This window comes from Varanus komodoensis, unplaced genomic scaffold, assembly GCF_004798865.1.
Source record: "Varanus komodoensis strain SLA01 unplaced genomic scaffold, ASM479886v1 scaffold83, whole genome shotgun sequence".
Lineage (NCBI taxonomy): Eukaryota > Metazoa > Chordata > Lepidosauria > Squamata > Varanidae > Varanus > Varanus komodoensis.
Genome location: NW_025336520.1, coordinates 2435486 through 2505455, shown reverse-complemented (window position 1 = coordinate 2505455; position 69970 = coordinate 2435486). Strand labels below are relative to the sequence as shown.

At 49.3% G+C, this 69970-nt stretch overlaps 3 protein-coding genes across 3 annotated transcripts; 2 read left to right on the top strand and 1 right to left on the bottom strand.

Annotated features, from left to right (window-relative positions):
- Window positions 1-44024: 44024 nt before the first annotated feature.
- On the top strand, window positions 44025-54899 carry LOC123036848. The gene is made up of 12 exons (XM_044456328.1): window positions 44025-44061; window positions 44325-44515; window positions 45283-45408; window positions 45745-45946; window positions 47586-47745; window positions 49086-49200; window positions 50689-50958; window positions 51854-51991; window positions 52136-52384; window positions 53680-53856; window positions 54295-54535; window positions 54841-54899. The coding sequence occupies exons 1-12, from the start codon at window positions 44025-44027 to the stop codon at window positions 54897-54899; spliced, it is 1965 nt and encodes a 654-aa protein (XP_044312263.1).
- Window positions 54900-55177: 278 nt separating this feature from the next.
- LOC123036847 lies at window positions 55178-61968 on the top strand. The gene is made up of 10 exons (XM_044456326.1): window positions 55178-55471; window positions 56001-56180; window positions 56624-56834; window positions 57188-57271; window positions 57437-57559; window positions 58455-58609; window positions 59075-59161; window positions 60024-60170; window positions 60511-60702; window positions 61421-61968. Exons 1-10 carry the CDS (start codon window positions 55178-55180, stop codon window positions 61556-61558), a joined length of 1611 nt encoding a protein of 536 aa, XP_044312261.1. The 3' UTR covers window positions 61559-61968.
- A 2126-nt stretch (window positions 61969-64094) lies between these two features.
- BTG4 (BTG anti-proliferation factor 4) lies at window positions 64095-67049 on the bottom strand. Its single transcript, XM_044456389.1, has 4 exons — window positions 66877-67049; window positions 66410-66547; window positions 65433-65631; window positions 64095-64280 (listed from the first exon to the last, which is right to left on the bottom strand). The coding sequence occupies exons 1-4, from the start codon at window positions 67047-67049 to the stop codon at window positions 64095-64097; spliced, it is 696 nt and encodes a 231-aa protein (XP_044312324.1).
- Between the last annotated feature and the right edge of the window lie 2921 nt (window positions 67050-69970).

Below are 69970 nucleotides of genomic sequence, written 5' to 3'. Positions count from 1 at the left end.
CGTCTGCGACAAGGAAGGCGAGGGCTGTGCCGGGAACCAGCCGTCTCCCATCCCAGGGGAAACAGCCAGCCCTGCAAGCCTTTTCCAGCACAGCCCATCTTTGCCTGCTTCGGGGTTAACCGAGCTCAGTGGCGGGGAACCCAGGGCAAGACATGCTTCGGCAAAAGGGCCCCAGGACCTGCCTGCCACAAGAAGAGGTGAGAGCGAACCCTCCCGCGAGTGCTGCAGTAATTTCCCAGGAGCCAGGGCGGTGCCAGAGCTGGCTTGCTGGACTGGGATCCAGGAGAACTCAGTTCTACCCCCCTCTCAGTCACAGACCTCAGCTTATCCTGCCTCACAGGGTTGTTGTGAATGGGGAGGAGGAGAATCTTGTCAGGTGCCCTGGGGTCCTTGCAAAAGGAAGAAAAGCGGGGAATAAATGTAATGCTATTACGACCACACATTGCACTGGGATCATTGCATGAATGGTTCTTTGCGGTGCCCGTCCATCTCGGCAGGGGCTGGGCAGGATGAATTCCCTGGTGGATTCGGCCCTTGCCAGGTGAGGGGTGTTGTAATTCTTACCTGGTGACATTGTCAGAAAATCCCAGAATTTCAGTTCATGAGGAGGAAATAAAACTTGGGTTCATGGGAAAGATTATGGTCGGGTTCAGACCATCTGTGGCTTTATTGTTTGGCCCAGGTTCCCGCGGTAGACTCTCGATAATGCATTTCCGGGCAGGCAGAGGTAAACTTGCTGCAAGGTTTCAATACAACTGCAGGGTATTTTATACCCTCCTGGTCATGTACACAGGTGCAGGGCAATTGATGACAATAAGATTCTGAGGTCATCACATGCAGAACAGATAAAGGAAGATACAGTGACAATGAGATTACAATATTTCTAATTGCCGTGTAGTGACACTTTAGTTGAGTAACTTGAACCCATCTCCAGGTCTGCTTAGACATGTAAATTCCAGCTACTGAGAAACTATTCATGAACTCATAAGCTCATCCAGACTCAGACCCTAAGTAATGCATCCGCACCATTCTGAATGACCCGGGGCACAGGGAGCCCCCTGGGCTAGCAAAAGATACTTCCTGGTAAACTGAATTCCAACAATGATTATTTAATCATTGCGAAGGTATGTATATAATGTATGTATATAAATGGCCTGTCTACTGTAGCTTACAGCTAAAGGTGAGAGAAAGGAGCGGGGGAGGAAGGCCATTTTAAACGGTGACTTAGCTTGGAAAGCTGGTGCTTTTGAGAAGAAGTACAGGATTGATTCCACGGAAGCAATGTTTTTCTGACAGGATTTATCCCAATTTTCCTAGCAACATTCACTGTCAAGGGGAATCCCTAGGACATTTTCATAAGGAACAACAAGGGTCCTTTTCAGATGACAAGATGTTTGCACAAAACCAGACTTGGCTGTGAAGCAAGCAATTCGCCTTTCCCTTTAGCCCTGCAACACCATTCCATGCTTTGAAACTGCTCCTCCGTTCCTGGTGGGTTAGAACTCCAGCAGCAAAGCCATTTGCCCATGCAGATTAAAAGAGCATTGGGCACGCACAGTTTTAAGCTCCCTTAAGTCCCAGCACCCTCGTGCCTACTGAAATAAACCAAACCCTGCTTCTGCACCTCTGCTCTCCGGGCTCACTTGGGCTGGCTGGCTGGACTTTGGGGCCCGAGGCTTCGGCTTCCCTAGAGGAACCACCAGAGTGGCTTGCTATTTTCGAGTTGCTTGTGTTTTGAAGGGATCAAGGAATTCCCCATGGCCTGTGAATATCCAACCCAGGAGGCCCAGTCCCTGCTCTCTGCAGCCCTTCATTTCAGCCGAGCCACCTCGCTCCTCCACTTGAGCAAGCGAAACAAAAGCGAGCAGCAGGGCACCTGCATTCTGGGTGGCCGCAGAGGATGCACCCCCCGTCATGGAAACCAGAAGAAGGGCCATCGCTTCCTGCTAATGCATACATTCTGTGCCGAAGGGCCTATCCGGCCACCACTGAGGGCACAGCTATGCTTCAAGTGTCTATTACTCTGATGCCACTTTTATGGATCCTGCTTCTCCCCCGGAGTATCTTGGGAATTGTAGTTTGGCCAGTGCTATTGAGATCAGTGGGGATTTGCCCTGCTCTGAGCTGCTGGGATTGGGCATTTCTGGGGCAAGACGGTTGTTGATGTGATGCGTCTAAAATGGGCCAAGACTGCTAAGGGGCAAGCAAGCATCACATTTCAGGAAGGCCAGAAGCAAAAGCCCTAACCAAACTTGGGCAAGACAGGGTGGCCACTTACAGATGGTCAAAAAAAGAGGACTGTTTGCAAGTGTGAATTTGTATGTATAAAGGCCAGTGAGAAATAATAAAGCGTTTGAATGGGGAGACCGTGCATCTTGTCCCAGGGAAGGAGACTGTGGCCAGGTCAGGTGAGCAGGTGCTCTCTGTGGTTGGGAACTTTGAGGCGCTTCCTGCTTTCCCTTTTTGGGATGCTTGGTCTTTAAACTGGATTAGCAACTTTCAGACTGAGAATTGACCTCTGTAAAATCGGTCACATGGACACCCCAGAAGGGGGTGCTTAGTCAGGTAGAGTCCTCTCCAGTCACGAAACAGCAGGTCAAGATCTGGGGGTGGGCAGGTTATAAAGCTTTGTGCAGCCTGATTGGTCCATATGAGCTCAGCTGACTGAACACTAGGCCCAGATGGGTGCCTTTGGTTATGCAAGAGATCAGAGTATTTTTTAAATGGGAATGTTAGTTTGTAATTGTTCTATAGGGTGGCTTTGGTATGCAGCTTTGGGAATCCTGCCTGGAAAATGGTATATGTAGAAATCCTGTAAATGCATAAAGAATGTTTTCCTTGCCGCCAAAATGGCACTCTTGAGGGGCGCTGGCCGGTCTCGGGGGCCAAGCGTCAGACGGGGGCCAAGCGTCAGAGCACGGTTCCCGGGAGCCTCGTTCCAAGACCATCGCCCTTTGAGAAGATCGCCTTGGCGCTTTGCAATTACAGTGAGACCAGGAGGAGTTGGCTAGCTTGGCGGAGGCGGTGGGATCCTCGCTTGTTCCCCCATGCTATGGAATGGCAAAGAGGACCAAATGTTCCTCTTGGAATTAAGTTTCCCACATACGAGTCTTCCTTAAACTCTCTCATCCCCTACCACAGCATAACAGGTTGTCTCTCCTTCGCCCTCCATCTCATGTATGGCTCAGAATTTCCAGCTTCGGTCTCAAGAGTCATAATCTTGGACTTTCCCCAGATCTGGCATCGACCGCCAGTGCCCCACAGAGGCAGTACATGGGCGTCAGGGTCAGAATGCCGGTGCGTGAACTGCTGAAGAAAATACGACTCTCCAAAGAGACAGATTCCAACAGCAACAAGGTTAGGGGAGCTCCCTGTTCCTCAGGCGGCAGAGGTGGTGGGTGGAGCCAAAGGTGAAATGGGCGGAGTCAAACTACCAGCCTATTTCAGTCTAAGGCTCTTGTGGCCAGAAACAAAATCTTAAGAGAGCCTTGTCGACCTTTTAGAATAGGGAAGCGCTCACAGAAGCCAGGAGATCACCAATCGGTGTCATGGAGGGAGGAGGTGGGTGGAGCCAGGGAAGGGGGTGGGGCCTTCTGAAGAAACCAGGAGAGTCCAGTTTGGCCTCCAGGCTGTGCTGCAATGCAGGATGTGAGCTGACTCGACGCACGGTGATGTTGAGCGGAAAAATCCGAAAGGCCGGGCCAGGTCTTTCCATGAATTGATTGCACGGTCGTCACCTTTCCGCCATGTGCATCTCCCTTTCCTCCCCCATTGGCGACCTCGTTTGGATGTTTGATTGTAGGCCCTCTGGAAAGGACCACGCAAATTGAGGTCACTAAATAAACAAACAGCATGGGCAACCCAGAGCTCATGGCAACCTTGTCCTGTGCTGCTGAAACAGATTTGATCGAATCTAGCCGCCCATCCTGTTTCGCCACCCTTCTGTTTTGCAAATCGCCCGCCATTTGAAAATGCCCCAAACGCCTGTTTGAGTGGCTGGGATTTCATTCCAGTTGCATATTTGTCCTACGTCTTTTGCTAAATTATTGCTCTTTGTGCTTAAAAGGCCTGCAGGTCTTGGTACACTTTTCTAACAGTGAAAAAGATGCATATTCCCTGTGGAAATCGGTCTTTCTACTGAGATGCCCATGTGGAAAGTGTGGGATCCTGAAATATTTGCTTGAAGGTGTAAAGCTGGCCAACACCAGTTTGTAGAAAGGGATTCCGTTAAGAGTTCAAGAAAGACAGTGCAGTGCATGACTGGAGTATCTGTTTTGGTCTTTTCCAATCTGGTGAAATCCAGGTGTGCAGGAATAGACATTCCATCATCTGCATTCACCCAGGCTGGTGGAGGAGGTGGGAATTGTACTCGAACCCACCTGGAGGGTGCCAAGTAGGGAACAGATGATCTTTTTATGCAGTGATAATGTCCCAGATCCACCGCTCTCTTCCTTTCCTTAGGAAACACCTGTACAGGCTGGTTCCAAAATGACTTCAGGAATAACAGGTAAAGAATCACTCCTTGGACCACAGGCTGATTTCATCCATACCTCACCCAGGAGGTGCTGATGTTGGTGATGATGTTGTTAGTTGTCATAGATGAAGGACTCTGGGTAGTTTACAACCATCCATAATAATAAGACAATACTATACAATGCAAATAACAATCAAAGAAGCATTAAAAAAAGCTAAACGCTTACCACAAAGGACGGCCTTGTAAAAGATAATTGCCCAGGGTGGGTCATTCCCTCAAGGCAGTCCAGTAAATCTTTATATCTTCAGCATAAAGAGCTGCCTAAACCTGGCACCAAAAAGTTGACAAGGTTGGTGCCAGGTGGGCCACAGTGGGTGGGCTTGTTCCGTGGATCAGGAGCCACCACAAAGAAAGCCCTGCTTCTTGTTGCACTGGAGTATAATCTTCTCTGGGGTAGTGCCTCTTCAGAGCCCCTGCTTTGTATGCAGAAGTTTCCAGATTCATTTCCAGGTGAGGCAGAAAAGTGCCTGACACCATGGAAAGCAGTTTCATAGGTTCCAAAATTCTCATTATCCCAACCAAGTACTTCATAACAATGAGTCTATATACTACTAACGTGCGTGTGCACACACAGAGGGAAAAATGAACACTGGCTATACCCAACCTGCCCTCCAGATGCGTTGGAACACAACTCTCATAATTTCCATCCAGCAGGCCAACATACCTGGAGGGCAACAGGTTGGGGAAGGCAAGGTTTGCATTTTAACCCTGTTCATCAAAAACCCAAGACATACCATCTGTAACCTATCTGGCAAGCTGGTCGCTAGGTCTGCCCCAGCTTGCAAGCAGAGCGAGAGAACCCTTGTGTAAATCGAGACCTAAACAAATCGATTCTGCCTTGGCTATCGATAAAGCCCAGTCCAGCAGTTTCACGCAATAGTTTCTCTGCAGTTCTTTTCCCAAGAACAGCAGCTTCCAAAGCAGCAGGGTGCCCCCAGGAAGCTGAGATCCTGGTTAAAGCATGTCACGCCTTAAAGATTGCGCACCACTTGCCTCTCTCACATGTGCAGTCACGCTTAGGCATACCATGTACGAATACCTGCTTTCCTCATTTTGGTTACTGAATCCCCTTTCTCCTCCTCCTCCCCTTGCAGAGAAAAAGAGAGCTTGCTCAGAAAGGTGGAACAAACAAGTATGTGGATGCTTTCTGTCTTTCGTAGCCAGTATTTCACGAGCAAATTGCCCGGCAAACTTCACACGTTGTCTCTTTCCCTCCCTTCTTTCCTTTCCCAAGAAACGAAAGCACACACAGTCTGCCTTGAAAAGCGTCGAGGACCTGGACATCCTTGTCGAGGTTCTTGAGGAAGACTTGAATACGAGCCACGCCAAGCCAGGGGTCAGGCAGAGCCAGCCCCTCCGCAAGGAGTTATTCACACAATTTTGGGCTCCTTGGTCGGAAGCTGAAGGTCGCTCGCAACCAGGCAGCGGCCGGGAGCCTTCCGGGTTTCAGCCATATGGCCCGTTCCCCCGCTCGGGGCCACTCGTGCCTCTGCACGCAGAGGATTTGGATGGGTGTCCTCGCAGAGAAGAACATGTGGATCCCAGCAACACACGCCAAAGTTTGTGGAAGGAAGGAGGACACCAGCGAGGGCATGGTGCCGCTGTGGGATCGGTGGCTGCTTCCCAAGGCTTTGCCAGAGCCGTTGTGCTGCCTCACGGCCGCAGCGCATCAGGGCACGTGGTGCCAGAACCTTTGGAGGACGGCGTGGCTGCCGTGTGCGGACACCCCCAGCCAAAGCCCAGCGCCAGGCCTTCGTTCTTTCAGTTTCAGCTCTGCTGTGAGGAGAGTTGGCTTAAGACTGTTTCGGTGGAGCGCTTGATCGCACCAGATAAAAACGGGAACAGGTGTGTCTTCGATCATTCTCTTTTGCTCCTGACAATGCCCTTTGTGAGTTCTCTGCTGCTACGGCCTTGGATAATCCAAGGATCACGTCCCACCTTGATTTCCACAACCTCCTTTTCCTGGCCGTTTTTCGCTCTGTCGTGGTTCACATACATGGGTCTTCCAGGCCACCTGTCTCCATCGCACTGTGTAGTGTGATGCAGTCCAATGCCACTGGCCACAGAGAACATGAGGGGAGAGAGGCGGGCAAGATTGAAATGAACACAAGCAAGATTTGGGGCAAAGTTCATATAGCACAAAAGTCCATCGGCATAAAATGTGCATCTTCCCATCCTGGCCAGTCAATCGCTTGGCCCCGCTGTTCCGCACACGGCCAGGAAAAGCGGACAAATGCACCACCTTCTTCTAGTACCTCCCTTCCTCTTTCTTGCTTTCTTGTTTGCTTGCGTGCTCTCTCCCCCCCCCCCCCTTCCTTCCTTCCTTCCTTCCTTCCACCAAAGGTCCACCCAATCTGTGCAATGTATTTTTGGAAAGGACAAAGTTGGGGGGAAATGTTAGGAAAAAGGAAACTGTTGCAGCAAGTTCTTTGCCAGTGATGAGAGCAGGTACTGGTGGCTGTGGTGATCAAGACGCCCCCCCCCCCCGCAAAAAAAAGATCAGTTGGGGTATCCAACAATCAAGCCATCTCCTCCCTCTCGATTACACCAGATTTCTCTCTATTCAAGCTCCACTGGCAACTGAAGACATTTCTCTGTGAATCAGCATTTGTCACTTGGGTGGTTGACTTTCATTGATTGATGCTTAATTTTGCTGCTCTGTTTTACTCTTTGCTTCTGCTGCTTCAGCCGAGTTGCTTATTCCATGTGGAATTAAAGGCACTTCCAGAGAACTAGGGACAGCCTGGTTAAATTAAAGCAAAAGTGGAAGGTTGCAGTGAGCCATCAAACCAGTTGTGTTTGAGCAGCAAATATTTGTTCATCGGGAGTAATATAAAGGGAAGCCTCTTCCTGAGGGCAGTTGGAGTCAACGTGGAGCCTCTGAATGGATTCACATGACCCAAGGGGGGTAAGGAAGCCATGAGGGTCTGTCCCCCCCCCCCCCGCTGCATTCTGATCAAAGGATGTCCAATCGTATCTTGAGCGTTACTTGTGATGCCCCAAACCTGGGCAAGATGGATGGATGGAACGGTTAATACACCAGCCACAACCCATGATCTTTTCAAGGGTTGCTCGGTGGTTTCTCTTTGCCCCCAACCACCACCATCCTGGGTTTCGTATTCTTTTGCACATCTGGAGGAGCTGTCTCCATCGGACAGGATTGGGAGCACGCACGCAAGACAGCGAGGGGTACACTGAGGAGCACGAAAGCCTGTGACTGAGATGGTGACGTGACACCATCTTGCACACGTTCCCTCAGAGGGAAAGGTCTTTCCAGGGGTGAATCATGACACCAGAGGCTCTCGCCCTGGGTTGTAACAACCACAGCACCAACGAGGGTCTAAAAATACCACTGGTGCATCGATGCATTTCAACAAAGCCGCTCCAGCAGGTTTCTTTCCCATCAGCAGCAGGTCATCTGCAGAGCTAATGGGCTTTAATTGCCGATTCAAGATCAAGCCATCCCAGAATACTTGGCAGGGAATAATAGGCTGCTGGGAAAGCTTCAGCGCCCCCAACCCCTGAGTAGCTATTATTGGATTTCAGTTAAACTTAAAGGGAGCAGGGAAGTCTGGGTGGGCTGGGCAGATGGTGGCAGTTCCCGGATTACAACGTGCGGCCGTGTGGTGTGGTGGTTACGACTGCTAAGCCGGGACTCAGGAGGTCTGGGTTCGAGTCCCATTCAGCCGCAGAGTTCGGTGGGAGGCTCCATCTCACCTGCCTCACACGGTGTTTGTTGGAAGACAAGACTGGGAGCGGGAGGAGAATTATGTACGCTGCCTTGAGTTCCTTGGAAGGAAAAAAGAGGGCTATAAATATAATCAATAAATAGTGCCAGGCTGCAAAGTGGCCAGCAGCCCATTTCTGCTATCCAGCTGTGCTTGTTCAGAGGAGGAGAGACGAGGACCCAGGTCCCTGCACCTTGGCAGCCAGTTTCTTCTGCCTTCCCTTCCCCTCCACACCCCTAAGCCCCTTCTCCGTGCTCCCTTGTGCAGCCCTGGAGAAGCAGCTGGTGTGGTTCTGTTCATCGCTTGAACGGGACGGGGACGGGGACCGGGGAGGTCTCTCCATGCAGAGTCCCAGCTCTCCTTAAAAGCTGTTTTCCGATGTTGGAGCTCGGACTGTCTAGAGGATTGCACTGAGATGAGGACTGCAGACTAATTCTTCCATCCTGCAAATACCAAAGGAGTTTGGAACTGTTTAAACCAGCTTCCTGGTCATGGAGTCCCCCAAGAGCTCTGGAAGATGCAGCTGGTGGGACTGCTGAACATGTAGGATCTGTGCCCAGGCTTCACAGCCCTGTTCAGCATTTCTCTCTCTTCCCCTCGGCCTTCAGTGAACCTTCAGCGAGGTTCCCACAGCCAGTAAGCCTAGCAGCCAAGAGTCTGGCCAAGGCAGCTGCCCATAGGGAAAGCTCCAAAGTCCATATCCTGTGCTTTCTTCATTGGTCCAAAACTGTGCGAGCTTTAAGGAGCCCGGTACCCTTCCATCAGATCGGACATCACACGAGGTCACCTTGGCAGGTAGGAAGGGCCAAGCGGCCCTCCTGCTCAGGACCTCGGGATGCTTGGCGGCTCGGCAGACTTTTAGGTGGGTTCTGCCAGGTGACGTGATGCTTTCAGTGTCCTTCAGGCCACCATGAGGAAGGACATTTTGGGCCAGCGTAGATCCTGCAGCTGTGACCACCTGAAATCTACATGTCGAGTCAAATCAATCCCAGCTGTTCAGAGAGGCCAGTGACAGAGCTAGGCAGAGCCTGGACAGAGGTGGAATGCCTTTGGAGTTGCCAGGGAGTGTGGGCAGGGTGGTGCGCTTGCATCGGCTGGCCAGAGTGGGAGCAGAATGCTGGGCTAGGTAACCTTTAGGTCCGATCCAGGACACGGCGCTTCTCGTGCGTGCGATTTCTTGCACAACGCACACTGCACCGGTTGTGGTTACCTTCTGCAGCACTGACTCACATGCAAGAGCTGGAAAGTGGCTTGTGCACTTGCTCAGCTGTGACCTGGGCACACTTCCGATGTCAGATGGCCTCTTCTCCCTGGCTCTTTTAGAAATACCATATACTAATCCTTTATATTACTTCTTCTCCCTGCCCCCCCCACCCCCACTACCCAGGCTGCTGCATGAGGCTGTGATTCAAGGGAAGCGAGCGCTGGCCTATGCCCTCGCCTGGAGATTCGCCTCTCTGAATAGAATTGACGAGAAAGATGCAGCAAAGCAGGTATGGACACCCATCAGGTATTCATTCCAGCCTCCGAGCACCAGGACTGAGCCCCAAACCACTTTTTAAAGTACTAAACCTTCTTCATACCAGCGATAGTGTTACCAAGGTTATACCCTCCTGAAATAAATTGCAATAGTCACAGGCCTTGCCTGTATGCGACTTGAGTTCTTGGGACAAGAACTTTTGGGACAAGCTGAACCGTTTGCTTCCAGAAAGAGGCCGGCTGGCAGAGCTTCCTAGTTCCAGAGTTGGCGGTGTCATCCCAAAATGTGCCTGTGTGTACCATTCATGTTTCTCTCCCGCTTTTTCTGTTTGTGTTAAATGATCACAGACTGCGTTGCACTTAGCATCTGAGAGGAATCATTGCCTTATAGTCAGCGACCTGATCTCCCTGGGGGCCGACGTCAATGCCAGGGACGGCCTGGAGAAAACTCCGCTGCATCTCTGCGCAGAGAGAGGTCACCTGAAAGTCCTGCAGGTAAGTGTATCGGGAAGCAGAGGGTCAGTCTGGTTGCACACACCTGCTCTGTTGCGGTGTTTGTGAGCAACAGAAATGCAAGGTGACATGCCAAGGGAACCCGCCCGTCTTCCGAGCGCACAATCGAATGCACAACTAGATCAAAAGACATGTGAGTGGACTTCTTTTGTACACACCATGCCCAAGTGGCAGGTGGGATTCTGAATCTCTCCTTTTGCAAAGGGCAGAAACATTTGAGTTGGTTAGAGTAATGGCTTTAAAACTTCTAAATGAATGAAAAGATGCCCTCCATTAAACAGGCAGTTTAAGAAGCTTGATGGTGTGTTGGTGTACCCTCACTGCCCCCCCCCCATTTTTCATATGATGAGCATGGCTTGCAGACGTTTATCCCGGCTTGGCTGCCTGAGTGAGGTCACTGTAGACGTTCTAATGAAATGTCCATTTATTTCAAAGTGTATAAGCTGAACGTTAAGTGGTGAGCCACACAAAAGCATTCCAATAGATACTGCTAGAACTCTCTTCTTAGAATTGGGTGGGGGGCAACTTTCGCCCCCAAAATAAGCCTCCAGACCAGCAGCGTAGCTTTCTCACTAGCAGCATCACTGCCTCTCTCTCGAGGCAAATGGTACCCAGGACTTCCCAGCATGCATTGCAGTTGAAACACACCCCAGGACTTGTTTACACTCCGGTGATTGTGCCATTGTCTGGCCTCATCTTTGTGGGGCATTTTTGTATGGAGAGGAGGAGCTAAACCTCCACCCCTAAGCAGTTCTCTTCTTCCAAAGGGTCCTCCATAAAACAAAAGAAGAGTACTTGAGTACACACCCAGAACCATCCAGATAACCTCCATCAGCCCCGCTGGTCCCAGTACCCTCTCCTGACTAGCCCCAGTCTAACAAACAGGAACCACAGGGCAGTACAGTTCCCCAAGGCAGCATCTGCTTCATTTCCAAAGTGATCCCTGCCATGGCACTTCTAGAAGCAAAGGCTGGGCACTCTTGCTAAGAGCTATGATTTTGTGCATGCCGATATAATCAAGAGGTCATTGACTTTAGCTGCAGATTACCTGGGAGAAAGCCCTGCAAAGCCCTGCAAGACTTGCTTGATGCGTAGACACATGTAGGAAAAAAATAAATGGCCAATGGACTGAGATTAATTGAGTCGTAGTCCCGGGTTTGAATTTAGAATTAAATGCTCCCTAGGGGATTTGATGGTGAGATGCAAATGACTGAGAAGAAAGGGAGATGTTATCTGCCCTTATTTTCTGACATACATTGTAATAGTATAATATGTGCAAGGTTTCCAGTTCCTCGAGCAGTAATGGTAGCTTTACCTATATTATACAGTCCAAATTGGAATTATGAATCTTTGTTGCTTTTGTGCTGCAAATCCAGGTCAGGTTATGCATTGTAAACCTCCCCCTCCCTCTGTCCCTCCCTCCATCCCCCTCTCTCTTTCTGACAGGTCTTGAAAAACTGCCAGGAAAGTGGCATCCATGTTGAAGTGGACATAACTGACCATCAGGGTACGCGGAGAAGAATCTCCGAGGACGGCTTTGTTTGCCCTCCAATTTATTCACAAGCACTGGAATTTGGTCTGAAGCCTTGAACAGGCTGGGAGGGGGAAATGGGGTGCAGTGACACATTTGGAAGTGTGCAGTCTAGAAATTTAGGCAGCTGCATCGAACCACGTCACCAAAGCAAACCTCTAGAATTTCACAGAAGGCAAAGCTGGTCAATGGATTTCCCATCCTTTTCGCGCCAGAGAAAATACTTTCTTTAATTCATTTGCACCCCGTCCCGTTTCTCAGTAGATTTGTGATGTCTGTTAAAATGCACAATAATGGCTGGATTGTAAGTTTTATCCTGAGCCCGTACAATTAAATTTGGGGTGGGGAGTTCTATTCACACAACTGTCCTCCCACCACACATGCACATAGACACATATTTACTGTCCATGCAAAAGGGCTGGATTGGAGCACGTGTGTTGGGGAGGGTGTTCCATTCACCCCCCAGCTTTGATTCCCCCTTGAAAATTGCCCCTTCCTCGTAATTGCCTTGCAAGCCGAAGAGAAAACTTCCCGCTGGCACCAGTGGAAGCTCAGGGCTCTGGGTAAAAGGTCAAGGGGCACGGAAAATAGATTCAGGGCTGAGCATTTCAAACCCACATCCAGCAACGCCACGGATTAACATGCGGCTGAAATAACAGATGCCGTTTCTGCATTGCGCATGCCTTCCCTCCCTTCTGTGGTGTCTGACACGCTTTGCACCTTCATGCGCAGGCTACACGCCGTTCCAGTGCGCAGCTCTGGCTTACTGCACCCTTTCGAAGGACCTGAAGAAGGAGCCCCTCTCCCCCGAGGCTCGGACGGTTCGGACCCTGCAAAAGGAACAGATTTGGAGCAGCATGAACTGCTTGGTGCAAATGGGAGCAGACCCCTGGGTACAAGTAAGTACCCGATCTCAGGTAGATCCGGGCATAGGTTTTCGTTGCCTGCTGCATTCCTCCTCAGACAGGTGTTTCCCTCTGCACTTCCCTATGAATACACATTTAAATTGTGATTTGATGAATCTGTTTGCATGTGTTTATATGCGACCGTATGTTCTCCAGGAGATTTAGCAGCATGAACATACTCATGCACCCAATAAAAATGCCTTGATAACATCAAAAACGTCCATTCCGACAGAGAGCAAGGAAATGAACTGGTGGGGTGAACACTGAGAAGTTACCAAAGCAGAGAAAAAGCACTGCTAAAGCCACTAAAAACAGTGGATATCTAGCCACTTAACTGTGGGATATTTATTCCATTCATACATAAAGGTGCAGATATGAGAACTGTAATTGAAATAAAATCAAAAGGCATCCAACCGCAGTGGAGACGGGGCAACACCATGGCCTTCTCGACAGAGTCCAAGCGGCCAATGGGTCGTTTGGGGTACCAGCTCTGATCTCGGAAGCATGCTCTGAAGTCGAAGCTTGGAGAAACTTGGGGAGCCCTCCCTCGGCTCCCAGTGCAGAAGAATCACTCCAGCCATGGCTCTGAGATCAGAAGGGTAACCCCAGAGATGGGCTTTTGGGGGTGGGAAGGGAGAAGATAGGATCTGCCAGCATCCACTCGGTTCCCTCAATTGATGTACCCGGGCAAAGCTCTTAGAATGAGCAAACGGGCTTCATACCTTTGTCGTTCTCTTTCCTTGTGATTCTTTGACCTCAAATTTGGACCGATAAAGGGCACCTTCAGATAAAGGGCTCTGGCCCCTCTTCAGAGCAGAAGGCTGCATTTGTTGAACAGGATGCCCCAAAATCCACAGAGTTTAAACAAAGGGATAAAAGGGATACGACCGAACAAAATTGTAACCACAATGTTGTTTAAAAGGCCAGGGAAATTTAAGGTGCCCAAAATGTACTAGAGCAGGTGGAACTCTCTTGAGAAGGCCTTCCACAGCCAGGGGGGCACACCTGGAGAGACCCTTTCTCTTGCAGTGCCCCGCCCTGCCTCTTTGGGTGCGATGCTCAGAAAAATGCCTCGGATAATGTGGGGGTGATAGACCATGATGTATTCTCAATGCATTGGCCTTGCCTTTGTCACCTCTCGTTGTGCTCTGCTTTGTGCCTGTCCGTAACCCGAGCGGGTTGACCAGCTATGGCTGTTCTTTTTTCCCAGGGAGCAAAATCACCAAGCCAAGCTTTGAATTGCCTTGCAAACGTCTGGGAAGATAATGAACGGATGAGTTTTTTCCAAACTCACCAGCTAAAACAGCAAAAGGTAATTCTCTTCCACTAGGACAGTGTTGGAGGACAGATCCAGCCTGCCTTCTGAATTACACTCTTCAGTAGTGCTGTCATTAACTAGGGGTGTAATTCTATGCATATTGAGACAGAAAAATGCTGACTGGGAATGCTGGGAGTTGTGGGACATTTTTCTGCCTCAACATGCATAGGATTGTGCTCTGAAGGACATTAAAGAGTTGTCAAAGTAGTTTTTCTAATGGATTCTAAGAAATTAGGATTGGAATCTCTCTCTCTCTCCCCCATGGAAACTCCTTGTGAACAATTCAAGTTTTCACCCTGTTAATCTATGGCTTATTCATAGGTGTGTCATCCCCACAACAGGTTGTTGAAGGAGCCTAACCCAGGCAAGCAACCCCATGGCAGGTGCCAGGAGCTGGCGGCGAGCTTGATGTGCCCCCCAAAGCTCACCCCGGCTGCTGCCAGAGCCAGCCACCCCACGAGGGCCCGAGAAGCTCTTCAGGGTGGCTGGAGCTGGTCAGCCACCTGCAGCAGGACTGCAAACCCTCTTTGCCCCCTGCAGCATCTTTGCCCAATAACTTTTTTTGCCCCTGGAGATTGTTAACTCCACTGCCACTGGGACGAAGCAACGGCACTCAAGAACCCAGACGGCTTCATTAGAGGTTCTTTGTAGTACCTTCATATACCACAACCTTCAGGAGTGGAAACTTCCTTTGTTCCCTAAGTGAAAGCAGGGATGCTTAGGGAACTGGTATCCTGATGCACACAATTTTGGAGAATTCTAGTTATGCACAGCCTTGCTCCTGCCAACAAAATGCTTGCTTGCATTGACTATTTTGCTTTGTACAGGATTCCAGCTCACTCCCTGGACCAGAAGAAATGGCCCTTCTGTATTTACAAGGAGAGGATGTGAATCCACCCCTGAGTCCATCTCCTGGCTTCCTTAATCATTTCCCTGAAGTTGCCGTGTAAACAGGAGAATTGGTGCATACCCAGGAGCCACGGACTTCCTAGAACACTGGCTGTGGCGTGTCATGTGGGCTTTGTAGGCTGGTCTTGTATACTGGGTGAGCCAAAGTCTTTGGAAGGCAGTCCGGGACTTCAAGGAGCTTGCAACCTTGTCTCTGCTAAGCTGCGGGTGAACGAACAGCTTGAAAACAGACAGTAAGTCTTTGAAATTGTCAAGACTTGGGCTTTGCTGGAAACTCCAGCGCAGGGGGTCCCAGAGGATGGCCATTGCGAATTCAGTGCACAAGTTTCTCTTCCAGTCATGAGGCCCCTGTGCAAATAGGTGGGGGGTGTAGATCAGTGGTGGAATGCCCCAGTTCAATCCCAGCATGGGGAGTAATGAGTTAAAAGAACCCATGGCTGGCTTGGTGCAAGGCAAGAGAACCCAGCTTGTTCCTGGCTTGTTTGAGCTACTGAAACGGTGGACCCTGAAAGAGCAGCTGGAAACAAAGGCTAGCAAAGTGGCTAGGAGGGGAACAAAGCATCAACAGATCTTGAAAGTGTGTTACTTGGAAAGCCCATGTCTAAAAACATGACACGAGGGTGGATTGTGCTTTTCCTGACTGTCAGGATGAGGTGACAGGCATGGCTGGTGTAGACATGGAGGAAACGGAGCAAAAGGGAACCTGATCCAAGCGAGTGTTTCCAGCAAAGCCAACAGTCCTGGGTGTTGATACAATCAGAGTTGATAGAGGTGCTTTGAATGTGAAAAGCAAATGGACTTGCGGCTGCTTTGGAGCTGTAATGGTGGAGCTGTAAAAGTGACTGATCCAAAGTGCACCAGAACTGTTTCCACATAATGCTCAAACCTTGGTGCGTAGAACATTACATGAGACGGTTTTGCATCCTCTCTCTCCCTCTTTCCTTAAGCGACATTTTCCATACTCCAGTCCAGAGTGCATTGCGGTGGTCAGGCATTGTCTTTTCATGGACCGTCTGAGAAACACTGGATGGTCATTCTCTTTTCTCATTGGGTCTGAAACCACACAGGACATGCTTGTATGCCTGTACAGCAGGACTAATTGAAGACCTGAAGGAGCAATCGCAAACTTTCTCTGCTGTGGAATGCATTTTGTGGGTACCAGAAACCTCATTTTGTTGGATATTGATGCATTAGCAAATGTAATTGTCCAGCTGTAAAAAGACAAGTCTGTGGGCTTCTATTATTAGTGGTTTTTCCCACAAAACATGAGTTGTGTTCTAAAAACAAGGCTGAGGTATAAAACAAAACCTCCCTTTATTTGCGTGGTCAGGTCACATCCAGGCTTAGCAGTGCAGGATAATGGTGTGTTTGTTGTCAGCCAGCAATGAGTTCTGTGATTTGTTCTGTATCCGTGCACCAGAGCTAGGAACGTGTGTCTTCCTGTTCAAAGAAAGCCTCACTAGTTTCAGCGGAAACCCTTCTCAATGTGTTTGGCATTGCAAGAACTCAGAACTGGGTGGCTCCAGGCATTTCCCTCCTTGCTCTCCCTGTTCCTTGGGGCCTTCTGCACAAAGCATCTTTCTTGCATTCTCCAGGGATGCTATTGCTTTTGCAGTGGCAAATACACTGCCTAAGCCATCGTCCTAAACACTGTTCAGATGGGGACCGATGCTGCCAGCCCCGCAAGCTGGTCATTCCCAGCCCAAAGAGGTGGAAGGGTGCTCTGGCTGCAGTCCCTGCTTTCTCTATGTGAGCAGCTTCTTTGCTTGGAGGTGTGTTCTCAGGACGTCACGGGCAACCATTTTCTGGAGACTCAGGCATTCGGGGAGGCCTCGTCTCTCGTGTTTCTTTCTTTTCCACTGGGCAGGCAGGGTTGTTGGTGCAGGGGTGGGTTTTTTGAGGACGTGTGTTTTGGGGAGTGAGGACAAGGGAAATGCAAGCACCCAGCCAACCTGTTGACTCAGAGGTGAAAGTGAGATGTGGCCTAGAGATGTTTGGAGCTATCCTTCCGAACCCAAACTTGGCACAACAGTTAATGGGCCGTGATCTACCGATGCTGCCGGGCTGCACTGCTGACTGGATTCTCCTTTCATGCTTTCCTCTTCTTGCCGCCTCTCTGAGTTATGTTTTTCTGTTTGCTCCTTCTCTCTCTCTTCATCACAGCTCCATGTCCAGTTCTAGATGTAAGCCTTTCTGTAAACTCTGGCTGTTATGCAGCTGGTTTCTGTGAAACTTCCTCAGTTGCTACATTTGGAGCGATATGATGCTGATAACTTTTTGTGCAATTAAAAAAGCCAATAGCTTATCGAGTAATCGCTAAACACTGAGAATTTTATGGATGTTGTGAGCCGCCCCGAGGCTTTGTTGCAATGGGGGCAGCATAGAAATGTTTTAAATAAATAAATTCGCACTCAAGTCAAGGGGAAGGTTTTGGGGTCTTTCCCCCAAAAGAGTATTTATAATGAGAGTGTAATCCTCATGGCTGGTAAACATTCATGAATGTCATTTATTGTAGTATTAAAGAAAGCGGGGTTGGTGTTAATGGATCAGCATTTGCCAGGTAGGTTAGACTACAATTTCCATTGTCCCCAGCTGGTGTGTCATGGGGATGCTAGGAATTGTCATCTGATACATCTGGAGGCTGCCAAGTTGGAGAAAGTGGCTGTAAATGGTTTAGCTTTGAACTGTTTTGTTCACTGAAAATTTTTGCCTGTTTTTAATTACTGCAATACTTTGCTAAACATTGTGACTGTTAATTAACAATCTTATTTCTATAGTGGTATAAGCATTTTTTCCAGCATTAACAATTACAAGTTGCGCATCAGGCTTTTGCGAATGCAGTCTTAGACATTTTCTGCACAAAGTGAGCTGAGGAGGAGGAAAGCACCAGCAGTGGAAGGATTTTTATGTCAAACAAAAACTCACCTTGGCAAGAAATTCACAAAAACAAGCTGATGAATCAGAATCTTTCCACATGGGCTTCCTTTTCAACTGTTCTGCTCATTGCAGACTTTCCTTTTCTGCTGAGCCTCTTCCGCTTCACTTTGACCCATCCGCACATAATTCCATACTTCGGGAGACTTTTGCTGCCTCGTAATTCCCCATCGCTGTTCAGAGATTACCAGGCAGCCAACCCCTTGAAACGAAGTGCACTCCTGGGATCGTTTGATGGGCTGCCACCCAGATCTAACACGAACAGGAATAGCACAGGAATCTTTGGATCCATTTCTTTCTTTTAATGGCGCAAATATAGATTTCCAATCAAAACCCAAGCAATAAACTATTTGGAAGTGTCTAAGCTGTATTTTCTAAGCATTCCGTGTTTTTGCAGAAAAGCACTCTGTATTTGCATACCACGACTTCTCTACAAAGCTCTTCACAGGCAAGGAATTTTGGTACCAGAGAAGCTCTCTGACCCTGTTTGCAGTTTGTAAAATATTAGCTCACTGTCAATATGTCAGTGCTCATTGCTACTTCCTAAGTCCGGGTTCACAGTCTTGACTTCTAAAAGACTCTTCCCTGATCCAAACACACAAACAAATGCTTAAATGTACACTCTTCGAGTCTGAAACAATTCATGTTGATATTTGACTTTTGCAACATGATTTTGAAACAATTCATGTTGATATTTGACTTTTGCAACATGATTTCTTATTCAAAGTTTGCAAATTAAACACAAGTGCATAGATTTTTCTGGATACTTAGATATCAGGCTTTTAATGCTTGTATCTTGCACAATATTTTTATCATTTTACTGATAAGCAAAACCTTTAATTTTACTTTGTTCCTGAATAATACAGTTCGATGTCTTTGTCTTCCACCTGAGTTGTCATTCAGCACTTTCACTTTTCATATTATCTGAACTGCTTGGCCAATTACTTCTGGATAACATTTGCCTAAATCTCGGGGTGAGCTCACTTTGTGTCTTCCTACCTCTACCACATACTTGCTTTTTGTTTAATTTTCTGCATTCCTAATGCTATATTTTATGGTTCCTTCAACATGTTTAATTGCCTAGGACTTGCATCTCCGAGATTAAAGATCTCTGCTTGTGTGTGTGTGTGTGTGTGTGTGTGTGTGTGTGCGCGCGCGCGCAGAGAGGGGCAGGGGAGACTGCCACTGTCTGCAGTAATCATCATGAGAACATTAAGGCATTCAGAAACATTGTCTGCCAGATCCATGGTGGTGTGCGCTCCCTTCATTGCCTCCACCCCTCACCTTCAAGAAATATTTATAGCTTCAGCATCTGGCACATCCAGGGCTTTTCGGCAAGGAATGTAAAATAAATCAGCGACTCATGGACTGATAAGCATCGCCAGATAGCTGCAACCACAATTAGTTGGGGTGTGTTTGTGACACCAGTTCTCAGAAGCCGGGTTCATGCTGCAGGCAAAACCTCTGCAGCTACCGCTCCCACGTTGCTTCGTTGCTGGAATCCGTTTGCACCACTGAGATTGTTTTTTCTGTAATTCTCGGGTCGTGGGATTGAAATAGAGGCTCTGCCCAGCACTGAGGCCGGCCTCCCCAACTCTGGCTCTGGCCAGATCTTTTGGGCTGCTGCCTCGGTCACGGGCCAGCAGCCCTGTTGGCTCTGTGGTCCCTCCAGGAAAAGAGACCCCCCCTGGCTGGGGAACATGACTGGGAGGATGCCACTGCACCCCTCTCCTCCTCGTGGGTTTCCCGGGCAGCTGGTTGGGCACTGTGCAAGCAGGATGGCGGGTGAAACAGACCTTGGTCTGAGCCTGCCAGGCTCCTGAACTGGCGCCCAGCACCTCTGCCCCAAGTTAACTAGCAGCGCTTCCCCCGCTAGCCAAAGGCCACTCAGGAGTGAGTTGGACTGGAGAAAAGGGCCCTTACCGTACAAAACGAGTGCCTTTGTTCTGCAGATTCTGGTGGCTCTCCTGTGTCTGGGGCTGCGTGGCTCCTATAGCAAGAGTGGACCACTTTTCCTCTGCAGAGAGGGAAACATAAGCTGCTTTTGCAGGAGGAACACCAGAGCCTGCTCAGCTTCTGCATCAGATTTTGCGCAGATGGAAAAGCGGTCCAGTGGGGAGGGGATGTGTGAGGGACTGTCATTCTGTTGTGCTCTTTCTCTGGTTGTCAGGAGATTGCTTTTGTTTAGACCAAGACGTATTCTGGACTCCTTCACCTAGTGAAGTGTCCCAGTTCAGTCTAGCCAAGGATACCTTCCTTCCTTCCTTCCTTCCTGCTCAACTCGCTGAGAGAGAGAGAGAGCGCGCAGCACCAAATACGGAGGAGAGAAAAGCATAGAAAAAGAAGCCCCCTGAAAACAGTGCTGTGTTTTTCAGCGGCTTGCATAAATCCCCGCCCATCTCACCCAGCATTGGCCCATTTCATCGGTCAGTTCTCCGCAGTCCCCATCAGTCTGACTTTGCTGTTCTCCAGGTGCTTAAATGCCGTTCTTGGTTATTCTGCATTTGCTTTTCAAACTGAATAGATAGCTAAAATAAAACCCACTGGCAGAACAAAAGCCATGCACAGCATCTCAGTTCTTGCAGCAAAGGTGTTGGGAAACCGTGCCAGGGTTCCTGGAACTCTTCTTCTGGGTATTTTGGCAAGGCTGTTTGGTAAGAACTCTCAGTTCTTTCTGTTGTTTGGGGAGTGGCCATCCAACTTCCAGTTAAGGCTGCAGCCTTTCACATCAAATTGGAAATGGCCTCTCCCACCAAGCCATAATGAAGAAAGAGTCAATAACACGGAATTGTGTCAGAGATGAAACAATATAGACGTGAACTTCCGTATACTTGGGCTGGGTTTGTTGATGGTTATTCCCTTATTATAATTAGTGATGGCAGAGAAATGAGTTCACTTACTTAATTTCTCGCATTTGAACTGCTGTGCAAACCTAAACTCAGCCACCCTTCAAAATTTGCACTTTTCCAAATTTTACCATGGTGCTTTACAATCATATACAAGGCACATATTGGGGAAATCAATGCTCAAAAGTGCATTATATTAGGAAAAATGTTCGCAAAAATGTATATATTTGATAAAAAAAACCATACAGGAATGCATACATTTGGAGAAATTTGCACAAAAATGGGTGTGCATTCTCACAGAAACTTTGTTAAACTGACAAACTCAAGACTGGAATCACTGAAAAACTGAAAGAAACTGCGGCTGAGGGATTCATCAGACCCTGCATGTAATAAAGGAGTGCCAAATGACAGAGATCAGTGTAATCGACCATTGACCTCAGCATGTACCCAGCCAGGCGTCCAAGGACAGACAGTTTGAAGCAGACGATAGAAAGCAAGTCTCGGCACAGTATATAATGAACTTGCAAAACTTGCTTCCGGAAGATGTAAGGAAAACCTTACTGGTGTGGATTCACTAATTAATTAATTCTCTACATTTTCTCCAAGGAGCTGAAAAGCACCACACCCGGTTCTCCTGCTTACCCCTTTATTGTCACAACAACCCTGCGAGGTCGGTTAGGCTGAAATTGCAGGAAGAGCACATGGTCAGTTAGTGAACTTCATGGCCAAGTTGTGATTCGAACCCAAGTCTCACTGGTACCAATGCTGCACTGTAGCTGCTATGTTGTCTTGGCTCACATGGATGGGATTTTTAAAGATCATTAAACAAATTAATTGAAGAAAAGGCAGTCAAGGGTGATAGTAAAGGTGTGATAGATAAATGTAGCCTCTGTGTTACCACGGCATAACTCCAATGAATGCATGCAGACAACAAGGAAAAGCTGCATTTGATCAAGCAGGTCATTTCTTAATTTTATTTGATATAACAACGACGACAATGACTCTGTGAGGTAGGCTAGGCTAGAAGTTGGTGGCTGGCCCAGAGTCTGCATCATGACCAAGTCAGGCCTGGGAGCGCCATCCCATCAGGCTCAGCAGGGCAGGAAAATAGCTGACTTCACGGCTGACTCTTTTGGCCGCATTTGATTGCCTTCTTCCACGTCGATGCCCCTTTCACGTCGAAAGCCCCTCCTGAATGCGTCAAAAGAGAGCCCTATCTTCAGCCCCCCGCCGCTCCGGTGTGCGCGCGTGAGTTTGCGCTGCAGGATGGGAACAGACGCCTCTGCAGTCGAGGCTGTGAGTCACCTGCAAGAGCACCTGCTGCTCTGACGCAGTATCAGATAAGCGCTTTCGCTGGAATCCAGAAATTTGGATGAATGTGGATTAAGGCATGTTGCATCCTGACCCTGCAGCACCACCCACGCTCAGATTCCCCATGATGAGGCGTGACTGGAAGCACATGCCGCTTAATGCCACGCGGGCTCTGCGCATGCAATGTTTGTGGACGCCAGAAAGCACGCCTCTTGGTCCCTCGCCTGGCGGGCACGGAGCGCCAGGGCCTCTTTTGTCCCAGAAAGCCCACGGAAGGGGGTGCAGAGCCATCTGGGGGGCGAAATTAAACTGGACCTTCCACAAGTGTCAGAAAATCCCAGCATTTCAATTCATGAGGAGGAAATAAAACTTGGGTTCATGGGAAAGATCAAGCATTCAGACCATCTGTGGCTTTATTGTTTGGCCCAGGTTCCTGTGGTAGACTCTCGATAATGCATTTCCAGGCAGGCCGAGGTAAACTTGCTGCAAGGTTTCAATACAACTGCAGGGTATTTTATACCCTCCCGGTCATGTACACAGGTGCAGGGCAATTGATGACAATAAGATTCTGAGGTCATCACATGCAGAACAGATAAAGGAAGATACAGTGACAATGAGATTACAATATTTCTAATTGCCGTGTAGTGACACTTTAGTTGAGTAACTTGAACCCATCTCCAGGTCTGCTTAGACATGTAAATTCCAGCTACTGAGAAACTATTCATGAACTCATAAGCTCATCCAGACTCAGACCCTAAGTAATGCATCCGCCCCATTCTGAATGGCCAGGGCACATGGAGCCCTCTGGGCTAGCAAAAGATACTTCCTGGTAAACTGAATTCCAACAATGATTATTTAATCATTGCGAAGGTATATAATGTATATTTGGACTAAATGGCCTGTCTACTGTAGCTTACAGCTAAAGGTGAGAGAAAGGAGCAGGGGAGGAAGGCCATTTTAACGGTGACTTAGCTTGGAAAGCTGGTGCTTTTGAGAAGGAGTGCAGGATTGATTCCACAATGCAAAAGCACACGGAAGCAATGTTTTTCTGACGGGATTCATCCCAATTTTCCCAACACAAACCAAATGGTGACGACAATAGCGGGGAGGGAGGAGGTTCCCCTAGAGAAGGTTCCTCTGGGGTAAGGGGCCAGGAGACCAAGGGTGCACTGCAGATCCATATTAGACCTGCTGACCCAAGGTTGTTCGTCCCTGTCGTAGATGCTGCAGGGGGAGAGATTGAGAACGCAAGATACAACTGGCTTTCCTCCTGGTGTGGACTAGATGCTTGATCCAAATCTTATTGCCAAACATTGGAGTGGGCCAAGAACCCAAATGAATGGAAATCCCTCTGTGAACCACAGAGAGAGAGAGAGAGAAAGGTGAGGCATGCTTTCCTCAGAGTGTGTCCCCAGTTCATGACAAACAGCTTGTAAAATGGAGGGGAGTTGAAATTTGCTTTTCTGCAGGGTGTGTGACTTGGGTTGCTGGGAAGGTGCCTGAAATTTTAAGGCCAAGATGTTGGAATTCCAGTGGGCTTTGGGCTGAATCTAAAGTAGCTCTTTGGCCTGCCTTCAATGCACATAAAAGTAGAGAGACAAAGGATTACTCACTCTGTTAAATGAGATAGGAATCAAGTACATTATATTCTGATTCGCAAGCTAGTTAAGAAAGGGCTGGACGGCGTGTAGGTAGGTGGATCTGCTGCTGGCAAGAGGCATGCTCAAAGCATGCTTGGATCCTCCTCAAACTTCAGGGAGCCACAAGGTTTGGTCCTTGATCCTGTTCTTTGCCACAGTTTTGTTAATGCTTTGCAGCAGGAGGTGAAGGGACGCGCATCAGATTTGCACAAGACACAACAGTGGGTGGAAAAGCTTCCAAGACTCAGGAGACCGAAATAAAATTCAGCAGGATCTTGAGAGGTTAGAAAACTGGGCAGAAAATAAGTGAGTAAAGTTAGGCAGACAGAAGTGTGATGTTCTTCTTTTAGGGAAAAGAAATCTAAGGCACAGGTGTAAGATGGCAGAGGGTGAAGATACCTGGCTTAGCAATAGTACCTGGAAAAAGGATCTTGGGACTCCAGTGAAGCACACACTGGATGTAAGCCAGGTGTGAGATGAGCTGCAGAAAAGGCAGCTGCAGTTATAGGTTGCTTGTGGTTTTCCTATGAATGGCTGGTTGGCCACTGTGTGAACAGAACGCTGAATCAGATGGACTTTTAGCCTGATCCGGCAGGTCTCTTCTTATATTATGGTCTTACGTTCAGTTCTGGATACTGTGTTTTAAGAAGGATGAGGATAAATTAAATCAAGTTCTGAGAAAAGCACCAAAGAGGATTGGGAGACTAGAAACTGAGTCCTGTGAGGACAGATGGAAGCAACTGGGTATGATTTGTTTTCAGGGCCCCGATGGGTGTCACAGAATGGAGGGACACAGCAGCTTGCAGTCTTCCAAGGAGTTACGGGAGGCAGGTTTGGGTTGGCCATCAGGAAAAACCTGTTAATGGTCGGAGCAGTCAGACAGCACCAGCTTCCTGGGGAGGTGGTGAACTCTCGGTCATCGAAGGTATTCAAACAAACAGTGGCCAGCACCAGCCTGACTGAATTCCTGCACTGAATAGGGAATGGGAACAGGGCCTTTCCAAATGCACAATTCTCCCTCTTTGCTTGTTTTACCACCATGATTCCCAGCCTGATTCATCTCCTGCCCTGAAATGCAGCCCCCATCCCATAATTCCTCCAAGTCAGGAATTTGTTTTAACCACACCAGGAACAATTTCCCTGGAAAAAAGCTCCAAGAGTGCAGCTGGAACTTTGGTGCCAATGATCAACTCCCCTTCTTTTTAAAACGCGCTGTTATTTGTAGCACCAAGATAAGGCCAATCCTTTTTTGGAAAATCAATTATGCAAAGTTCAAAATGGAAAGCAGCGAAATTCATCTCACTGCTACTTCTGCGTCCCCTGGCAGGGATCCTGGGCTTCCGGCTGTTGCACCACGGAAGAAGGTTCATCAAGTGTAGCTTTCCCTCTCGTCATATAGCCTTCCATGCTGGGAGAGGTTTGATGACATGACCTTGCCAGGAACGGCGGGGACACGACAGGGGAGAGCTTTTTCTGGCACGGGGGAAATGTCCCTGGTCAAATCTCAGCATCTTGTGCAGATGTTTCTGCCTCTGTTGAAGACAGAGAGACTGCTGGGGAAAGTAATGTCATTGCAGAGGTATGGAGAAGCTTCACCGCTAATTTCTCGACTGCCATATTGTTAAGACCCAGAAAGGCCCGTTAGGATTAAAATTAGTCCAGATTTGTTAGAACAATGAATTGTCCTCTCCAAACATCTGGTTTTCTTGATGGTTGGTTCATTCAGGTGCAGCTTAGAGTTGATTGAAATAAACATGGAAGTTCAGAGAAGACAGAAAGAGAAGGAAATGGGAGGGACAAAAGGCAGGAAGAGGCATTGACTAGCTACTCCAAGTTTACGTGTGAAGTATCCAACAGAAATTGGGTTCGTACAATGTTGGGCTGAGAATGGGTTGAGTGTGGTTTGTTAATGAACTGTGGATTGTTACTGAAATATAGTTTATCTTGTCCAAACCAGCCAAGTTAACAAACCATAATGAGCAACCCATCTTTCACAACCCAACAGCAAAATACAGGTTCTCTTCAAGAGCAGCTGGGTTAGTTGGTACAGCCAGATTCAGACAACATAATAACCCACTTTTCAACCCACACTCAAGGGTTATTGGATTGTCTGCAGCCAGTCTGGGCTGGGGAAATCCATGGGCAAACCCCACCCGGAGAAGTCTGTTCATTGTCTGGCCCAAACATCTGCAGCGATGTGATTAAAGGGAGCAGCCACTACTTTGAATGTAGGCAGCTGCCCAATGGATACCTTCGCAAAAAAAAAATAAAAAAATCCTCAGACATATCCAGACTCCTCTTTGTGACCATGTGGACAGGAAACTTTAATAACAAAATTTCAAAGCAATGTTTCTGAAAACATCTGGTTCTTAGAGGAAAGAGCCCGGACCTTGCCCAACAGCTGCTGAACTAATAATCCATTCATAGTTCTGATGAAAAGGGACTTGGTCTGCCATAGCCTGGGGTAACTAAGTGGAGAAAATGATTTTGCAACAACAGAATCTTATCTTTCTGACCCAGTGCCATTTGTTAAGGAGTACCGGTGTGAACAATGAACAACTGCAGAAAACACTGTTACCAAAGGTTGGACAGATGACCAATTGCACACCAAAACGAAGGTGCTTCTCCTCACAATATGTAATTTCTGTACAGATTTTACTGTCACAAGAGATAGTGATGATCCCACTATTTTGGTAATTTTACCGGAGACTTTGACAAATATATTAAGAATATGCATCTATCCATGACTCCATGATAGTTCTGTGGAACCCCTAAATTCGATCACTTTCCTGTTCTTCTTGTGTAATTCCTGGAGGAGGCATCTGTTCAGCTGGGATGGGCAGAAAGTAAACCTCCAGATGTTCCTGAATTCAGCTCCCAGCATTCCTGACTACTGGCTGTGCTGGTAGGGACTTCTGGGAGTTGAAGTCCAAAAGATCTGGAGATCAACCCAGACTCAGCCCTTGCGTGTGGGCTATCACTTTGTCCCAGTCACTGTCAAAAAAGAGGAAGCACGTCACCAAAAGAAGAGGGCATGGATTTGCAAGAAAATAGCTCGTGCTGATTTTATGTAGGGCTGTCAGTTTAGAAATGAAGCCACCATTGCTGGGAATCGCACTGGAACACAGCCAGAGAGCACCTGGGTGGAGAAGGCTGTTCTCGCGTTTGCACTGCACAAGAAAAAGTGCTGCCATCTACCGGGGGAACAGCAAACACGGCCAACGCAATGGGCAAATCGCACGGTGAGGCTACAAGGCAAACGGTGCATTCATTGCCTGGGCAGACAACTGGATTGGCCTGGAAGACAAGGATTTTGGTTTGTGTGGCTGATCCTGGCATTCTTTCCTTGGTGCTGGGAGGGAAGGAGAGTGGATGGTTCCATTCTTGCTTCTAGGCGACTCATAAATGTCTCGGAGTGGGAACAGACACTGACTGCAAGGGGCCGGTGTGGGAGGATTCTGCAAATTAGTTGGATGTGAATTTATCCACCAAATCCAGAGGATGGCCTTTGATAGTTTACTGTAGCTCACTTGTTATCTGAACCTCAGAGGAACACAAAGGGGATCCAGTTCCAAGTGGTTTCGTTTCCACTCCCATGCCATGAAATATTTAAAAGCAGGAGATTCTCTTTTTGTGGGAGTCCATCCCCACTTAAAGGATCAAATGCTTTTCTGCTCCAAATTGCTCCAAGATGTTTGGCTTTATTTTTATTTTCTCCGTTTTCCTGCATCGCTGCATTGAAACTGCGCTGAGCCAAGAAGAAAGTCTTCCAAATGGGTTTACCGACACAGGAAAGCAACAAAACCTATCGGCCTGTCCAGCAGGTACAGAGCAGTAGCGAAAGAGGGCTTTGTCTCTGACGTCTCTAGCTGCATGTGATTCTTTTCATCTTTTTCTTGCTTGATCAGAATGTCCCATTTAAGAACAAACACCAACCTTTGTGGTGGTTGTAAAACAACTGAACGAGTCTTACAACGGTGGCTATGTCTATCCATGTACATTAACAGCCAAACTATGACGACAAAAATGCAGATAAATTATGCTGAGCACAGATGGTCTTCGAAACATAAGAGGGCGTTTACCATCTCACAGGGGATTAAGATGCTATAATCCAGACTTGGCCAGGGGCGATCTTTGCTTACATATTGTAAGACCACTAAGCCCTTGTTTGCCTTCTTACTGTTGGAATGATGACTTTGCTCCAAGAAGGACTCATCTCATTTTGTAAGAAAAGTAAGGAAAATGACACTTTATAACATAAAATCAAACTTTGCCGGCAAGAACAGTGCTAGGTTTCAGATTATATAGTTCTCACTTACAACTAAATTTAGTCCCAGAAAAGAAATGTAGTTGCAGAAATCTCCCTCCATGAATTATGTCAAATATTCTTTAGGTGTTTCCTTGTGGGGTCAGGTGCTAGCTAAGGAAATTTAATTCTATGATGTTTGCATTTGATGTCCAATGATATTCGACAGATGAAATGCAATGGTTTTTAGTATCTACAGTCAGAAGCCTGTAAGATTCCATCTGTGATGCCTGCCAAAATGATCAGGTCAGAAGCACAGGTAAAACATCATGTTCCAAATGTGGGTTATAAACTGAAACATTAGCATGGCTTTAGATCCTTTGAACTGTTGGTCCACCCTGTTAATTTCCTGTTGGAGAAAAATGAAAGAGGCTTTGTACATACGTATAATGAGTGGAATCATCTTTGCCACAGTTTGGAAGAACAAACCAAAACTGATCAAAACAGAATGAGGGAGAAACAAACCATCGCAGCGTGGAGTGCTTGTGTTCAGGAACCTCAGCAAGCCAGCCGCGCTCTTTTTCCAGCACTCCATTCTGTTGCCTCATTCCTTACCTTGTGCTTTTTCTCAGCACAAACTTATCTGCTCAGCATATTCGGCCCTTCTTGAGATGCTGGGGAAGCGGGGCATTCCCCTCAAAAGAATTTCTTTTCTAAATATTGTTTATACTTCTGCAATATTCATGCATAACGTTTGTGCATGCCGTGCGTAAAACATGGACACGTTCAAAAAAGAAATCCCACTTTCAAAATCCGCATGGTGAAATCACACATTTTGTGAAAATGTATTCTGCCCTTTGTGTTCCTTTTCAACAATCCATCATGTGTTTCATCCCTATATTCCAACTTATTTCGATCCCTGCTTTTTGGTCGAAGGCTTTTTCTGCCCAGATGCTGATTCGCCCCCTGTTCCATGCCTGGAAGGCACCTTTCGCACAGCAGAGAGCTCTCCCTCGCACCAGTGTGTGGCCTGCCCTGCTAATTTCTTCAGTGCTAAGGTTGGTCAGACAGCTTGCTTCCCATGCGGCTCAGAAGCTGTACAACCCAAGGAGGGCCAGAAGACTTGCATCTGCCTGGGGGAAGGCCGCGTGTTTCAGGTATGGAAATCACCTCTTTCTGGGTTGCATCCCATTCACACATGCAATCCACTATGGAATACTGTAGTCATCAAGTGGCAGGAAAGCATGTGTGAATTGGCCAGACTGTGATGTTCAGTCAAAAAGGACCTGAGGGAGCCAAGCCATCTTGGATGGAGTCCACTAACAGGAACACTAGAAGCGTTTGTTGGCTCATACCCAATGGCCAGCAAATGCCCATCCTTTTCACCCCTATGGTGCACCAGATGACACGCACCAATCATGCCACCCTTGAGCTCTTGGCGGAGCATGTCCTGTTCTCTCTTTGTAGCCAAGCGATGGACACTGCCCTTGCGCCGCTGGATATGTGAGCCCCACGGAAGACAGGAGGTGGGCCTGCGTCAGGCAAGTCCACGACATCTGCCGGGGCGCTGCCGTTCGGAACCAGGAAGGCGCGTGCTTAACCAAGGAAGAGTGGAGGCAGTACTGCAAGGACAAGGTGCGTGGATCTAGCCCTGTGGCCGTGTCCATGCAAAGCTGCCCTGGATAAAGGAGAGGTGGTCGCTGCATCTGCTGCAGGCATCGGAGCCTGAGGGCAGAATCTGGTTTCAGAGAAGACCTTGGGAGTGGCATTCTGGTGGTGGGTGTGGCCACAGGAAAGGGGCGGGGCCAAAGCAGAAGGGCATGGCCAAGGGCATTTTGCTTTCGACCTCCTGGTGGCAGTTTAGGAGAGGGATTTCCGCCTTTGCAGTGTTCAGATAAATTGCACAAAAACTGGGGCTGTGGCCAGGGGAAAGGGAGAGGCCGGCCCCCAGGGCTTGGCATCGGCACCCCCAATTTTTAGGAGTGCTTGCTGCGTATGTGTTGATTTACTGTCATTGCACTTTCCCCGCCAGGTGTGTGCCCAGCCCAAAGACTACCTGGGTTATGACCGTGGGCTTGGCCTCTGCCTTTGCCGAGGAGAGACGCTGGACAGAGTGTGCAACCCCCAGTGCAGAAGACGGCAAAGGAGGACTTTGCAATTCATCTGTGACCCGGCACACGCTCGGCTTTCCATGACTTACAGAAACGGGAGCCAGGTAAAAAAGGAAATGGTCAGCCACTGAGCTCTGCCAGCAGGCTACCCTTCCAAGACCTTGTGCCAAATCTGAGTGCAGCTGATGCTGCTTAACTTATTTTAATCTGGGCTACTTGACGGGGTACAAATGGCACCACTCAGAGGGACAAGGCACTGGGGGCATTGTGGCTGACCTGTAGCCCATAATTTGACCTTTCCAGCTGGGATTCTTCAGTGTTTTTCACCAATAGCTTAGACTGCGTCCCTTTCGCGCCTGCCACTCCGGCGTCCTGAATGTGATGGATTTGGTAGGAAAATCCACTCACCTGTGAGGTCTGTTTGAATGTGCAATTTGCCCCTTGATTCAAGCATCGGGACCCCTTCTGATCATCCTGCTGGACAGAGCCCTGGGCTTCCTCAGCCAAGCCTTCCTGAGGGATCAAACGGCAACTGTGAGACTGGGGTAATTTGGCCTTTTTCTGTGAAATTCCTTACAGGAAGCCTTTTTATTCGACAATATGGCAGCTTCCCTGCGACTGCTAGATCTCCACACTCAGAATTCTTGCACCACAAAGGAGAGCAGAGAACCCGTTCCTGTGTACATAGTAAAAACAAGTGGTAAGCAACACATTCCATCATGTCTTCTACCTTCCTCCCAGCCCGAATATCCCTTTAATTACTAAGGCTGTTTATGAATAGTTTCAGCACCTTTTATTATTCCCTCCAACTGAGCTCCCTCCTGAAGAGGGAAGAAGGAAGGAATGTCACGGTTTAGATGGATCTGTCATTAACTGAAGAAATACTAGTGTTGGTTTTGGACCATGCAGGTAACCTAATTTGCCCTTGTAATTGCTACTGAAAGAAAATAAAGTACATTGTAAAGTAACTGGCTCACCAGTTGACTCTGATGCTCCGGAGATAGAACTGGGCCAAGCAGGAGCCTGAGGGAAGGCAGAAAAGGGAGCTGAGTGATGCACGAAGCCCTTTTCTTTTTCTGTTGTACCATTTCAGAAGCTGGTTTCCTGGGTGTATATGATCCTGAACCCAAGCTGCTGCGGTACTTCTTCACTTCAGATGGGAACTTAGCCTCTCAGGATATATTGCCCACCAGAGCTCCCTCAGGTACCTGATGTATGCATACACAGAGATGTGCAAAGGGCATTTCTAGCCTATCGTTTGCTAGATATCCTCAAGGCAGCTTCTGATATACAGCTTTAATGTACAATAAAATAGGGTTAGCTAAATCAGCAGACGAAATAACAGAGCCAGCAAGGTTAAAGGCCTGACGAGGACAGCAGGAGCCCAGTTCCTGCAAATTCAGAGTGAGTCTTTTTCTGCAGAGAGAGGCATGGAACCCCTTTAAAAGTGTGGATACAGTGCGTGATGCCCCCAGAATCAAAGGGGCTGCCCTTCCCTTCTGTAGAGGGTGCAGCCACGGCTGCCCCTGTGATTGGAAAAGCACCGTTGCTGAAATGGCAGGGACACCGTGTGCAAGATGCACTCCGCCCGCGGAATGCCATGCAAGCACCACACGGATTCCCACAGCTGTGGTCAAGTGAGCAGCAGCTTTTGGCAGTCCTTCGCAACGATCTCGCTTGACTGAAGCCGTCCGTTCTTGCAGGAGCATCAAGCGAGGGCGATTCTGGCTTGCATCGGCTCCTGTTCCAGCAGCCTGCGAACTCTACGCAGCACGCTGCTCTCACTGGTATCCTTAGCCCAACCACATGCCTGCAGATCCACGACACCATCTTGTTCATGGTTACAAGAGAACATCATCCAGTTTATGATGTGTAAGTACAATTCAACACCCAGGAGAGCTTGGCTGGCCCGGTGCTCTGCCGGCCGCAGAGGAATAGCAAGCTGCATGCGAGTCAGAAGCTGCTCTGCATGGAGTCACCTGGCTAGCCCAGGGGCTCTGCAGCGCCTGTGCAGACCGGCAGCAGCCGCCCGGGGTTCTAGAGAGGAGCCACCCCCATGTTGAGGACCAGACCTGGGTGCCTCTGCATGCGGAGAAGGTGATATTCGGATATTTGGCAACCCACAGTCCACGCTGACACTCAGATTCCCTTTTGCAAAAGCAGGATCACATTCTTTGAGTGAGACAGTGTGTGAATTACAGCATTTGGCGTCCACATGCAGGTAGATAATCCTTTCATACCCCTTTGGATTCAATCTTAGGCATGTTTAGACAAAGCAGCCCTGCAGCTCCCAACATGCCTCAGCCTTTCTTTGGTCTAAACGTGCATAGGATCATGCCCTTAGTTCCTAGGTGCTGTTTAGCAACCGAGAAACTTTACACCAATAACATAAACAGACTCTTCGGGAAGTCCCAGAATCTGCTTTCTAAGAGGTTTTTGTGGAAAGAGTGGGCAGGAAACCAATCGGGGTGCTTTAAGTCAGGGTGGCCCCCATGGAGTATCGGGCTTCCTCCAATATGAACTGCTGTTTGGAGGCTGCAGGAAACTCTCTCTGTGTGTGGCTGAATGCATGCACATGCGAAGGAATTTTAAGTGGTGATGCCTTGCCTTAAGCCAGGAATTTTAAGTGGTGGTGCCTTGCCTTAAGCCAGGTTGACTGAAGCATTTGATGAAGACTCTTTCAACATACGATCCTTCCTGGTGACAACTCCAGTTGTCCTCTGGTTGGATGTCAGGATGCGTGTCGAGCGGTAAACACACTTACCACTCTTGGTGGCCCTTTCAGGAGAATGTCATCCTCAATTTGCAGTTCCCAAGCATCAACATCGCGGAAGTGCCCTCACGCAGCTGGCATGCACCCACGGCGAGATTAAAGAGCAACTGTTTGGACAAGGCGGCCCTGGGGGGCTGAGGGGGCGGGAGCAGTGGCACCCCAGTTTCCCTGGGTGGTTGCCAACCCTAGCCACGCACGCACAGCCCCCATCAGCACAGAACGCCCCCCGCTGCCCTGATCTGTGTCCAGCGGTCCTTGCCTTTAAGAAGCGACACCTTCCTCGGATAAAGAAAGCCAGTGCGTGCTTCAAACCCTTGACCACCTTCCCTTAACTTTGCCCCCGCTGCCTTGCTCTTCACACCAAGGATGGAATCAGAAATAAAAACCGAAGTCCCCTTTCTGGAATTTACGACCATCTTGTGTCTCTTTGCAGGAACAACCTTTACAACACAAACCGTGAGTTTGACTGGGGAGCCTTTCGCAGACTAGCAGAGGAAACGAAACTGGACTCTGGCTTCTCCAACCTCTTCCTCTTCTTCTACCAGTTCCAAGATCCCGGAACTTATGTCCTGAGGCTAAGCAGCAACCAGCACAAAAGGATGGTCTGTTTCAAGCCACGGCTTGTTTGCTTAGAAAGCCAGGTTCTCAGCCCTTACAACATCAACTGTGGGTGGTACATTGCGTCTCACGACAGGGATGGGCAACGGTTCAACATTTTATTTATCCAGTTCTCTGTTTAAAAAATGTCTAGACTTCCTGTCAGTATAAAACTCCCTAGCCAGAGTACAGTCAGTAATAACATCACAATACAACAGCGTAAACACACAGAGCTCGAAGCATGGAAACTCCAGCCATTAAAACAATAAGATCCGTCGGGCTCCTGTCACATAATTAAACTGAGTTATGAAACATGCCGACTCACCTGGGCATTCTTCTGACGTGCATTTCTGTGTCTCTGTTCTCCTTCCATGAAGTATGTCCGAGTCATGCTGCCCAGTGGCCAATGCTATGAAGAGGGTCCCTTCTTCCCAACGACTCCCAGGCAAGTTGTACAAGTAGGCATCGCAAGGTCCCCGGATGTCGCTCTGAAACCCGACTGGCAAGCCATGCTTGGGATAATAGCAGGACTCCTCCTCCTCCTCCTCATCTGCCTGCTACTGATGGTGAGTAAACAAAGAGACAGCCGCAAACTCCGCACCATCTCCATTCCTGTGGGTGTGCGTGCACATCCCCGGAAAGGTGGAACTCTTCCTACACATGCAGCCACTTTGCCCTTCAATTTTGCAGATGCTTTGTCAAACCGTTGGCTGGTCCAGGAAGGGGAATCCCCAGCCTCACTTCCGAAAACTGCAGCTGAAATATAATCTAGATAAATATTCTTCCAGAGAATGCAAGGTCATTACCATCAAAAAATATCACCCTGGGATTCAGAAAAGGGGTTGTTTGGAGAAGGATCCCAGCCCCTTGGAAAAGAAAGAAGGTAGGGCTAATAAAGAATAATAATAGGCATGTCATAAAGACATGAATCAAATTTCATGGGTGCTTCTGCTGGAAAAGGTTGTTCCACATGATGAATTGCAAGTACTCTCTTGGTAGTTCATTTAGACCCTGGGAAATATACTGTGATCAGATCTTAGACTCGGAATGACCAGCTGTGTTGTTGTTGTTCAAACCATGGAGGCCCAGATTTGAACCCTTCCCTAGACAATTTTTCAGCGGACAGCATAGAAAATTCTTGTAGAAAAACATAGTAAACATTGTAGAAAATGGCATCCAAGAGGCTGGAGTTGTAAGCCCGTTTCTGTCTAAATATGCATAGCATCACACCCTGAATAGACTATATAGGAAAAGATTGGTGTTGTGTGATACCCTCCCTTCTGTGCAGCTTATCACTATTGTGTAGCCATCATTGGCAGTCATGTTGTCTCTCTTTCCAGGTGACTGTGACATGTGGCACTCGGAGGAAAACCTGGACCTGGACTCCTTCAACACCAACATCTTCTTTGAAATCCTGCTTTCCCAGTCCATGGCAGTTACAGCCAAGCTCAGCCAGTTCAAAGAAGAGGTGCTTCGTGGCCACATCCCTTGTTATTTCCTAAGATTATTTAGAGAAGATGGCCGGGTGCTACCTGGAGGCAAGAGGATGGTCCAGCAAGGCAGCACAGTCGTGGAGGGGCTCAACATTCACCTGGCGCAGGGACTTCACGGAAGCTGCCGGTTCCTTTGTCCATGTGATCCTAGGAGGGCACTGGAGTGCCAGTGCTAGAGTGCAGGCCCACTTGCAAGCTTCTCGCAAACTGCTATGGCTGCATATGGAGAGGCGCATTAAAGCCCTCACTGCCATCTCCGTGGCTTCTCAGAGCTGTAGGGTCTATTTTAATTTCTCTTGGATATCTGGGGTTCCTTGAAGGAAAACAATAATACTTCAATGTATTATTATTTCTATACACTGGGGAGGGTTATATTTCCTGGGGAGGGTTAGCTCTTCTCTCTCCAGCCAGGGCCCTTAATGAAAATGCAACGTACAGATGAGGCATGTAATAAAGCTTGTCCTGACATCGGTGGAAGCTGCCTGAGAGAAGGCGAATTGCATGCAGGTCAGGAGGAGAGGCGACTGGATGAGAGGGAGAGGGCTGGGAGCACATTTGTCTCATGGATCCCCACTGCACCTTTCAGGGAGGCCTCCCCCCTCACCCCCATTGCCACCTGCCTTGCAAGGGTAGCATAGCATGTAATGGTGCTCGTTGCTGGTGTGTTACTCTCGCAGGCATAAAACCTGTGCCAAGCCAACCGCCACCACTGGCTCATGCTGTGCATTCTCATTTCCTTCTGCAGCTGAAACTCTTGTACCACAAACTTCTGGAGGAAACAGCCTCGCTCAGAGATCTTTGGGTGGCGAGGATGTGTGTCCCTGGCAGAACAGACGCTTGCAACGATGCACTGATGGGAAATTACGTCAAAGCCAAGCAGCAGGTTGAAGGGCCCTTCCGAATGCTCAGTTTCTTCACATTAGGGAAACTCCTGGAAGAATTTGGTTCAGGGGTGGTGAGCCTTTTTCTGCCCAGGACTTGGTTCCCTGGTGGGTCACTGGTCAGCGATGGGGCTCCATGTTGGTGGTGGGTGAAGACCATGCCAGTAGGGCCAGTTGGAGCCCCAAGAGGGTGGAGGGTTTCCTCTTTCTGCCACCCCATCTCTCTCCCTCCCTCTTCCTTCCCCCATAGCAGGCTGCAAGGGAAGGAAGAGACGCCTCTTACCGGAGGTCTCCCAGCTCACCACGTGCAGAAGGGGGTCTACGTGTGGACTCAGAACCACAGGTTACCCCCACCTGGTTTAACCCTGCGTTGTTCGCCTTGAGTAAAAGCAGTGAACGGAGCTGCAATAATGCCCTGTACAATTTCCAAATGTGAATGCTCCTTGAGACAAATATTCCCAGGAATCCAGGCCTGGCTTCTTGGGCCTTCCATATCTGGTTGGATACCAAGGAGTTCCCATTTTGATTTCCTGGTCCTGGAGTACTATGGGATTATAATTATTTCCTCAAGAGTTTTAATGAATTTATTTGACACAGTCTTCCATTTGGGGACTGATCAATCCGCGGGGCTGTACGTTCATTATTCCACTCAGACTCAAAGAAACGTCTGTCTATTATTCATAACTATTATGGCTGGGAAAGGTATTTCTTAACGACCGCCTAGTGATAGCTCGTAACATCTGTTTATAAGTTCAACTCACAATTGTGCCAGTGTCCTCAAAAATTTGGTATGGAAATTCTTCTGTAACGGGTGCAGGTAGAATCAAATCCAGTCCATTAAATAGCAAATAGTGAATCAACAAAGAAAGCATTGTTCAGTGGACTGCCTATATTGGAAAGACAATGGACAAGCAGAATGCAGGTCCCTTCTTCACTTCATTCTAGATCACACAGGCTGCCCCCTTCTGGGCTTCATTAGCCCTCGTAGGGCAGTGAACAACAATTAAACACACAGAATTGAACAAGAAGATCAAGCCAGAGACATAAAACAGAAGAACGCAAAAAGATCTGAATAGAGGCCGAGTGCACCCGCTTGCGAGGGGGGGGGGGCACCCAAAGGCAGGGCAATCAGCCGGAGGGAAGTAGTACTTTAAGGCACCTTTGGACAGGAGAGGGCCTGCCACTCCCAACTCTTGCCGCTACCTCTTGTCTCGCTTAGGCAGAGGAAGAAATTCTGCGCCGAAGGCACCTTGCAGCAGAATATGAGGAGAGTGTGAGCAGACAGCTCCACTTACTGACTCAGGAGCTGCAACGCCAGGAGGACCAGTGGGTGGTGTTTACTGCTGCTCTCCGGGAAGCCATGAGGTTGGTGGAGGCCCTGGAGGAGTCGCTGTCTCCTGGAGAAGGGTCAGATGCAGGCTCTAAACCAGACCATCCCAGGTAAGGCGAGTGCTGCCCAGAGCTTGCTGGCGCAATGGCCTTGCTGTGTGCCGAATCTTTATTTCAGCAAACTGACCATGATCCGCCAGTGGCACCCGCACATCGCATCACTGTGCGACAGGTGGATAGGGTGCACCTTTGCTGAACACACAGACCAATATCTCCAGTAAAAAGGGGGGCGTTCGACAGCAAACATCACATCTATTCATCATTAAGTAAATGCAATATTTATATAGAGTTCTGCTGAGCATTTAAGCGCGAGCAGTAACTCTCAGTAATTTTAACCATCTAAGTGCTACCATTCCACACTGTACCAAAGTTTGTAGCAACAATATCATAATGCTGTTTGCTTATTTGTGGAGCGTGTTCATTAGGACCTTCCCAACTTCAGCAGATAGTTGTCTTTGGACAGGCTAATGGTTGTCTTTATTTTGTTGTCATGATGTTCCAGGTTATTAAGCCTCTTAGACGCTGCCAGTAGCCAGATGTCTGATGCAGTCATAAGGGAGAGCCACAGACTCATGTTGTGGGGTGTTCTGGGAGAAGGAATGGGGGCCCACCTTGTGGACCAGGAAGATACCCGGTTGCTCAGCAAGGAGGACCTTGTAGGTAAATGCAAAGCCTTTCAAACAGCCTTCCTGTCTCTCTTCATGGTCACTGTTATCATTAATAAGGGCAGGTTGGCAGAATATACACTTGGCCTGGAAGTACTCTAAGTTGAGACTTTCCCCGGCGATCCATGGAGACTGTCGTTCGGCCTCAAATTCTTAATTCGAGGACCTTAAAAGAGCTACGGTTCGGCTCCAGTGAGAGCCCATGTCTGCTCGGAGTCCTGCTCTGAGCACGGAGCTGGACTTGATGGCCTTGATGGTCCCTTCGAACTCGACTACCCTATGATTCTAAACCACAGTGAATCAGATTTCAGGTGTAGCTTTAGACAAGCCCTTTAAAGGTAGCTCCACTTTCTTTGCTCTCCAAGACTTCCACCTTCTGCAACTTACAAATCTTTTCTATTGTACGCTAGCAAATCCTGTTTGAACAATGCATTGTTGAGAAGTCGGTCACTTGAGATGGGGCAGCAGTTTGGCTCCCTTTTCCTTGCTTCATATGGATTTTGCCTCCTCTCCTACAAATGTTTTTAGGTAGTTCTAATCAGCCAATCAGATTGCAAGGACCCAATGGCATGGTGAGTTTACCATCTCATGATGCTTAGAAACACAGCAAAGTAGATTTTTTCCCCCTTTCCATTGAGTTAGATATTTGAGAAAATGAATGGAGGCAGAAAAAAATGGATGCAGTTTGGCCAGCTTGAACTTCCAGAGGCTGGTGTCTGTCTGTCTGTCTGTCTTCATTCGTTCTGCTTCTGTCCACAGGACCGGATGGTTCTGTGAAGGCACATCCTGCCTTGCGCTGGGACGCCACCACTGGACTAACCATGCCCAATGACGATGCTGTAATGCTGTCGGGCAGCCAGTCCGTGAAGCCCGTGCCCAAGGATCACTTCCTGCATCCCGACACTGGAAAACTGCTCCCCATCGCTGGGAATGTTGGCTTTGATGCCATCACTGCTAAGCTCATCCCCTTGGTCGATTTAGCATCTGGTAAGAGACGCCTGTACGTGATTGGTGGGAGGTGTGAGACAGAGGAAAAGAATTATTTCACAGAGTTCATCGTCAAACCATAGAATTCCCTCCCACATGATGCTGCAGTGACTGTCAAGCTGGATCTTTTTTTTAAAGAATTGGATTCATTCATGGGGGAGGGAGCTATCGGTGCCTACTAGTCCTGATGGATCTAGGTGACCTCCAGTATCAAAGGCAGTGGGTCTGGGTGCACCCATTGCTGGGGGCATGTGGGCTTCTTGTGGGCCACTGCTCGGAGGAGCGGTCTGCACGAGGCCAGCGCAGAGCCCGGAGGGTGGCTAGTGTCGAGCTGGGAACCTGGCTCAAGTCCTCACTCAGCCCTGCTCCGGGTTAGGCCAGCGGTCCACCTACTCCGGTGCAGCCGCTTTAAGGCGGCCTTCCTCCAGGTGCCCTTCAGGCGTGTTGCGCTCCCACTGCCCTAATTTCCAGCCTGTGCGGCCGGCATGCTCCACATGCAGCGGAACAAGGCGGTAAGCATGCTGAGGTGGAGGAACAGGCAGCAAAGCGCTGCGACTCAGCTTTCTGCTTGCGGGGGGGCTCTGCATCCAGCGCTGGAATGTCCCACTGGACGGCCCAAGTGTCATCCTATGGCACCTTCCCCACATGTTCCTCTTGCATGAGCAGACCATGCGAAAACCACGCGAATGTGATGCTAAAGCCAGCATAAACCAATCTTACCGTACCTGTTTTGCCTGGGATAAGTAAATGTCTGATCACATAACTGTGTTCTCACACCAGTCCGTGACCACCATTGGTTTCTCTGCCTAGGGAAGAGTCGTCGCTCAGAGGCCCCCATCTTCTCCTACGTTCCTTACCCTGTGTGCCCCGGTACCAGTCTACCTGTGAAGGCTAACCTACCTGTTCTGCAGCCAGAGAAGCTATGCAGACTGGGAGGCCTTATGCAGGATCCAGCGACGGGGATAGAAGTGCCGATACTCGCCGTTACCATTCACCCCCAAACTGGCCAGAAGCTGTCCTTGGGTGGGACATACCTGAATCCTCTAACAGGAACAGTGACGCCTCTTGAAATTGGGGGCCCGATGAGAACACCGGAAGGAGGGAAAATTGTCCCGATCCTTGGAGTCAGTTTGGATAATAACTTGGGTAGGTTTTTCTGGTTTCACCTCTGTAGAATAATAGTGCAGTGTGGCAGATGGTGTGGGGACTCTTAGGAGGGCCCCCTTTGCTTCCTGAGAGAAAACACTTCCGTGAGAAAGAAGACAGACTCGGCTAAAAGGTATGGCCTCCAGCTCACAGGTAGAGCTAGGAACGGTCGCTATCATTTCAATAGAAAGATGCTGCATCTCATTTGTGCTGGACTCGCTGGCCAAGCACTGTTTGCAAGTGGGGACTGCATGGTTTTGGCTCCCGTGATGGAGGTGCCATCCTGCTAGACCAGGTTTGGATGCCTCCAAGACTCTCCGTTGGCCAACTTTTAAACAGATGACTGCCCTCTGTTTGTTTATTTATTTATTTATTAAAACATTTTTATGCAACCCCATTCGCCGAAGCCTCGGGGCGGCTTAAAAGAATAAATTAAAAATAATTATAATAATAAATTAAAAAATATAAACATTAGATAAAAATACAAATCAGGACTCGTGCTCACCCTACATGCTTTGTGCACAGAAGGTCCGGTGCTTAGTCTGTAACCTATAAAGCCCTGAACGGCTCGGGACCTGGATACCCGAAGGAACACCTTCTTCCCTATTTGCCCTCCCTCCCCCTGAGATCGGCGGCAGAGGCCCTCCTCCGGGAGGCCTCCGTGAAAGACGTTAGGAGGCAAAGTACCGGAGGAGGGCCTTCTTTGCGGTGGCACCCCACCTATGGCATGCGCTCCCCAGAGAGGTCCGCCTGGCGCCGTCGTTATTTGTTTTCCAGCGCCAGGTTAAGACCCTTTTATTCCAGCAATATTTTAATAAGTTTTAATATTGTCTTTTCTATGTTTTTAACTGCAGCCAGTGTGGGTCGGGAATTTATTTACGTTATATTTTATGTTGTAAGCCGTCCTGAGGCTTTTGCGACAGGACGGCATATAAATATTTTTAATTAAATAAATAAATAAACAATCTTGCTCCCTCCTCGTAAAAAAGGACCAGGGAGCAGATTCTCGCAACCAGTGAGGGGTAAGCATCATAAATAAAAAAAACTCACACCTGTTCCATGCAGGGAGGATGCCACTAGGCTATCCATCTCTCTGAAATTGCTTCTAGAACCCTGTCAAAGTGGCATACATGATAAAAGCCATGCAAAGTGGAGAGAATAATAAAAACCAAAGAGATCAAACTGGCCACCTGCCAGCAAGACCTGTACCCAGAGATCCTTAGCTGCTCCTGAGGGCTGGAGTGAGCAAAGCATGGGCCCCCCAACATGACACAATCAGAGGGAGTGCATGGCTTTGGTGGGCTTTCCGTAAATGTGGGTGAGTTTTGCTCCATACTTTGTGGGGAACCACATTGGAAACAAACTATCTTAAGGTAGCAAACCTTAAGACTAAAGGTTTTAATGCCACTGAAGTGGGACAAAGCCTGAGGTTGGAGCACAAAGGTCCGAATTAACCCTTTTTGCTGTTCTCTGAATGCAGGAGATGTCATTCCACTGGGGGGCTTCCAGGGGCCTTCAGAAAACCTCCTGCTTATTGGAGATTCCTTTATCGAACCGCTGAGTGGGAAGATGGCGCGTGTGCAGGGCATTTGCCTTCAGCAAGACAAGATGGTCCCCCATGCGGGGGGTTACTGGGCAGTCCTGGAAGCCAACGTAGTTCTCACTCAGATCCTTGTGCTCAGAGCTCTAAGGGAGTATAAGGACTCCTTCTGCGGGGACCTCTGCCCTGCTGGAGATGGGCTCCAAGCCCTCAAAGCCGCAGAAGAGGACATGATCACAGCCCTCTCCCAGAAGCTGGCTTATTCAATGTTCTGGCTACGAAGCCTGGAAAACCAGCAAGCGCGTGCGTTGAGTCTCAAGAGCACTGGTGGAAAGCTGGGTAGGTGTCTGGATGGAAGTGCGTCAGGTGATGGCATGTAACGTGCGTGCAGGTGCTCTCTTGGGTGCTCAGCTTGGCCTCCAGGTCTCGCAGATGCTCTTCATCCTGGCTGAGGTCTTCCTCAGGCTCCCAGCCCCTCACAAAGACCCCTCCAGAGGGTGGTTCCTCACGCAGAGCTCTCCAGATGGACTTCCCCAGATATCGCTCAACAGCTCCTAATATTTGGTCCGGTCAGAGTCCTCTGGCCGTTCAGCTGTGTGGCCAGCACACCACCTCTCAGGCCGAGCAACACATTTTGAATGTTCAGATATTCTCCCTTCAGATGACACCAGATTCAATCCTGCCTTCCCATGTCTAAAAGTAGCGACACAACTTTGTTTCCCTCTCAGTGGTAACAGGAGCTCCTGTTTTGTTCCCCTACCAAATTCCCAGTGTAACTTTCCTCAGCAGCAAAACTGTTGAGAAAGGATTGCATTTTTCTTCCATTCTCAACCCATTTGGCCATTAGAGTGCAATCCTGTGCACGTTTAGACAGAAAAAGTCCTTCTCTCTGTCTCAGCTTGCATAGGATTGCATAGTCTTTGAACAAAGGTAACAAACTTTTCATCACTGAAGCAAAGCATAAAAATTAAGCAGTGAACTTTTACCAAAACATAATGGTTAAGCAATTTGCTGATGGGTGCACATTTGTTAGTCTTTATATGGTTCTGACTCCAATGTCTTTGTTGTTGTTAAAACCAAATTAGGAATGATCAAGTATCCTGGCACAGACCTTTGGCTCCCTGCTGTGTTTGGGATGAAGATCCCGGATCCTGGTGGCTCTGGACTGATGGTGCCCATCCTAGGTTTGGAAGGTGACTGGAAAACAGGGCAACCAGTCCCACTGGCTGGGACCGTAGAAGACGCTGATGGGAAAGGTAGGGTCTCAGCCTGATCTCAGCCTGGGCACCTTCTACTCCTCGTAGTTGTGGTGGAAGTTAGTGGGGCTGTGAGGCCAACCTGATCTCAGCCTGGGCACCTTCTACTCCTCGTAGTTGTGGTGGGAGTTAGTGGGGCTGGTTTAGTGGTGTCTTCTTCCTGTCAGAGAACCCCACACTTTGCCCAGTGGTCTGGGTTCTGGCTTTTGGAGAGGTGTCTCACCTGCTTTGCTCCAAAGCCAATGTTCTCCTTTGGCAACTTGCAGGCCTCGTTCCTCTTGCGGTTGGCTTCAGAACCATCGATCCCATAACTGGTGAGATGGGTCCAGTGATTGGGGCTCAGATCAGCCCTTGGACAAATTCTGTCATTCCTGTTGTCCAGATCTTGGGGAGTTTACCGAGAGGAGATACCGACCCAGATCTGGTAAGACCTACCCACCCATTTTTTTAACAGAGCATTCCTTGTTTTCCAAATTCCTCCTGAGGTTCACAACCTGCTAAAGGAAAGTTTTGTTTTTGTTTTCCAGCTGGCTGCTTTGGACAAGGAGATAACAGCCAAGCGAACATACTGGCATGGCCAACGGCAAAAAGAAGGAGAGCTCTTTAAAGAGCTGGAATTTTTACAACTGGATATCTTAGATGCAGCCAACGCAGGCAAAATGAAAAAGGTTCTGGGTGCAACTCTATCTTCTGTAAACAGAGTATTTCCAAGAGAGGCTTTGATCGTGAAATAGTCCTGCTTACCTCGCAAGCTTTTAGTGATGAATTGTCTTCCCTTTGTAATCTACCTGAATTTCCCACTCCTTCTTCCCTCTTGTAGAACATTCATTTAGTGAGAAAAGAGGGAATAGTTGCACAAAGTGCTATGGATATGAAAAAACAGAAGGATGTAGAAGGATCATGACAATGGCTAAAGGGGAAGGAATCACAAGAGCATGATAAATACTTCACATGCAAAAGCAGGCAGCATTTTGTCTATCTGGCTAGTGTTGTCAGCACGCACTGGCAGCAGCTCCCTGGGGTTGCAAGCAGGGTACTTTCCTAGCCACCTGGAGATGCTGTGTGGGATCAAACAGATCACCGTCTGCAGGCCCAACAGGGGCTCCCCAGCCCTTCCCCTCTCACTTCCCACTCCTGCTCAGAAGCTCAGTGTCATTTCTTGGAATGCTCTTCCTATTTCCTTCCTGCAGCTAAGGTACAGGGAGAAATTGAAGCCAGTTGAGGACATCTGTCACGCCCTCGAAGAGTCTGCTGCCCAGGAGACCCACAGGAGAGCCAGCACAGTCCTGACCATGACGGGGGACTCGGAGCAATCCCTCCGAACAAGAGGTAAAGAAACGCTGCACGTGTGCTTTGGACACCAAAGCACACCTGCAGGAGCTCTGCCAGTCTGCTCCATCATCATTCTTGCATGCACGATGCAGGTATTAACTCCCCAGCATATCAAGGGTTAAAACAAGGACCACCAGTGCCATCCGCACATCAGGATGGGCCGTTAAGCAGCGGCTTCCCAGCGAAGCTCCACGGGCAGCTTTGTCAGCTGAGCTTCTAATACTGTCCCCTCCTAAGAAGGTTGTGTTTGGTGGCTGCAGTGGACAAGGATGAGAGAGACCAGGAAGACCGGCTTCGGCTCCTCCTCAGGAAGGTTCTGGAGAGGCTGATGCAGTTTATTCAAAAGGTGCTACTGGAGGAAGGACGGCTCCAGATGCAGGTGAAGGAAGTGGCGCGTCAGTGGGGCAGTAGCCTTCGCACCGAGGAGGCCATCAAAGATAAATCCAGAAAGGTGGGTCAGCAGATCCCTCGGAAGGGTTCCTATATTCCTGTCCATAGATTGAAATGGCTCCTCTTGGGTGTTGAGGATCAAGGTTGGTGCTAGTCAACGTAAAGGACATTCCTGTCCATGTCTGCTCAACAGTAAGTCTCCTTCTTTCCAGTTGAGCTTACTCCTGAGCAGGCATATATAGGCTTGCAGCATTGCATGCTGGTTGTGAAGATTTTGCACCTAGCTGTTTATTAACATAATCCTCAAGTTCACTTTCAACAGACGGCAATAATACAAAATCACTTTGCATTTTCCTTTAAAAAAGAAAATGTATTTCTCCAAAAGAGGGCAGAAGATTCGCATGAAATCTCCGTGAGGTGGCCTGTATGTGTAAATGCACATTTAGAAATAATTCCTAGAATTTAAATAGAAATAGGGAAAGCTATGACCAGGTTGCCTCTGCTTCCAGATAACAGTTTTCTGTTTTTAAAGGGCTTTTGACTTAAAGAAATGTCTAGCCAAAGTCCAGCAGAAATATGAGGAACCATCTGGAAGCAGGAGAAGGGGAAAGAGTTGCAAAGGGAACCTGTGTTGTTGGAGGTGCAGGTGGTGATGTTGATACATAATGCACATGTTCCCCCATGCACAGGAGTGGAGATTTTTCTAAAAAAAAAAAAAAAAAAATAGCTGCTTCCCAAAAGCCAAACCCAAGTTCCCTCTCCCCATTCCGATTTTTGCAGGAGTAAAATAGGCCCATGTGCAAAGCTGGTTTTTTTAATTTCTTCCAGACAATGCTGCATCTTGTGACTGAATTCCAGGAGTGCGTGGGAAAGGAGCAGGCCTCTGTGCACAGTGCGTGCAGCCAGCTTGAATACCTCCGATACCTGTCAGATACGCTGGCCCTGCAGGCGAAGGTATGGGGTCCCCTGAACCCAAGGGGCAGAATGGAAACAGACTTTTCACTAGGTGGGTCTAAAATAACCTTCCTTATGCGGGTGCCCTCTGGAGGCGTTAGACAGCAAAACCCATCATTCCTAGCCAGTCCAAAATATCTGGAGGCATCAGCTTGGAGAAAGCTGATCTAGGAAGTCCATCCAGCAAGCAGTGACCACACGCCCCATATGGCTTCCCCCAGATTGAGATTCGTTCACACATTTTAATCTCTGCTTTCGAGGTGACTTCTGGGAGTGGTTCCTGGAGAAAACACCTGGCAAAAGTTTGCTGAAGCTTATTTCTCTTCTGTGTTTGAGGACCTTCTGTCCAGATCACCCCAGTGTTTCGTGAACTATCCGGGCGACTGGTTCTACAACGTGGCTGGAGGCCCCCGTGGGAGCTGGGAGGTCGTCCATCGGAAATTGATCCCCTTGCTCAAGTCAGTGGTCCAAGCTTTGGAGGACAACAGAAGGGGAGCCTCATGCCCTGAGATCCTTCTGGGTCTGGGATTAGGAGAAGGTATGGCTTCCAGTGCTTTTAGAAGGAACAACTACGGAGGAATCGTAGAATCCATATTGTGTGTAGGAATGTGGGATAATTTGGGCCCCAGCTTTTAAATGCATAGGTTGTCACTGATCCTAACTTTGTCTACTTCAGGGTGAGTGCACTGGTCCCCCACCTGGATCGGGACCACCGCACACAAATGTGAGGGGGCTAAACCTTCTCATTCAGCAGCTTCCTTCCTCTAAATGGCAGGGAGTCCATAGCATCCTTTCTTCGGCTGCAGGGGGGGCCCAGGGCAGATCCCCACGGAAGCAGAGGAAGAAAAAACACCCCCAGCTCCCAAGTAAAGAAATAGCCAAGCTGCACCCACAGGTGCTGTCCTGGCCTTCTGGCTTCAGGCAAGTGTCACAAACTGCCCTAAGAGCTCCAGCTATGGGGAAATATGGGCACGAAAATCAAATAATCTGAATAGCACAGACCGGATTAAATCCATCTGATGCCACGTTGAGGACACGTGGCTAACAGATGTTTTATTTATTAATATCCTGGCTTTTCAGGGTAGCGTACAGCAAGACAACTAAAAGCAGGCATCACGTTAAAAACAACGAGGCATAAAACCACATTAAAAAACAATGTTGAAGCCCCTTTGTCTCCACAGCTGCTCCGAGCGCTTTCTGCTGATTTAGGCCTGGGAAAAAGCCACTCCATTTGGACTGTGACTCTGCCTCTGCTTTTCCTCCCGTGTGGCCTGGCTGCTCTCCAGCTCGGGATAATTGCCGTGCTGAGCGGCACACACAACCAGCCACTGGGCTGCACCCTCGCCTTTCTCACACTCCCTCCCCGCTGCTCCTGTGCACAAGTGCATGCACACACACAGAGTTCAGGATTTTAATTTGGAGATGTATAAACACAGCATCCAAACTGCAGCAGATGCATTAATTCCCCTCTCAATTAAGTCAGACACCGTTACTGCAGAATTTTCATCCTCCACTCAGCAGCCAGAAAATCCATAGCAACCCTTTAATTTTTCCCTGCCGCTGAACATATGAATGTATAAAGAGGGGTGTTGTTGTTAGTCGCGAAGCCGTGTCTGACCCATTGCGGCCCGACAGACAACAGACTTTTAGCTACATCACTCACCTCACTGGGTCTCCCATAGTTAGACATCGGGAGGCTGGGGCTGGGGAAGCAGGGAGGCTGGGAAGAGGTCCTTTGGGATCTGTTGACACAGTCAAGAGCAGCTTCAAATGCCTCGTTGTGGCCACCACCTGCCCTTCCCGCTCCCATGGTGGGCTTCAGTGCTCTTCACCCACCACGCCACTTGGCGAATGGGTGAATCAAATCTCAAAGGAAGCCGGAACAGAGCTGCGGTGCTAAGGCAAGCCCTCACAGACGATCTGGAACGGTTTCCTGCAGTCCATCACAGTCCTTAAGGGTTGGGGTGGCTGGACAGCCTGCTCCTTGGAGGAAAGCCGGTGGGACCTTGGTGGGCCAAGGAGCTATGGTGGGCCATCGTTGGTCCCCGGGCCTGGGGTTCCCCACCCTCCTCTGTCTCCACCCCTGCACTCTTGTGCCGGCAAAAGCCGCCCAAGAAGCAGCGTACCCTGACAGTTCTCTCTAGGAACCCTTGTGGTGCTTCTCGCTCTCCTTGAAGGCTCCTCCTCCAGAAGCACTTTGAAGGTGTCTGAGGCTCCCGGCGAGCCTCTCAGGACTGCTACAAGTCAGGATGTGGCTCCCCCTGCGGTCATCCCCCCAGCACCACCTGCTTGGCCCACAGCGGATCACTCCCAGCTCCCGCAAGAAGTCCAGAACAGGTGAGACGGGGCAGAGGGAGATTGTGCTTGGCGCCCAGCTTGCATTTGAGGGGATGAAAGCAGTGCAGCGGGGACAATCCTGAAGGAGCTTTCCCCCGTGCTGGCTGGGGCATGCTGGGAGTTGTAGTCTGGCACAGCTGGAGGGTTCCCGGTCCTAACAGCAGCAGTGACACTTCTGGCTTGAAGTGCTGGGAAATGGGGAGAATTCATCCCCAGAAGAGCTTCCACGGTATTCTTTCTTCGCTGGCCTGATCTGTTTGGAAGTGCCAGCACTCCTCATGCTGATCCACAGACCGAGGACTGCAGGAGTGTCCGGGCACAGGGATCATGGGTCATGCAGCACCGAACTGGCAACAAAGGGCCTTCTTTGGGGTGGCCCCTTGATGGTGCAATGCCTTCTCCACTGGGGTCCATGAGGTGCCAACACAGTCGCCCTTTTGATGTCGGTTGATGGGGCACTTCTGCCTGCTGTGCTTTTTCAGTATCTAAGAATATTCCTTTCAGGAATTACCACAATGATTATTTTCCTTGGTGTTCCCATTGCTTACTCGGATGGCACTCCATTGCCAGTCCTCTTTGGAGTAAGGATCACCCACCATTATTTGAAATTTCCTCATTATGCTACACCTATGGAGAACAATCATCACTTTCCTAATATACAGCAGGGCCAGTGTCAAAACAGACTCTTTTCTTGCGTCTGTGAAAAAACCTGGACAAGAGAAATTGTCCTGAATTTCAGCCACACGCTATTCTTTTCCAAGGCTGGAGCCATCAATTTTCTCATTCTCAGATGTGTGAAATACCTGGCAATGGCCTTATAGCAGCTCTTGTTGCAGGAAGGCTGTTCACTAGAAATGTGTCTGGTCTGTTATAATCAATTTTACCTGTGCGGTAGATGCAAGCATTCTTCTTGAGAAATGGGTCAAGATGACTAAATTAGTTTTCTGTAAGGGAGCCAATTTGAACTCCTGCACAGGAACCGAATCTGTGGTTATTGGATTAATTGGCCTGCTTAAAGCCATTACTATTATTCTTTCTACTCCATTGTCCTCAGCACCTAAGCTAAAAACAAAACAATACAAGAAACCTGCAGCTCCTGCCCCAAGGAGCTTGCAATGGGGATTTCAGCAGCTGGGGGACATGACAGAGGGAGGAAAGCTTTAAGATGGGGGTGGGAAGGGAAGAGATTGGCCATGGAGGATTATAAGTAATGCTTTTCTGTGTCCAGCAATTTGTCTACCCCATTTTCGTAGCTGGAGGTTCTGGTCGTCTTCTTTCCACAGAAGTGGTTTATAAATACACTGATTTCTTCTGATATGATTGTGCTCTGATTGGGACAGGATGTTTTTGGAGAAACATGCCAGTGAAATGGTGCACCTGCAGCTCTCCTTGCTGGCAGAGGAAATTAACATGATCTCTTGCCTTCATGAATCATCCAAGCACAAGAGGAACCTGGTGAGAGAGACTCCTTTGATGGGAGCCGGTGTGGTGTAGTGATGAGGGTTGGACCCTGAGCTCCAGGCCCCATTTGGCTCAGAAGCTCACTGGAGGACTCTGGGACATCAGCAGGGTTGTTGTGGGACTAAAATGAGGGGAAGTACCATCTCCCTTGCTCTGGGCTCCTTGGAGAAAAGCCAGGGACTGGGTTTAACAATATGTGATCCATGAATTAATGAAATTGAGGCAGCGAAGGTTTTTTTCCCATTTTTGCAAAACTGAGGACCCCTCCTGTGAACAAAAGGGTCCTGTGTCTAGTCCTCTCTTACCTGACCAGGTTATCTGTTCCCATTTCAGAACTCTGTGTAACAACAGCAAATCTTGCTGCAAATTTGACAGCCCTTTGGCACAATGGGGAGGAGCAGCTTTGGTGTGGCAAACATTCCCAGGGCCCAGAGCCAACTTCATCAGATGGAGGCGATGTTAATTAGCAAATTAGCCATACCTACATTTCTCTAGCTAAATATATACACATATATACACATTCATGAGTACAGAGAAAGACATTGAAAATGGTGGAGGGGAACATTGCAGGACCAGATGATGTGAGGCATTCGACGTGACTAGATTACACGTGTCTGATTCTTCGGTTTGTTAAATTGTCCTGGGGCCCAGACTGGGGACAGGGCTGTGCTGCAAGACACAGAAGTTAAAGGCAGCGCTCCGTTGGTGTCCCTGCTCTGACTGGAGGAGATTTAGCAAAGGCAGTTTAGCAAAACCAAACAGCACCAAGACCTGTTAAATGCAGCCCCGCATCTAACATGGCATCTCCCTTGTCGCTCTGGTGCTCCGTCCATTCATTCTTCGGTTTTGGAGGGCCCCAGCCAAGGTGGCCTTCCTAGCACCAGGGCCACCAGCTGTGCGTCCTCTTTCCCATCGTGGCCATCACGGGCTTGCTTGGCAGGCAGAGGGCTGGGGAGCTCGGCCGTCTTGGCGTCGTCTGCTTCTCACTCCCTCCGTTGCCGAGCCAGAGAAGGGGCCGGAGAGCAAGCAGGCTGCAAGGGGTTAGAGGGGGAGGAGCACATTCATGCTGGGATGGGCAGTGGGCCCTTGGCAGGTGCCTGGACATTCCAACTCGTGGCTCTGGCTCTGGGTACCAAGCGTATGTTATTTTCCTTGGCTAAATAATATGTGAGTAGCTGGCGCACAAAAGGGGAAGGAGCCAGGCTGTGCAGTCCTGCAGCCTCGCACCGTTCCTTTTGCCCAACACCGCTGAGATGCAGAACATTCTGTCCGTGCCAAGACAGAGCAGCGTCCGAGGGAGGAGGGTTTGGTGCATTAAGCAGCCCTCCTTTCCTGGACAGAAGCAGGCGAACGACCTCATTGCAAGGAAGAGAAGCAGCAACTCCAGGATGCTTTTGCGGGTGGGATATGGACCGGGTCCCCTTTGACACCACCTTTGCACTGCCCCATATCCTCATGGGATTCCTATTGTCATTTTTCCAGGGAATGGCACACAGCCAGAACTTGGAAGTAGCCCAGGAGTGGGAATCCCTCCTGTTAGAACTGGCTGAGCATCACCGGCATGCTGAAGAAGACCTCGTCCAGCAGCAGCAGGAAGAAATTACTTGTGTTGGACTCGATCCTGATCAAGTGGTGCTCAAAGGGGGTGCCTTGTTCTCTCTAGACGAAACCCTGCAGCTCCTCGTGTTGCTTCATGCCCATCTGCAGAGAGAACACGCCGACCCTAGAGCCCCTGTGGCAGCGGAGAGGAGCGTGAGTTGGAGTGGGAAGGCACCTGTGGCTCTCCGCTCTGCAGGTGTCTCACTGCCTTCTCTCTGTTCCCTTTCTGGGGAAAAGGACGTGGGTTCACCTGTAGCAGGCTGGCATGGGTGCATTTGGTGGTGCAGGCAGGATTCGGGTAGTTCTCGAATTACAGAGGGCTGTCTGAAATCTGCAAGCCCCAGTTTGCCCCAAGCTTAGGCAAAACGCCAACCACTCTGCCCTTCCAAAACCGTTCACTCAGGGGCAGTCATAAAAGAAAATTTCTTCAAGTTAAAAAAAATACCGGAGGAGACTGGTGTTTCCGAGAGTGGAACCTGAACGTGAGGGTTTGGATTACACAAAGGAGGACTTGGACTAGACATTAAGTCCCCTCTCTGTGGGGCCAGCCCTTTTGCAGTGAAACGGAGGAAGTGGTGGGAACCATGTCTGTGCGGGGAGAGTGGGGAGGGAAGTATTGGAGAAGAAGAGGTGAGGGCGCAGAGGAGAGAAAGGGGTGCGTTGCTTTTGCACGCTCCTAAAAGGTCGAACACTCTAAGCAGGAGGGTCTTCTCAAGGAATGGCAAGGGGGTGCCAGATTCTGGTCTCGTGTGTGTGTGTGCGCACGCGCGCGCGTGCACGCTTGTGCAACAGGGCTCCTCTTGATCTTTGTTGTGTCTCCATGCCCTCGCTTGCAGCCAGGCGAAGGTGGCGGGTGCAGCAGACCGGGTGCAGGGGGAGGCGAAAGACCAGCTACTTTGGGGGCTGGATGCAGTGGAGACTATCAGAGCCCCTGCACCTTTAGTTCAGCAGGTGCCCCTGGGCAGCGAGTGAGCAGGCAGATGGTCCCCCGGACATGCAGGACTCCACTTCTGGTGGGCCACCCACTAACAATACCTGTGCTTCACAGGAAACACACCTGGAGGGCAAATTCGGTGCAGGCTTGGTAGCTCAGAGAATGAGAACTGCTGCAGTCAAGATGCTGAAGGAAGAAGCTGCAAAGCAAGTGTGGACATACCGAGTTCTGGACTGTTACAGCCGCTTCCAGGTACATCCAAACTCTCCCGGGGCGATTTTGTCGCTCGTGCATGTTCTGCCTTCATTCCCTTAACAGACTTTGGTCAGTAGCAGCTCCTTCACCAGCGATGCTTCTGTTAACATCGATGTACGTTTCTCCACCTTGTGCTTCCAGAGACGAACTTGCCCTGAAGATGTGCTGCAGGCTCTGGACAGCTTATGCTACCAAGTCACGGGGGAAACCGTGGCCTGGGATGTGGCCCAGTCAGCAGAAGCAGAGCAGGTGGAGAAAGCTGTGAACTTCATCCAAGAGCGCCAAGCGGACGGGGATCCACGTGCCTGCTTCAGAGGAAGGGAGGAGGCTGATCTGAGGAAGCTGCGAGTCCAGATCCAAATGGAGCTGCAGGCACAGATAGAGGAGAAGGTATTATTATCATTATTACGCATATCCCACCTATTCCCAGGGACTGGGGCTCCAGGTACTGCAACTGTGCTAGATTTGCTGGCTGGTACCCAGGTGTTCCTTCCCAACTGTAAGGTTTCACTATAAAGACCTCTGCAATATTCCTCTTTTGTTTCACAAAGCCAGCCTAACTGGCCAGCTTTACCACCACAAAGACAAAATATTAAAGACCGGATGGCACATTTGGTAACAGTAGTAAGATTAATGATAGCAAGAAAGTGGAAAGTAAAATGTGACTATTAAATAAATGAGTTTGGAATATAGCTACTAACAATAAGGTAACTTACGACATTAAGTTGAAAAAGGGCTGGATAAGTAAAAATAATTCTGATGATATTTGGAGAACATATACTGAATACGTTTTAGGACAGGGAAATGGGTATGTGCCCTCACAAGGGGCACTGCCATTTTGGAAGGGAAGTGGAAGCTGCCTGGATGAATAAATGATTTTATACTAAGTATCATGTATCTGTTGGTCCTGATGGAAGATAGCACTGCTGTTATTGTATTGTTTCATTATCATCATCAATTATTATTATTATTATTATTAATGAGACAATTGTTATTGTTGATAACGGATGATGATAATAATAATTTTACTATTTATATTGTTTTCTATTTGTGTAGATTATGAGTTTTGTTTTCATTGTGTTTTGTTTTTGTTTTTTCAAAACTAAGAAGCATTTTAGAGGACTGCAATTGGGAGCAATCTGCTTGGAAGAAGGGTAGGGGACCCCCCCCCCAACAGCCCATTTGCTTGGCATTGCATGTTACCCTCTTTCAGTGCCTTCTAAATGTTTCTGTGCCTGGTTTTAGATCAAGGAAAGTGTTGCCTGATCTGGAAAGGGAAGAAAGTTTTGTGTGTAGTTTCACAGCACTACAATAACACCATGCAAACTTGTGGACGTATAATGAAATGTACAGAGGGGTGGGAAAAGATTCTTCTGCACACACACTCAAATGTGAAAAGGAAATGGTTTTAATGCAAATAATCTGGAGGAAAAACCCTTGGTAAGGTGATGGGTAAAGAGCCTCATGTCTCAAAAGGTTACAACGGTTTTCCTAAGGCTCCGTTACTTGGCTGCTAAAACATACTTTGGGTATTGTGGGCTTGCTGGCTGTGTCCTTGCTCCCAGCGGAAGGCCTCTACCCAGGCTAAAAGTGACCCAAGACCTCCGTGCTAGCGTCTTCCACGCTCTGCGTGTGGTTGGAAACAAGCGTCTTCAAAGGCTTCCCCATGTGTCCTCTCTCTCCAGGTGGAGGCCAAAGAAAGGGAAGTGATGCAGGAGGCTGCAGAGAGGCTCGCTGGACTCCCTGCTGAGCACGTGACGTATTTCCTGCTAACTCAGAGGCACCTGCGCCAAGCGGTCCTTGTCCTCGCCGGTGGCCTCGCGCTCCAGATCGCGGGTCCGACGGCCCCAGGGGTCCTGGACGTGAGGACATTTCTCTCTTTGTGCAATTTGGCAGCACGCAGCCTCCCCCAGCCCGGTGCCTTCCATATCTGTCGTGCATGGGCTCCATCATTCCTGCTGATGGGAACTGCAGTCCAACATGGCCGGAGGGCACCAGATTGGGGAAGGCTGGCTTGAGGGCTTCTTGATATTTTTTGTAGTACCTCTCGGTGGTTCTCACAAATGCAAATCTCTGGCAACACCCAGGGCTGCCATAGGAATTTGTTCAGAGGTAGCGTCTCTCCAGGTGCTGGGGCTGAATGACCGGGCAAGGAAGCTTTCTATGCATTCCGAGCAGGCTGGCCACTGTCGGAGGCAGGAGGCTGGGCTAGGCTCTTGGTATAATCCAGCAGGGCTCTCTTCTAGGCTTAATCCAGAGAGGCTGGGACCATCCTGAATCCAGGCCTTTTCATGCTTCAGGAGCCGCTGGAGGATGACGACATGGATGCTGTCGCGCAGCTGGTGGAGGCGCGGAAGGGGTGCAGGCGCTTGCTGCTGGAGCTGCAGCAAGCTGCACGGATGCTCCGGCTGAGGGAGAGGCAGCTCCAGGAGATGGTCCGGATGCTGGGGGCTCAGCCCTCCGACAAGGGGACTGCAGAACGACAGGTGCCCAGCTGCTGCCCACACCGTCCAGGGCTGAGGGGCACGAAGGCCACGAGAGGTGGCACTGAAGGAGCCAAGACACATGCTCATTGCTCAAATCAGCCAGCGCACCTGCCAACCTGGAAGCACCGGCCAGGGCTGGGGACTGCCGGCTGGCCCGCCCTGGCCAGAGGGTGCAAGGGAGTAACCTCGGGCCGGCAAGGGCAGGGTGGCTGCTCCCCAGAAAGGGGACACTGGTTTGCATAAATTGCACTTTAGCCACTGCTTTAGGAAATACTATCGTACTGGAAATGGAGACCTGGTGCGTCTCGCCATCGTGCGGAAGACCGTGAGAACACGGGGCTCGTTCTCTCTGCTGCCCAGGTCTTCAGGGCCCTGCCACTTCTCCTCCAGCAGGTTATGGCTATCTGGGCCATGCGTAGAGGGACCTCGTGAGTGGTGGCCCCGTCTGCTAGCCTTCCTCCCCTAGGGAGGCTTAGCAACACGCGTCGTTGCTGCCGGCATTTATGAACATGAGGATCACATCTCTGTCTGGGGAAAGCTTTGTTTCTGTTCCTAAAGGTTTTTACATGGCTTTCCTGTTTAAGAACTGACCTCGATTTTAGCATAGCATGTCCTTCTCATAAGTTGCTCTGCACAGCTGCTGCCCCAAAGGCAGAGTACAGCTTTACAAAGGCAAGCCAAAATATCCATTCCCGGAATGGTGGCTTGGAGTGACACAAAAGGAACTGTGCTAAGTGCGAAGGTTCCCACTGGCCTTGATGACGGAAGGCTCGGCTTTTGTGTCTCCATGCTTTCCGTCTTTGCTCTGCTTCTGTTTTGCCTTACTGTCCTTTCCAACCTGGTCTTTGTATCACAGCGTCTGGAGGATGCTTCCCAGGTAGCTGTTCAACTGCAGGAGCACAGGCAGCAGAAAACCAGAGAGATGAAAGAGCAATTGAGGAATTTCCTGGGTAGCCCAAAGGAGACCTCCGACAACCCCAGCCCACCCCAGGTAGGATTGCAAAAAGAGACATTTTTCTGCATGGTGAAGCTTCTCTGGAAATGTGCCCACGTATTAATATTTACAATTATATCCTTGAAAAATAATATTTAAGATCATTTGCATTTGCCCTGCTTCTGAAAGGTGATTAATGGCACTACATGTCCTCATAGTGTAACTAGATTTGTATCTTGTCCGTATTTTAGAAGACTGAGTCCAACAAGGTATGACTCTTCTCGGAAGGATTGAGACCAATGTTAGATGTGTCTTCTCAGAGAAAATCCCATTGGATTTAGAGGGACTTGCTCCCAGAGGAGTGTCTGTAGGATTGCAGCCTAGATATGTATCTGGTCATGAGGAGAATCCTCTAGAATTCCACCTGGTGGTGTGATGGAGAGACATTCCAACACAGTGGCCTTTCTTGGTTTTGAAAGGTCTAATTCTGCAGGCCAGAGTTAGAGGACCTTTTCTCCACCAGAAGCTGCATTCCCTTGTGGGCAGTCCATCAGGGCTCTCATGCTGGTTGTTTTGTGCCTTCCAGAGTGAAGGTTCCCTGCTTGAAAAAGAAGAGAAGGAGAGAATAGGGAAAGAGAAGTGGAAAGGTTTCCATGCAGCTCAGTTTTCAGAGCTGGAGAACTCTTACAGGGGCCGAATATTGGAGGAAAAAGCAAAACTGCATGATCAGCTGGAAAGGGGAGAAATCCAGAAATGGTCCAAGGAGGTGAGAGTTGACTTGCAGAATGCTTCCGTTGCAACAAGATGATTCAGGGATGCAGTTCATCCTTTTGAGGACGAAATATATTGTTAAAGGCTCACTGGAAAAGATGTGGAACTCCCAGTCGCTGGCTCCCCAGGGAAAAAGAGGGTTGCATGAAGCATGTTCTCCTGTAGGAGTAACACTCCAACTGGAAGGAAGAGGGACCCTGGGGATTCTTGCCCATTCCCCTTCCAGCACCAACCACCTCCAAGCTACTGATTGAGAACTCACCCCTGCTATCCCAAAGGCCCTCCCAAACCACATAGACAAATGGAAGCCTTCCGAGGTTCTTTCCAAGAGGTCCGGCTCAGGTCTGAGGAGGCTGGGATCCACAGTTAGAGGGTCCATGAAGGGGGTGCCGCTTAACCACAGGCATTGACTGTGTCCCTAACCCTTATTCTGGTCAGAAACTGATGAGAGAGCATGAAGAGACAGTGACCTTCCTGCGCAAGGCATTTCAACAAGATGTACGCAAGCTTAAGTGGAGGATGGAGAAAGAGCAAAAAGGAAAATACTCCAGTCGACAAGATGGAAATCCCTCAGTGTCTGAGGCCGTCTCCTCACAAAACCAACCTGGCCTGGCTGAGGAGGAGAGAATTCGATCCTTCTTGGCGGAAAGTAGGTCTGATTGGCAGCTGGCAGAAGGGCTTGTCCATGGCTTTGTGGGCGTCATTGTAACCCTTGTCGTAAATTAGTGCACAGTGGCGGCCACTGAGTCTTTGTTAGCACAAACAGGGAGGCTGCTGGAGTTGCTTCGGATTCCTCAGATCAGCAGCCACACTGGAGGCTATCGGATGCTGCCAGTGCCGAGCCGGTGCTAAGTGGATCAAATACCCAGGCCAGGCTGTACTCAGCTCCACTATATCTCACTCTGAGGTCCTACCTCAGACAGGAAGGGTGAGAAGAGCATTGGTACAGCGACCATTCTTGCCCAGGACCACACGAACAAGACTGATGCTGTTCCCTTGCAGATATCAGGATCCTAAAACAAATTGAACTGCTGGTGACGGTGCGAATTGTCCTCCTGAATCCTTGGATTAGACCTCGTCTCCCTGGTAAGGCCCCCAAAAGAGCGCCCTGATGTCATAATCTCGTGTCTGACTTTTCAGATGGATTGGAGACTCATGTGTCTGCCAGGACACACCCTAACAGGGCTGGTGGGGATAGCTAAACAGGGCTGGCAAATCTGCCAAGAAACCCATTTATTCCTGCCTGTGTAGATGCCAAGGATGCTGGTGGGATGCTGTCTTCCCAGCTCCTTGCTCTCCTGAAAGATGTGAATTGCCAGATGCAGAAGTGTGCAGCAGCAGTTGGACTACTCGACGTCCGTCCTCCGGGAGAGGGTAAACCCTTTGAATTCCTCCGCTACGCTTTCCTCCTCGTTCTGCTTTCGGTATGCAAAGACTTCAGTTCAGCACCATGGACAGCTTCTTCTTTTCTTCTATAGCGGGAAGGTGGGTCCGACATGTACAGCTTGCTTCGGGGGCCTTAAAGTTACTACCATCAGACAAGTTGTCCTCATGATATAAACACTGCATAGCACTTGGTGTTCCCCCATCCTCCTGGGACTCTGCAAGCACAGCCTAAATGGGGAGCAAAGTTTGGGGGTGCTGCAGCAGTGACAGCGTTAGACTTACATAGGGGAGAAACCTGTGTTCAGTTGTGAGCCTCCCAGGGTGACCACAGACCAGTCTCTCTTTCTCCCCCTCCCCCCTTCATAAATGCAGTCATATCAGAAAGAACTGAACTAAATAACATGCACTGGATCATGTTTTGAAGTCTTTGACGTCTTTGGAATGCCCTTTCTTGCTTCCCACTGCTTGTGGAAATACTAGTGGTGCTACATCAATATGCCTGGAGATTTCTCCAGATTCTCACACCTAATGGGCTATGAGATTAAAACCATCACTGTATTTTCCCCCTGTGCTTAAACACACCAGTGTCCGGGAAGAACTTCCATCTCCCCGGTTGTCAGTTGATCACCACATCCTTCTTCTCCGTTAGCTCCTTCCTTCTCAAACGGTTCCAACCTATTTACAAATTTGACCTGCAAAATCAAATGCAGCTGTTACTCTTCAAGCAGATTTTAAAAAAATGCCTGTCTTTGTTGGTTTGCTTTTGGGGTGGGAACAATGTTGGGGGCAAGATGGGTGCATCCCCCAAGCAATGCAAAGCATGAAAATGCCAAAATGCAAGTCGGGGCACAAGGGAACCAGCTAATGTTTCATTTTCTTGCAGAGGCAGCAAACTCTTTCCAGGATATAATGGACATTCAGATGATTCCAAAATCGGGGCAGCTCGAACCTCTGCATGCATCAAGTCTTTCTGCAAGGGAATTTGTAATTTATCAATATGGCATCATTGTTCTGCAATTCCTCAGGCCGCATGTTGGTGTAAGTGGTCAAAGAGTGGAAATTTTCCAAAAGAGCAACTGTGCAGCAGGTGCGATTGGCCATTCCTGAGCAGACTCTGCAAAGCTCACAACCTGTGGCTTGGTTTGGACTTCATTTTTAAAGAGCAAGTTCCTAGCTCACATTTCCAGACTTAAACCTGAACATATTTTTGCTTTTGGATCCAGTTACTTTTAAAAGATCTCAATGCATACATGCTCTCCCAACCTGGAGCCCTGTAAGATTTGCTGGGTACATCTCTGCTGGCTGGGGAATTATACAGTTGTGGTCCAACCTGGTGGTTAGAGAAGACTGATGTACATTTTTATTGTAGATTTCAATCCAGATGTTGGTTGAGCTCTGGCTATGCCCATCCTTTAGAAGGCAAAACAATCCCCAGTAGAATTTCCACCCATTTGAACCTCCACATCTGAATGAACCTTGCCAAGTGTTCTCCTTCCCTTTTAGGGCCCGGAGATTGAGCTGTGCATAGCCTCCAGTATCCCTCCCAGTGGCGCGCCAGGGAACGCCTTCCGAAACTCTTTCTATTATCAGGTATGGTCACCTTGGGTGGAATCTCCAACACGCGTGGTGGGAGGAGCAATAGGAGTGTGTCGCCTCTTGGACCAGCTTGTTTCTTAGCCCTTTTTAAGCGGAGACGAAGGGCAGTGAGCTCACAGCCCAACATCCAGCCGTGCACGAACTCCTTGTCTGGGAACCGATGCTACTGTTGCATGGCAGATGACACAGGGAGGGGAGGAGGTGAAGCAGGGGAAGGAGGGGGAAAGGCTGGTTGGACATGGCAGGAAGAAGAGCTTCTTCCGAAGTGGGCCTAAAAACTGGAGTGGGCAACTTAGGACCAGAGGTTGTCAGACCAAAATTCCCACCGCCGTTCTTCATGCTGGGAAGGGCCATGAGAGTTGCAGACCAACAATATGGAGTACGTAGGGTAACCAGGTGTCTTGCTTTGCGGCGGATAGTCCTCCATCGGAGGGATGGGCCTCTCTCTGATGACATCCTCCATTTGATAGACTGTCTAGTTCAAATCCAGTATAAAGAGGGGGACCCTGGGTAAGGAGAGCAGTCCTGGAGTTGCCCAGCCCATGGGCGGCAGGCTGGATGAGTGCACAGCTCGGTTCCAGTCTTCCTGGCTGAGCTTGCATGTGTGGTCCCCCCACCCACATAAACATAATTACTGAATTTGCACCTCTTTATATAACTCTGCTTGTGCAAATGTTACCCCAGTGTGGATCCCCCTTTGCCTGCCTTTTGGGGGGTGCCTTTGCTCTCTTTTGGCGTCATGAATGAGGCCATCCCAGGGCCACCGGTTGCCCATCCCTGTCACAGAGACTTGAAGACCAAGCATCACTCTGCGTCACCTTCTGTTTTCCTCCAAGCATTTCACCTTCCCCCGCAGAATCCTGGGCACAAGCTCTTCATTTCAAGGGAGGCCCTGCGCTGTGTGGGAAGCTTCCTGCTGCTCGTGGTCCACAGCCTGGCCCATATCACAGCAGGCGATCTCAGCCACGATTCCAGCCCTGCTTTTCGGAGGCTCTTCCACCAGGTACGGAACTGTTCCCATCTGTCAGTGGGCACCTTGGCAGCGCTTCTGAGGCCTGGCCAGGAAAGACTGGGACACGGGAGGCAGGTCCACCCAGGTGTATCATCTCCTGTTCGTGATTTACCTGCAACATAAGCCCTTCCATTGACGACAGTGAATTCGCTGTACCGTGCACCCCACCAAAAAGTCATTTGGCCATTTCTCCATCCGTCTCATTCCCCCCTCCTTTGCCCTCAGCACTTGCCTGAATTTCTGCTTGCGTGAAATCATTTTTGCATCAGACGTACTTAGGGATGGGTGTGGGTGTGCATGTTTAACTGTGCGATTTATCTTTGCCTCCAAGGCACTCAAGACCTGCCTGGGTGAAATGTTCTCCCTCAGGCTGCAGTCAGCAGCGATGCTGGAGGGCAGCAAGTCTGCTGTGAAGATGATTAATGAGGCTTTCCTGAAGAGAGAGGCAATCGCAGACGAGCAGATCAATCTCTTCTCCGGGCTTTCTGATGCCAAGGCGAAGCCTTCCACAGACACGGAGAAGGTAATTTTTCAGATGCACACAAAGGAACGCCAGCCTGCTCTCCATCCATTCCCAGGTTGTCTCGGGCTAACACAAAGAAAAACTGGCCGTCTTCCCAGAAAGAAAAGCTGTGGAGAACTCTAGGACATTTTCAGAGGGCCTCCCGAAACACTTAGATACTAAGATGTGTGTCCAAGCACCGAGCAGTCCCTGAGGATGCCTGAGGTTCCATTGGCTTAGAAGTGGGACCCTAGAGAGCCCCGAGGGGCAGTCTTTGCATAGCCGGACAGAAGAAAGGCCTACAACTCCCAGAATCCCCTCTGCTACCCTGGTTGGGCCATGCTGGGGATTGTGGGATTTTTTTCTGGGTACGCAGACACAGGAGTGCGCCACAAAGGTGTTTCTGCCCTACAGGGTATATTTACAAATATAAACACCCCCAATATATTCCTCCTCCCCATCAGATGGCCAAGGGGGCCCACAGTGCCTTAGATGTCCTGCTTTACCTGGCTCCTATTAATAAGGAAGCAGTGGGTTTGGGGGAAATGTTCATGGCAGCCCCTCTTTGGAGTTCAGAGTGACGGGCTGGGCTCTTCTCCATTCCGCACATCTAGGCAGTGGAGAAGTCCCCACCTTCCTACAGAATCCCGGAAGAAATGCCTCTTCTATCTTCTGTCTGTTCAACTGTGGCGCTAGAAAACCAATTGCCTTGTCTCAGCTCGCCTTCTTTTGCATACAGAACACCCAAGACCTGAAGCAGCACTTGGGCCTCTTGCTGGATGCGCCATTGCTCAGAAGCAACCTGTCTCCCGAGAAAAAGGAACATTCTTCGCACCTCGACTCGGACATTCACGAAACTGTCCCGGCAGGGAGGTGAGCTGTACACAATGTCAGGCTGGTTCAGCTGTCTTTCATGTGGTCCCTCCCCCTTGAACCTGCTTGGATCCAGTCTGGCACAGGTAAGCTGAAGGACAAGCCAAGGCGGAGCTGCACGGCTTCAGCCTTGGCCTGTGGGAGAAGGTGCAGGGCAGGCGAAGCTGCTCCTTCAGTGGGGGAATCTCACAATGACACACACAGAAAGCGGGGAGACAAAGAGAGAAGCCAGTTCCTAGCAGATGCACTCTGTGTTACCAAATCACGCCATGGGTGCATTTCTGTATAGGAGAGACCTGGGAAGATACTTTTCCAATGCATCTGAAGAAAGCTAAGTGGCCCCTAGGAAGTAAAAGGGTTTTTGTTCCCCTAAATGATGACTTAGGCAATTACCAGTCGCCTGGTAATTGCTCTCTTCCATGGCACACATGGGCTGGCTGGCTGGGTGCCTTGCTTTTCTGGTTCTCCTTTTCCCATCATCCAGCCCTCCCAGTTAGGCCCATGGCAGGACCCCCATAGAGCAGAGAATGGGGGGTAGGTGCTAACAGGTCGGCTAATCCAGCATTGCAGTGTTCCCCCACCTGCTGCCCTGCAGATGTGTTGAACCACAACCCCCAGCATCCCCCAGCCACATCTGGAGGGCACTGGCTTGGGGGAATCTGGGAGTCCGTGGCTGAAGAAAGAGGCACACTGGGGACGCCCCGCTCCAAGCTCGGTATGTTTCCTGCTGGGAAAAACGCCCTGTAACTGGGAAGGCTCGAGTCTGTGTCCTTCCCTTTCATGAGTCCGACGGCTGCAAGGCCCCCACCCGCCATCCCTGGAGCTGCAGCGGACAACGGTGTCAGTGCCCAGCAGAGGGAGAAGCTGGGAAAACTCCCACGGAAGAACCCGACAGCCTCCAAGGGCTCTGCTCGCAGAGACTCGCCACTGGAGCAGGCTGAGGTCACCAGCTCGGAGGAGGACTCTTCGCAGAGGGAAGCAGAAGTGCTGGTGGGGAAGGGGGGAAAGGCAAGGAGGCCTGAATGAGCCTCTTGGATCCTTTCCTGAGTGGGAGTGGAGGAAGAAAGCCAGCAGAGCTGTGCTTCAGTTGTTTCTCTGCCTGCACCAGCCATTTTCTTTCTTTGCTGGATTGATATCTTACCCTTCTCGCAAGGAGTCCAGGGAGGACAAAGACCCCTCCCCAGATTAAAAAATCAATGGCTAGCATATCTGTGCAATTATAATAGCAGATTCCGCTACTGCAGTGCTTCTCCCCTTCCCTTCCACATCTTGCTGACACTTGACCTCCAAAACCAGACAACGTGGGGACACAAGGAAGCACAGGAAAAGATTTCATTTTAAAAGTAGCTGCTTCATCTCTGATAGCTTTCAGGTGGCACTTGGGAGTGTGGCCATGGCCTTTTAGAACAAGGAAGGGGGCAGGTGTACCCCCAGTGTCGTGGGGCAAGATGCAAAGCCTAACCAGAGGGGAAGCTCCGGAAATGCAAATATTTACAGCATCTGGACAGACACGTCATAAAAGGCTGCGAATGATGCATCAGCTGGCCAGTGAAAGGGGACAATTTCACCAAATTTCTCCAGGGAGGCAAAATTCCACGGCCATTTTGCTACAGCCAGGTTCTTCATCAGCAGAAGCTGCAACACACGTCTGTCTTCTTCCGAAAGGACGGCTGTGTGTTTTCTTTCCACTGTCTTGCAAGTGGCAACCAAATCAACCGTGCTGGCCGAGCCACCTCGGCTTTGCACCCACCACAGTGCCCCAGTTCTGTGCCACCGGCTTGTGGCAGCCCTGCGAATGAGCGCCCACCGAAGCCTCCTGTCCCGAGAAACATTGCTTAGCTCTGGCGGGCTCAAGTCTCAGGCCGGGCATCATTCCCAGGCACTGCAGCAACCATGGCGGTGACCTGCTTGCAGGCAGGTCTTTCAGTGGCCCATTGCAAGCATTTTTCCTCTGGCCACTTCTCATGTCTCCCCTTCACCAGCAGAAAGCTTGTTAAAGGGAAGGAGATAGAATAGCAGCGCAGTGCCGCTTGGGTGTTTTCAGCAGCAACCTTCCATCAATCAGGCAGAACCCAAGACTCGATCAACATCTCCTGGTCCCCATTCCAGGGAAGAAAATCCATGTGCCATCCTTTACACCCCCTTTAATAAATTTCTTTCAGAAAGCCATGGTATATTTATTTTCAGTGTTTCTGCCCTCGCCTCTTCATCAAGAAGCCAGAAGAGTTCTTAAAAACACACATTTCATTTTATTAGTAACTGAATTTCCTTTTCAAGACTTCCACAAGTGCCTTTCTACAGTTCAGTATTCCATCTTACCATAAAATTACATTTAAAAATCATTTTTAAAAAGTCTTTAGCATGACGTGCTTATTTAAAAGTTACAAACATACAAGACATTTTTTAAAAACTGAGAGAAGATTTGTGCTACGTGTTCTAAGAGGTTTTTCTTCGGGTGAAGCCATCAACTTCCTTCCAGGATCCAATGCTTCGTTCTTCCCCTGCACTCAGAACTTAGCAGGAAGGACAGTATCTCTGTATTATTGGTTGGCGTTGACCCAGTGGTATCTGTCGATGCGAGGACCAGAGAACACGGCCGACGGCCAGCAGGTTTTGTAGGCCTTGTATGGAAGGTAGTGAGTACTGGAAGGATTGGGGTGGACTCCACCAGGAACATGTGCCTTCCGGAGAGAATAATGAGCCCACGCCTGGAATGGCTTTCCACACTGAGATCAGACAGAGAAGTTGAAGAGATGGAAAGGTTGGCATGTTTTGCACCATTTCAGGGTGTCCACAAGAGCTCCATCAAACCTGGCTTTGGATTTTGGCCTAGTCAGGATCTGCCATCACTGATGGAAATACTCTGACTATTACTATTATTTCAGGCACAGAAAGAGCTTGCAGCCATGACTTCTCCCTCGGTATTGACGCTGTCTCACGTCCATGTATAAATGGTCATCATGCGACCGCATTTATGGAGCTTCCTATTTGATTTGGTGCCCAAGGATAGCATAATCATAAATGCCAGTTCCAGGAATTTAGAAGTACCAGCACACCATTGGCCTTTGAGAGTTTAGCTACGGTGCATGTGAACACCCAGGATTCTGGCTGTGCGGGGGGGGGGGGGGGGGGGGGGGGGGGGGGGGGGCAGGTTAGTCCCCTTCCACTATCATGGAAATAGGATGTTCAACTCTTATCCAGCTGGTTTAGGAAACTGGGCAGGAGAGGGAAGCAGCCTGTTTGTTAGAAAGTGATCCCTGTCTCACCTCTGCCTGCTTGTCTATTCACCTGCATACCATTTCTAGTCACCTAGGGTAACCAGGTAGATTGGAAGTCAGGCTGTTCTCCTCCCATTCCTGAAGCTGCCTTGGGCTCCTCATGCCTAGAGCAGATTCTTCCTCCAGGGCTGCTTCCATGAAAACTTTTGCCAGCAGCTAAGCAAAAAGCCGGGCAAGCTCCCAACAAGTTCCAAAGCGACACCCGCTGGTCACTTTACCAACCAGCACCTCAGTTGGCTTGTTTTCCACCCCTCTCCCCTTCCCTGTCTTGCCTCTTCCCATGCTTACTATGCACGTCACTCTGAAAGGCCTTTGGCTGAAGGGCAGGGGAGAAAAGCTCAAAGACAAGATCAAACTTTTCTTCCTGCGGCCCCTCCATGTCCACGTAACAGGATCTTTTTCTGCAGCTTGTATTTCTGCAAAGAGCAATCTCTCTGGAGCAGACACCTTGCTAGCTCAGCCTTAGTGGCGTCCTGTCCGGGCGAGTCCTTAGCAATGGCGAGAACATCCAGCCAAGGGAGCCTGTCCCAGCCCAGCTCCTGGGGTCTCCCTCAGAGCAAGCCCGGCACACACCCAGGTCAAGCCCCGCAGCCTTCTCACCTGGTAAACGCTCTTTGGGTTGCTGACGGTCGGGATGCTTTTGGGCTGCATGGTGGAGCCCTCCTCATCAGAGGTGCTGGACTGGAAGTCGGAGGTCAAGACCTTCTCCACAGCCTGGCGGATGCCGTGGGAGATGTCGCGGTCCTCTTCATTGCCTTCAAAGTGAGCCACCGTGAAAGGTGCGTTCTTCTCACCGTACCTGGACAGAGCGGTGCATTGGGCAAAGCTTGAGATGGCTGCAGGGATGGAGTCCAGCACAACCAGAATTGCACTACTACAAAATGGCCGATGGACACAGCCAATCTCCTCTCTGTGGCCATCAACACAAACTTGCCTGCACCAGTTTGCTCGGAATGGCTCCATTTTACAGGGGCCTATTCTTATTTAACTCCAGTCTCTGGCATTTTTCCTGCTACCCAGGGCGTTCAGAATATTTCACGTCTTCATCTGGCAGAAATACGTCTGACAGCCCTGTAAGGTAGGCCCAAAGCTAGAGTTGGAAGGCAGAGACTTGGAAAAGAGAAGCACTTGGAAAGTTCAAGCCAGCCAGTAAGCTGACAACGTAAGAGAATTTCAAGCTAGTCACTTGATTATGTGGGCATTCCCCAACCTGGACATGTTGGACTACAATTCCCAGAACTTCTGTGCTGCACTGGGGGATTCTGGGTCTTTTAGCCAAACACATCTGGAAAGTGCCAAGTTGGAGAAAGGGGTTAGGGGTGCAAGTAGTTAATTCAGACCTTGCAGTATGTCATCTTTACTGGGCACCTTTTAGACAGTCATCTGAATTATTTCCATTGTAAACTAAAATTTCTCCCCACCTCTCCAAGGTCTAGTTTGTGCTTTAAAACGTCTAAAATATCAGGGATGTAAAAAACAAAAGTTCTGGCCAAAGAGTCTGGGAAAACCCCTTCCCCGAAGCAGCCAGAAGGCCGATCCATCCAGGCACAATGCCTCTTTCCCTCCAACAGCCGCACCTGCAGCACACTTCAAATGGATCAACCCAGACCGTCAGCTCCTTCGGTAAGCCCAGGCTGTTGAAGTCCACGTTGCTCTCTGCACACACCTGCTCCAGCAGAGGGTCTCTTTCCTGGAATTGGTTTATCCTGATACACCTGAGCAAACAGAAAAGGGTGCGGTGGCATGGGGGGGGGGTGTTAAATATTTGCTTTGGCTCTGTGCTGAGACCACTGATCAGAGGACAAAAACCATGCCGCAGAGAGGCGGTGGGAGTCCCGGGTGACATCGGCAGAAGCCGGGCCTGGCCACTTCCGAAGGTCAGAATAGTTCCCTGGAACTGTTCCTCTTCTTCCCCCTGGCAGCCTGCTTTGCCCCACCTCTTATCCTGGCCCAGTCAGTTGCGGTGGTGAGACAGAGGAGCAGAGAGCCCCTCTCTTGCCAGAGGATGGGGCCAGTGGGTGAGGGGCGCACCTGTGAGGCTCACCTGAAGGCTTGACCTTTTGAGGGATTGTCGAGGTACCAGTGCTTTTTGTACCTCTCAAACAGCATCGTCGTCAGCTTGGATGCGAACTTCTCCACCTGCTGCTTGCTCAGCCTGTCATGCTTCTTCACCAGCCGTGTGATGAAGAAAACCGTAGCGGCTATTTCGTCTTTCATGTCGTCTTTGATATCACGATCACCAGGCAAGCCCCCACGTTGGTAGTGGAATGGGAATATGAAATCAACAACATATCAAAGGCCTTGTTGATCTTTATGACTTTTCTTGGCTTTTGCAATCTGTGTGAAGTTTTCACATTTTTAGCAAGGCCCTCCAATGAATCTTTTATGGATTTTCCCCACTGGAGGTAACAGCCACACAAACTAGGAGCTGGAATGAGTTGTGCTTTCCTGTGTCAGCATATGCCAAACTGCACAACACAGAACTGCTGGGGAAGCCACAATGGTCTAGCATTACAGTTTGTTTATTTCATTTATTTATTTAGAATTTTTGTATGCCATCCCATTGCTCGGGACGGCTCACATAAATTTAGCCATCTACCAACATTCCTCTCACAAGCAGGTAATGAAAGCAATGACAGTCCCCAGCACCTGTCTTTCAAAGGTAATGAAAGCAAGATTCAGCTGGGATGCAGAGGGTTCTTTCCATCCGGAGAGCACCTGTTCCCTCCGCTGAGTCAACAGGGATAGGAACTAACATAGCATCTCTCCTAAATTTTCCCATTTTTTAATAGACTAGCTAACCTCAAGCGTTTGCCACATTTTACAGTAGTGTGTTATTTGGATATTTACATCCCAATTTTGTACTTAAGGTAGCACAGGGAACATAAGAACAGAGACGAGTTGGAATATGAGGAGGAAGGACAGAAGCCACAAAACGGCACCATAGCACGCATCACCCCAGAGGGTCAACATGAAAAGTGAAAGAGAACATGTGGGAATGGCCACCTTCAACCTGTCCTCCTCTTGTTCGAGGCGGAGTTCTGCTCACTCCCTCTATCCCAGGGATGGTTCAATCAGATTCCCATCATGTTTCCCTTTCCAGTGCAATTCTACTGGGGTTCATTCCAAAGCAAGGTCTACCAGATCTACCAGGAGATACTTCCAGGCAAGTGCACCTAAAACCACAGCTGCTCTCTCTGTCCAAACGAAGAACCAGAGATGGATACAGGTCACACTCCCCCAGTTCGAGGCCATTGCTCCCATGGCTTCCACATGGCTGCCATGTTGTCTGGGAATAACGGAAGTTAACTTCCAACATACCAAGAGGGCATCCGGAGGAAGAAAGCTGGTGGCAGCTTTTCTTAGAGGAAAACACTCTCTAACCCCATAATTACTTTAATGGCATCCCCTATTTTGATGAACAGCCTATTTTAAGCTGGCTAACCAGCTCAAAACAAAGCACTTTTCAACCTGCGCTACAAGTGTATAGAATATCATGATATTTTCCATAGTGTTTGTGACCCCTTTCTACTACCACAGCTCACTGGATTTACACTTCTTGGGTGTACCTTTTCTTTCCTAGTAATTCTAGCTAACTCATACATCAACAGTATAACTCTTTCTAATTAATTATTGCATATCATACTAAAACATCAAACCTGGGGGAAAACCAATCAACATTACCTTCAGCAGCAGATGCTCTCAGAAACAAACCGCCCAAACTTTAGCTATGGCAACAAAACCAAAATCCACTCCAGGTACACTCAAGGAATTAAGAAATCCCAAAGCAAGAGAAAGAAGGGGGGAAATTGAAAAGTTGGAGGCAACTGAGATAGTTCAGATGTTATTACTTTACTCCTAGAGCCCTCCCTTTATAGAGCCAACTACAGCCAATTCAAAAGGTGAACAGCTGGTGGAATCTTGCCTTCTGTTTATAGAAGTCTCAGTGAAATGGCTCCGTCCAAGGCAGGTGTGTGGTGTGGAGCCGAATGCACATCAGACAAGAAGCTCGGGAAATTAGACAGATAAATCTGTTTGTCTTTAAACTGCTGCTTCTTTCCTTCTCTTCCCTAATATTGAAAATATACATGATCTCTGGTCTTGATCCTCAAAAGTGCTCTCATCAAAGATCCGAAGGAGTTCCTTTGCCACCTAAAGCCTAACCATCAGCATGTTTACTTGGAAGTAAGTCCTGCCGAATAGATTAAGACTTCCATCCATGTGAGCCTGCAGCCACAAATTTCCACAGGTCTAAATCCAGTGCTTTTAGAACCAGCTGCTAGGCAGTGAAGCTATTCTTGACTGCTTCTAGCTGGAGAGTCTGCATGTATACTCAGAAGGAAGTCCCACAGGATTCCAGGAATTCTGCCTCCCAGGACTGCTTGGATAATGGGACATGCAGATAGTCAGCAGCTGCAGCTTTCCCAGGCATGGGGATGGATGTTGCAATGGGGAAAGCTTCACCTGTGAAATTTCTGTCTGGCATGCTCCTTAAAGCCAACAGAGTCCTGCCACGGGCCTGTGGCCAAGAGAGCATGCTTTTGCTTATGCGACAGGCAGCTGGTGCCTTTGCTCAGAGGAGCCCGAGACAGCAAAGATGGGTCTCCCCTCCCCCCCATCCTATGCATGCATCTTTGCATGTTCACAAGTGCGCTGTGAGGTGGGTTAGCCTGCGGGGGGAGGGCCCATGGTGTAAGCTTCCCGGCTGAGTGGGAACTCTGATCCCTCTGCTCCTAATTACTAACAAATGCAAAGGCAAAATGCAGGACCAGAAAACACAGATTTCCCTTGGTGAGACCTGCAAGAACTCAGTGGCACAAGCTTTGCCTTGCATGAGGAAGGCCCAAGGTTCAGTCCTCCTTTGTCCAGGTAGGGCTGGAACACCTCCGGCTTCTGGGCACACTCAGTTTCTAAACCAAGGACTGCAGTGCCTAGAAAGCTATTTGCAAGGCCTGTAAGACATCTTGCAAGATCTCCTCCTCCTCTGTTTATTTGATTTGCATCCTGCCTTTTTCCTTACAAGGAACTCAAAGCGGTTTACATCATTCTCCTCCTCCTGCGCTCAGTCTCATCCCCACAACAACCCTGTGAGGTAGGCTGCACTGAGAGTCTGTGGCTGGCCCAAGTCACCCAGTTTC

Bases quoted from the DNA above. Each gene is read 5' to 3' on its own strand.
- LOC123036848 (XM_044456328.1), top strand. From the start codon at position 44,025: ATGACGGGGGACTCGGAGCAATCCCTCCGAACAAGAG. The intron at 45,947-47,585 runs GTATGGCTTCCA...CTCTCCTTGAAG, and splicing joins GGGTCTGGGATTAGGAGAAG to GCTCCTCCTCCAGAAGCACT. The intron at 53,857-54,294 runs GTGAGGACATTT...TTCATGCTTCAG, and splicing joins CGGCCCCAGGGGTCCTGGAC to GAGCCGCTGGAGGATGACGA.
- LOC123036847 (XM_044456326.1), top strand. From the start codon at position 55,178: ATGGTGGCTTGGAGTGACACAAAAGGAACTGTGCTAAGTGCGAAGGTT. The intron at 57,560-58,454 runs GTAAACCCTTTG...ATTTTCTTGCAG, and splicing joins CGTCCGTCCTCCGGGAGAGG to AGGCAGCAAACTCTTTCCAG. The intron at 60,703-61,420 runs GTAATTTTTCAG...TTTTGCATACAG, and splicing joins CTTCCACAGACACGGAGAAG to AACACCCAAGACCTGAAGCA.
- BTG4 (XM_044456389.1), bottom strand. From the start codon at position 67,049: ATGAAAGACGAAATAGCCGCTACGGTTTTCTTCATCACACGGCTGGTG. The intron at 66,548-66,876 runs GTGAGCCTCACA...CTGTTTGCTCAG, and splicing joins TCAAAAGGTCAAGCCTTCAG to GTGTATCAGGATAAACCAAT. The intron at 65,632-66,409 runs GTGCGGCTGTTG...CGCTCTGTCCAG, and splicing joins CCATTTGAAGTGTGCTGCAG to GTACGGTGAGAAGAACGCAC.